This window comes from Callithrix jacchus, chromosome 17 (assembly GCF_049354715.1).
Source record: "Callithrix jacchus isolate 240 chromosome 17, calJac240_pri, whole genome shotgun sequence".
In the NCBI taxonomy this organism is placed as follows: Eukaryota; Metazoa; Chordata; class Mammalia; order Primates; family Cebidae; genus Callithrix; species Callithrix jacchus.
Window position 1 is genome coordinate 80,107,955 of NC_133518.1, and position 71,928 is coordinate 80,179,882.

The 71,928-nt window shown below is 49.4% G+C and overlaps 1 protein-coding gene and 1 long non-coding RNA gene across 6 annotated transcripts; one reads left to right on the forward strand and one right to left on the reverse strand.

Annotated features, from left to right (window-relative positions):
• Positions 1-27,209: 27,209 nt before the first annotated feature.
• LYZL4 (lysozyme like 4) lies at positions 27,210-50,576 on the reverse strand. 5 transcript variants are annotated; one of them, XR_013528783.1, is made up of 7 exons: positions 40,949-41,097; positions 39,691-39,890; positions 37,999-38,228; positions 37,734-37,886; positions 35,405-35,483; positions 32,086-32,181; positions 27,210-27,459 (listed from the first exon to the last, which is right to left on the reverse strand). XR_013528783.1 is itself a non-coding variant. In XM_078354770.1 (6 exons), the coding sequence occupies exons 2-6, from the start codon at positions 39,738-39,740 to the stop codon at positions 27,390-27,392; spliced, it is 582 nt and encodes a 193-aa protein (XP_078210896.1). In that variant the 5' UTR covers positions 39,741-39,890; positions 40,949-41,097; the 3' UTR covers positions 27,210-27,389. The 5 variants fall into 5 exon arrangements, 4 of the variants coding, with proteins under 4 accessions (XP_078210896.1, XP_035133911.1, XP_035133912.1 ...); XM_078354770.1 differs by lacking the exon at positions 32,086-32,181; XM_035278020.2 differs by lacking the exons at positions 32,086-32,181; positions 39,691-39,890 and adding an exon at positions 40,568-40,715.
• Positions 41,162-41,865, forward strand: LOC144579982 (uncharacterized). The gene is made up of 2 exons (XR_013528784.1): positions 41,162-41,539; positions 41,637-41,865. It is a non-coding gene; the product is annotated as an uncharacterized LOC144579982 (long non-coding RNA).
• Positions 50,577-71,928: the final 21,352 nt, after the last annotated feature.

Here is a 71,928-nt window from a genome sequence, read left to right on the forward strand (position 1 = left end):
TAAGGTATCAGAGGGTAAGAAGTCAGGCAGAAAGCACAGGTCTAGTCCAGGAAAAGCGGTAAAGCAAGAGGAGTCTGGGCCTAGCACCTCGCACAAAGACATCAACGCATCTTTTCCTCCCTCCTCCCCACCATCAAAATCATTATTCAGGAAAGAGGCTGATGCTAGTCATAGTCCCTACAAGTAAGTCTCCGGGGCATTTGCATCCTTCCTCCCAAGTGTGGCATGAGATATTCTGTTCCTACTGGGTCAGGTCCACGCCCTGGGGCACACTTCCTGTAAGTACAGCATAAGACATTCTGTTCCTACTGGGTCAGGTCCACGCCCTGGGGCACACTTCCTGTAAGTGTGGCATGAGACATTCTGTTCCTACTGGGTCAGGTCCACACACTGGGGCACACTTCCTGTAAGTGTGGCATGAGACATTCTGTTCCTACTGGGTCAGGTCCATGCCCTGGGGCACACTTTCTGTAAGTGTGACACGAGACATTCTGTTCCTACTGGGTCAGGTCCACACACTGGGGCACACTTCCTGTAAGTGTGACATGAGACATTCTGTTCCTACTGGGTCAGGTCCACACACTGGGGCACACTTCCTGTAAGTGTGGCATGAGACATTCTGTTCCTACTGGGTTAGGTCCACACACTGGGGCACACTTCCTGTAAGTGTGGCATGAGACATTCTGTTCCTACTGGGTCAGGTCCACACACTGGGGCACACTTCCTGTAAGTGTGGCATGAGACATTCTGTTCCTACTGGGTCAGGTCCACGCCCTGGGGCACACTTCCTGTAAGTGTGGCATGAGACATTCTGTTCCTACTGGGTCAGGTCCACACACTGGGGCACACTTCCTGTAAGTGTGGCATGAGACATTCTGTTCCTACTGGGTCAGGTCCACACACTGGGGCACACTTCCTGTAAGTGTGACGTGAGACATTCTGTTCCTACTGGGTCAGGTCCACGCCCTGGGGCACACTTCCTGTAAGTGTGGCATGAGACATTCTGTTCCTACTGGACCAGGTCCACGCCGTGGGGCACACTTCCTGTAAGTGTGGCGTGAGACATTCTGTTCCTACTGGGTCAGGTCCACGCACTGGGGCACACTTCCTGTAAGTGTGACGTGAGACATTCTGTTCCTACTGGGTCAGGTCCACACACTGGGGCACACTTCCTGTAAGTGTGGCATGAGACATTCTGTTCCTACTGGGTCAGGTCCACGCCCTGGGGCACACTTCCTGTATGTGTGGCATGAGACATTCTGTTCCTACTGGGTCAGGTCCACGCCCTGGGGCACACTTCCTGTAAGTGTGGCATGAGACATTCTGTTCCTACTGGACCAGGTCCACGCCCTGGGGCACACTTCCTGTAAGTGTGGCGTGAGACATTCTGTTCCTACTGGGTCAGGTCCACACACTGGGGCACACTTCCTGTAAGTGTGACGTGAGACATTCTGTTCCTACTGGGTCAGGTCCACACACTGGGGCACACTTTCTGTAAGTGTGACGTGAGACATTCTGTTCCTACTGGGTCAGGTCCACGCCCTGGGGCACACTTCCTGTAAGTGTGACATGAGACATTCTGTTCCTACTGGGTCAGGTCCATGCCCTGGGGCACACTTCCTGTAAGTGTGGCATGAGACATTCTGTTCCTACTGGGTCAGGTCCACGCACTGGGGCACACTTCCTGTAAGTGTGACATGAGACATTCTGTTCCTACTGGGTCAGGTCCATGCCCTGGGGCACACTTCCTGTAAGTGTGGCATGAGACATTCTGTTCCTACTGGGTCAGGTCCACGCCCTGGGGCACACTTCCTGTAAGTGTGACGTGAGACATTCTGTTCCTACTGGGTCAGGTCCACACACTGGGGCACACTTCCTGTAAGTGTGGCATGAGACATTCTGTTCCTACGGGGTCAGGTCCACACACTGGGGCACACTTCCTGTAAGTGTGGCATGAGACATTCTGTTCCTACTGGGTCAGGTCCACGCCCTGGGGCACACTTCCTGTAAGTGTGACGTGAGACATTCTGTTCCTACTGGGTCAGGTCCACACACTGGGGCACACTTCCTGTAAGTGTGGCATGAGACATTCTGTTCCTACTGGGTCAGGTCCACACACTGGGGCACACTTCCTGTAAGTGTGACGTGAGACATTCTGTTCCTACTGGGTCAGGTCCACGCCCTGGGGCACACTTCCTGTAAGTGTGGCATGAGACATTCTGTTCCTACGGGGTCAGGTCCACGCACTGGGGCACACTTCCTGTAAGTGTGGCATGAGACATTCTGTTCCTACTGGGTCAGGTCCACGCACTGGGGCACACTTCCTGTAAGTGTGACGTGAGACATTCTGTTCCTACTGGGTCAGGTCCACACACTGGGGCACACTTCCTGTAAGTGTGGCATGAGACATTCTGTTCCTACTGGGTCAGGTCCACACACTGGGGCACACTTCCTGTAAGTGTGGCATGAGACATTCTGTTCCTACTGGGTCAGGTCCACACACTGGGGCACACTTCCTGTAAGTGTGGCATGAGACATTCTGTTCCTACTGGTTCAGGTCCACACACTGGGGCACACTTCCTGTATGTGTGGCATGAGACATTCTGTTCCTACTGGGTCAGGTCCACACACTGGGGCACACTTCCTGTAAGTGTGGCATGAGACATTCTGTTCCTACTGGGTCAGGTCCACACACTGGGGCACACTTCCTGTAAGTGTGGCGTGAGACATTCTGTTCCTACTGGGTCAGGTCCACGCACTGGGGCACACTTCCTGTAAGTGTGACGTGAGACATTCTGTTCCTACTGGGTCAGGTCCACGCCCTGGGGCACACTTCCTGTAAGTGTGGCATGAGACATTCTGTTCCTACTGGACCAGGTCCACGCCCTGGGGCACACTTCCTGTAAGTGTGGCGTGAGACATTCTGTTCCTACTGGGTCAGGTCCACACACTGGGGCACACTTCCTGTAAGTGTGACGTGAGACATTCTGTTCCTACTGGGTCAGGTCCACACACTGGGGCACACTTTCTGTAAGTGTGACGTGAGACATTCTGTTCCTACTGGGTCAGGTCCACGCCCTGGGGCACACTTCCTGTAAGTGTGACATGAGACATTCTGTTCCTACTGGGTCAGGTCCATGCCCTGGGGCACACTTCCTGTAAGTGTGGCATGAGACATTCTGTTCCTACTGGGTCAGGTCCACGCACTGGGGCACACTTCCTGTAAGTGTGACATGAGACATTCTGTTCCTACTGGGTCAGGTCCATGCCCTGGGGCACACTTCCTGTAAGTGTGGCATGAGACATTCTGTTCCTACTGGGTCAGGTCCACGCCCTGGGGCACACTTCCTGTAAGTGTGACGTGAGACATTCTGTTCCTACTGGGTCAGGTCCACACACTGGGGCACACTTCCTGTAAGTGTGGCATGAGACATTCTGTTCCTACTGGGTCAGGTCCACACACTGGGGCACACTTCCTGTAAGTGTGACGTGAGACATTCTGTTCCTACTGGGTCAGGTCCACGCCCTGGGGCACACTTCCTGTAAGTGTGGCATGAGACATTCTGTTCCTACGGGGTCAGGTCCACACACTGGGGCACACTTCCTGTAAGTGTGGCATGAGACATTCTGTTCCTACTGGGTCAGGTCCACGCCCTGGGGCACACTTCCTGTAAGTGTGACGTGAGACATTCTGTTCCTACTGGGTCAGGTCCATGCCCTGGCGCACACTTCCTGTAAGTGTGGCATGAGACATTCTGTTCCTACTGGGTCAGGTCCACACACTGGGGCACACTTCCTGTAAGTGTGACGTGAGACATTCTGTTCCTACTGGGTCAGGTCCACACACTGGGGCACACTTCCTGTAAGTGTGGCATGAGACATTCTGTTCCTACTGGGTCAGGTCCACTCCCTGGGGCACACTTCCTGTAAGTGTGGCATGAGACATTCTGTTCCTACTGGGTCAGGTCCACGCACTGGGGCACACTTCCTGTAAGTGTGACGTGAGACATTCTGTTCCTACTGGGTCAGGTCCACGCCCTGGGGCACACTTCCTGTAGAGGAGAACTTGCCAACATCTACCAAAGCTGCAGACTCATTTACTCTTTAGCCAACCTAAGCAATCCCACTTCCAGAAATTCACCTGTAAGGTACGCATCCACGATACAAAGCAATATGTGCAAGAGGTTTGTTACAGTGACATTAGTTATAAGAACAAAACATAGAAATGACTCAAATGTCCATGCGTAGGGGATTTGATAGAGTGACCTACTTGTTCCAGTTTTTAAACTGGAAGTTGGTATGCAGGGAATTTTCTCAGTCTCAGACAAACTTTGTCCCATTAGTCTTTAAGCATTTCTGGACCAACAAGACATGTGAGATTCTCCTTGTATTTCCCTGGAATCAGCCATTTCCTAAAAGACCCATCATTCCTTTGAGCGGGGAAGGGTGCTGCTTATTTTTATTTTTATTTTTTTGAGATGGAGTCTCGCTCTGTCACCCAGGCTGGAGTGCAGTGGTATGATCTTGGTTCACTGCAACCTCCGCCTCCTGAGTTCAAGCAATTCTCCTGCCTCAGCTTCCTGAGTAGCTGGGATTATAGGTACTGCCATGATGACCAGCTAATTTTTGTATTTTTAGTAGACATGGGGTTTCACCATGTTGGCCAGACTGGTCTCAAACTCCTGGCCTCAAGCGATCACCTGCCTCAGCCTCCCAAAGTGCTGGGATTATAGGCATGAGCCACCAGTGGCATCAGCCAGTACTGTTATTAGAAGCTAAGATTTGGGGGCTCGGTGTACTGGGGTGTAATCGCTTCTAGGCCATTCCAGTTGACAGAGAAAAAATACAAATATATATATTGTATGTAATATATATGAGTTTATATTTACTCCACTTCAAATGGAACATTTCAGGTTTTCCATGACATCCATTGTATGTTTGTATATAAATCAGTTTTCTCTTACCCTAAATGTTTTTGATTCTTAATCATATTAGAATATAGTTACTGGCTTGCTTTATGCTCTAATATACATAGAATAGTTTCAGGAATTTACTTCTTTGCTTTAATCTTACAATATACCTACAATTTTTCCAAAGTTGAAAACCACTATTACTACTACTAATACAATTACCAAGTAGCCTCAAAGATTTGTGTGCAGTTCTTTTTACTCTTGGAATGTTTTTCACAGAGGACTGGACCCGGAGAACTGTTTTGGAGATGTCTGAATTCTCTTTTTTCTCGGCCTACCTCTGTAACTAATGCAGTTAGGTTCCTTTAAGCCTGATGTTTTCCGTTTTAAAGTTTGTTTTCCTCTCTTTTTGATTTAATTTACTTTGTGAATATGTGAAATTTGTACGCAAAGTCAAAATGATGTGAAAAGCTGTATTGGGAGAAGCCGCGTTTCCACTCATATCCTCTCCTTCACTTTCCCATCCCACTGCCACGGGCAACAACTTTTATTAGTTTCTAGTTTATCTTTCCAGTGTTTCTTTTTGTAAAAACAAGCAAATGTATGTGTGTGTGTGTGACATTCTTATTTCTCCACCTTTCTTTTACACATGGTAACACGCTATACACGCTGTTGTGCATCTTGAGTTTTTCCATCTCACAATGTGTCTTGTAGTCGCTCTGTATGAGCACACGAGCTCATCCTTCCTCACAGCTGCACAGCACACCCTGGGTGCCGATACAGTGGTGTCTTCAGTGGCTCCCAGTGATTACCTCTGGGAAGGGACTGAGAGAAAGGGAGGGAAGGAAGGACAGAGGAGAGGTGGAAGACTTCTATATTTTACTATTTAATGTTTTATAATAAAATATTATTGTATTGCTCTTCTAAAAAATAGACTTTGCCTGGGCAACATGGCGAAACCCCATCTCTTAAAGAAAAAATGTTTAAGCTGGGTGCGGTGGTGCACACCTGTAGTTCCAGCTATTTGGGAGGCTGAGGTGGAAAGATGGATTGAGCCTAGGAGGTTGAGGCTGTAGTGAGCTGTGATCACATCACTACACTCCAGCCTGGGAGACTGAGTGAGACCCTGTCTCTAAGTAATAAACTAAATAAATAATAGACTTTATCTTTTAGAGGAGGTTTAGGTTCACAGCAAAATTGAGGAGAAGATGTCTCATATAGCCTCTGCCCCTACAAACGGATGACCTCTCACACCAGAGGGGTGCAGTGGTTAGAAACTATGAACCTACACGGACACCCATGATCACCCAAGGTCCACAGTTTTCATCAGGGTTCCCCATCGTTGTATTCCCTTTTTAATTAAAAGAATTTTAAGTAATGAGATCTTGGTGAGGTGTACACTAGGAACGTGTCACAAGAGCCAGCTGGCAAGCCCTCTCAGGGGCCAAATTTGAAATAGTTTGACAATGACTGTAATTTATTATAAAACACTGAACAAACAAAGAACTACAAGACCGCAGTAATAATTTTTAAATAGAGAAAAAAAGAAAAAAATTGATTGCTGCCCGAGAAGTTGACTAATATCGAGTCCTTATTCTGGAAATTAAAGAAGAAAAATAGAAAATCTATCCTGCTATTTTGTGCATAGGAACTTTAGTTCATTCCCAATTGCTTAGGGGAAGCTCTTGGTTACAGAAAAATGCCAGTTCATAAGCAGAAGAAACAACAGACTTAGAAAGGCACCGTCTGACCATCCCCAGCGTAATAACCAATTCAGGCAGTTCTCGGAGGTTGCGGCTGTCTTATGTCATTGAACTGCTATAACAAGGTACCACAGGCTGGGTGCTTATAAACAATAGAAATATATAATATTTTTCTCAGTTCTGGAGGTTGGGAAGCCCAAGATCAAAACATGAGCTGATCCGGGGTCTTGTGACGGTCTGCCTTCTGTTTCCTAGATGGGACCTTCCAGCTGTGCCCTTATATGTTGGAAGGGGCAAGGCAGCGCTCTGAGGCCTCTATTATAAGGGCACTAATCCCGTTCACAAGGGCTCCACCCTCACGACTTAATCATCTCCCAAAGGCCCCACTTCCTAATACCATTACATGGAGCATTAGGTTTCAATTGATGAACTCTGGGGGGACACAAAGATTCAGGCCAGAGCAGACGATGAAAGGCTGTTGGAGAATACATATCCACACCGTGCCAAAGTTTTACCCCATCAATTACAAAGGGGAAGTGTGCCTTTATAATGGAGAAATCTGGCAGTCACTATCTCAGTGATTCAATGTAGCATCCTTCACCACAGACGACCTAACCCTACACATCTCCTGAGAGACACAACACGGAGGATGCAGCGTTACCCAGGAGGCCAGAACCGTCTAACTCGGACCCAGCCCAGCTGGGTTTCTGCTGGACAAAATTTGAATCCAAAAGAAACCCAGGGAAGTAGAACAAATCAAGTGAACCATAAAGAAGCAATCAGATTAATCTAGAATGTGAGACGTTCTATAAAACAGCTGGCCTGGTCCCTTTAAAAACCAATTCTGTGGGGAAAAAGTAGGAGATTATTCTACACTAAAATAGACTAAATAGACATAACCGTTGTAATGCATGAAACTTGACTAAACTTCTCTTATTTATTTTAAACAGCCATAAAGATATTTTGGGGAATGGTTGGGGAAATTTAAATTTGGGCCTAATGTTGCGTGATTTTAGGGACTAGTGTTAATTATCTTAGGAGTAACAAGGTCACTGTGTTTATGTAGCAAAATATCCTTCTTCTAAGGAGATGCATGCTGAAATAATCAGGAGTGAAGTATTGTGATATCTGCAATCTATTTTCAGCAAAAATAAAATATATAAACACAGAGATAAAGCAAATACAGACAATGTTAACAACTGTTCGATCTAGGTGGTGGGTACGGGAGTGTTCACAGTATTATTTTTTCAACCTTGCTGTTTGAAATTTTCTTACAAAAAAATGTGGGACAATGCAATTGTAAACATCAAGCATGGATCCCACCTTTTCAGTCGAAACTTTATTTCAGAGGAACCGGAAAGCCCACCTTGCTGAGAGAAAGTCATTACCCAGGGGCGTGTCACAGAAGAATTGAGCTCACAGATGCAGAAGGGCAGACGGAGCGCACTGTGAAACGGCTGATTCAGGCAAGCATTATCTGTCATTGCGGCCACTGAGGAAAGGTCGATGGAACTAAGCATTCACATGGTGCCACGGGACGCTACAGGCTTCATCGCTACAGAAGGACTCAGACAGGCCATCGTCACCTGCTCCCGACAGTGGAGGTTAGGCTCCCTCAGGAAGGAATAGGAAAAGAGCCCCGCCATGATGCTGTGACCTGGGTGACCTACACGGGCCAAGGCCCCAGCCTCAGCTAATCTGATCTTGGCAGAACACCTCGTGGTCCTCCCAGAATGCCAGACGAGGAGAGGCAAGTAAAGAGTGCTTGTGGAGCCATCTCCTGCTCACCTCCCTGTGTCCCCGGGAGGCAGTCACCGAGAGTTTCTCACGGCCTCCCAGGCACTGATGAGGTATGGGGCCTCAGAACGTGGCTGCAGAGTAGAGCTCTACTCAGCTACAGTGTGCACCTGGCCGCTCAGCAGTGGGGACCCAACACTGTCATTGCAATCATCCGGCCCCCTTTTGTCTCACTGTCATCTTTTCTTTTCCTCTTTCTTTTCAGATGGAGTCTCACTCTTGTCTCCCAGGCTGGAGTGCAGCGATGCGATCTCAGCTCACTGCAACCTCCGCCTCCCAGGTTCAAGTGATTCTCCTGCCTCGGCCTCCTGACTGCTGAGATTACAGGTGCTTGCCACTATGCCCAGCTAATTTTTTTGTACTTTTAGTAGAGACAGGGTTTTACCACATTGGGCAGGCTGGTCTCAAACTCCTGACCTCAGGTGATTCACCCACCTTGGCCTCCCAAAGTGCTGGGATTACAGGCGTGAGCCACTGCTCCCTCTTTTTCTTTTTTGAGACAGGGTCTAGCTAGTTGGCCAGGCTGGTGTTGAACTCCTGGCCTCAAGTGGACCTCCTACCTTGGCTTCCAAAAATGCTGGGATTGCAAGCATGAGCCCAGCCTCAGTGTCATCTTTCTTGTGTGTGAGAAAAGAACCATAAGTAACTGGCACCTTTACCATTCTTCCTTCCACTGTCTACATAGATAATAAACTGCCTGAGTCTAAAAATGGCCTATTGTGACTTCACTGATAAAACCAGTCAAGCTTTAGCCTTGGTCTTGCCTTGTCTTGTACGTGAGCGCTTGGCAAAAGGGTCGTCCAGGCATTCTGGCTCCCCAGCGTGCTGTGCTATGAAGCATGTGACAGACTCCAGCCAAACTATGCTCAGCTTCATCATGTCAGTGTCATACAAAAGGGGACTGTGCTGGACTGAAGAGATTTAAGGGCATAGTGAGACGCAGTGTCAGATCCTCGGTTTGAAACTGGTTTGGATAAGCCAGCTGTAAAGGGTATTTTATGGTAAATTGGGGAAATTTGAATATGGTTTGAGTATTAATAAAATAAAAATGTATCTAAGTATAAGATTGGAAGTAGGTGACTTATAAAACTGCATAGTATGATTTTATTTTGGCTTAAAAAATGTGTATAGAAAAATATCTCAAAGGGTGTATCAGTTACCAATTGCCACAATAATACTGTGTAACAAAATAAATATCAGTGGCATGCAATAACAAGCATTTACTTCATGCTCTCTCATCTCTAGGTTCTCTGGAGTTATCCTGGCTGGCCCTGACTGGGCTGAAGGCTGAGCCCTGGTTTACTCCACACGCCTCTCATCCGCCTTGGGCCAACTCCTACTTGAGCCACGTCCTTTTCTGGGTGAGAGGCTAGAGTGCAAATCGGCAAGTCAATCACGTGAGAACAAGTCGAACCTCTAATTGTATCCTGTTTGCTAACATCCCATTGGCCAAAGCAAGTCACACAGCGAGGCGCCAAGTCAAGGGGAGAGTGGTCTCGCCCACCCACCACAACGCCACGGTATGGGATGGAGAACTGGTACCAACGTTTTACTCTCTAGACCAAAGTTACAACAGAAACACTTAGGATGTTTTAAGTTTTTAAATTTTTACTTACTGGCATTTTTCTGATTTTCTGTAATAAACATATACTGTGTACTGAAATGATAGAAATGTTAGTTTAAAACTTAAACAAGTAAACAGCTACTTAGAAGTTCCACCTTTTTGCTCTAAGCCTTCTGCCTCCGATTTCATAACAACTGAGAAGATTTCACTCCATTTCATTACACGTACCCACTTCTGGGGAGGCTGCTGTGTTCCAGGGGTTGGGGGTAGGAGATTGTGGAAGGGTCGGGGAAGGAGACGTCTCTCTCCCCAGGCCACTAGACAAACAGGCCCTGTTTGTCCACATTGGGAGGGTGACGGGAAGGAAGGGTGCCAGCCTGGCGGGCCTGTCCCTGGGGCCCGTCTCAGGACCTCCAGGAAGTGCTTCTGAACCGCGGCCCCAGAGCGTGTCTCCCATTTGTCCACACGTTGACCTGATCTTTCAGAATCCACCCTGTGAGGCCCCAGTCTTGGAAGCCACTGCCCATTGCCAGAACGTGGGGAGCAGAGCAGTGAGCACTGAGCAGGCCTGGGGCTGCCTTTCTTCCCTGGCACACGTCCTGAGGAGGGGAGGGTGTGGGGGCACCTGGCAGAAGCTGTGCCACTGCTGCACTGCATCTCTCTCCCCAGAAGCCCTCACAGTTGATTTGCTCGGGCTGTTCCCATGGCCTGGGACCTGCTTCCCCTTCTCTTCCTCCTCGCAGCTGGCCTCCAGGCAGGAGAGTCTTCATCCTCCTCACCCAAACCATCCCCTCCTTTCTCTGTCTCTTCCCTGTCTCCAGCCTTGGCTTTCTGCAGGCTTTGTTCACACGTCTGTCCCAGCAGCCATGCTCCAGCTGGGCCCGCAGCCCTTACTCTCTAGTGCTGTTCACTCATCCATTAGACAAACGTGCCGAGCACCTGCTGTGTGCCAGGCTCCGCTCGAAGGCCTGGGTGTGCAGCTGCAAACGCCACATTCTGGTGGGATAGACGGGAACACAGAAGTCCCAGGAAATATGAAGCCATGAACGACCCGCACTGGTGCGTGTGTCCGTCTCCCCATGAGACCCAGACCCCACCTGGTTCTCATGTCCAGTTCCTGGGCTTACAGCCCTTGCTTAATCACCGTTTGCCGAGTGGTCAACGGTGGCTTGTGTGGATGGCTTGTGTGGATGTCATGGCGCACTGGCCTTAGACTAGTGCCATGGGGTCAGCTCCTTCTGGCTAGCCATTCACTCTCAGAAACAGTCAGTGCTTCCCTATACCCAGGGCTGAAGCCCTGGTTTCCTCAATGACCCTAAAAAACACCCCACACACATACCCCAGGAGACAGCTGCCTACCCACCGACCCCCTACCAGGACCCCTACCCTCCTGACAAAATTGAGTGTGTCAAGGGCAACCTTGTCCCCAAGAACTGTAACAACAACAAATATGAATCCCTGAAATGACACTTGGACCTCTCTCCAAGAAGCCAATGTTCAAATCGGCAAGTGTTTACTAAGTGCCCACTGAATGCCAGGCAGATGGAACTCATAGAGCTCCCCTCAAGGAAGCATGGAGAGGGGCAGTAAGTGGACACAAGTGTGGAGTATTTCAATCTAGTAAAGATGAGGTCACCGAAGGACAGCTTCCAAGGCCTATAGAGACTGAGCTGGAGGACTGAGTCTGCTGGACGGCTGAGACCAAGCCAGGCACAGAGGGGCAAGGGTGCTTCCAGCAGAGGTGACGATGGGAGCCATGGCAAAGGCTGGGGCACCTGTGGCTGGGGAAGAGGCAGCTTAGCTGTCCAGTGTTTCTAAAGAATAAGATGCCCAAAGGACACCCTGCTTTCCCAAGGCAGGACATGAGGGACTTTCTTGAATGACTGTCAAGGTGTGTGACCTGCTCTGTCCTTGGCTCCGCCGGGTACAGTGCTCAGGACAGGGTGAGCTACGATGCTATCTTTCTCTAATTTAAACTTGAAAAATATTGATTACAGAAGAAATACATGTTCATCATGTAACATTTGGGACATGTAACAGAGCATAAGGAAAAACATAAGTCACCAACAGTCTTGAAAGAGTTAACAGTGGCTGATATTTCTCTCTGAGAATGGAGCACCCAGCATTTCACAGATCCCACAAGGACCCTAACAGGCAGGTACTCTTAGCTGCATTGGCCAGACGGGGAAATGGAGGCATGGGGATGATAGACAATTTGCACAGGACCAGTCGTCGGCAAATGAGAACCCACATTCCCACACAGCAGCCTGAGTTCCAGGACCTCTTTCTCAACCATTAGGGCCATTTTGGTTTAAGCTGCAGTTCCAAACCAGCTGTTGAGGAGCCCCAGGAACCTGCAGGAAACTTATGGCGTATTTCAAATATTTAATAAAAATATAGCAACAGCTATCAGCCACAGGTGCACTCCTACTATTAAGCTGTTTGTGTCCAACTACTTAATAAATAAAACTGTTGTGTTTTTATTTGGTGGGGTGGAGGGTGGTGAGGGGTGTCTAGGAGCTTCGTAAAGGATTGCTGAGATGCTAACGTTTCCATGAGCTGAGAAAGTTTCAGAACCAGCTGATAGTGCACCATGCAGGTGCATATCACCCTTTCTCACTTACAAATGAACTCACAACATATATGTAATTTTATAACCTGCTTTTTTTCCTTTCACAACCTGAGAATACTTTTGCATGTATTTATAAGTAATTTCTTCTTCTTTAGCTAATATTTCATTGTTGGATAGATTTTGCTTTTCAAATTTCTATCCACAATGCTATGTGAACATTTTTGTAAATACGGGCACCATATTGCTCAGCCAAAATGTGTGCATATGTTGAAGACTCTCAATATGTGCCCAAAGTGCTTTCTAGAAAGGTCCTCTCTAACTGCATTCTGACTGAGTGCATCCAAACAGCAGTTTCATTATATATTCACCCATCTGTGTATCATCATTTTAAAAGCGCTTGCCATTTAATAGATTAAAAATGAGTTCTCGTTACTGTTTAAATGTCTTTCCTCAGCTGCTAATGAGTTTGGCAATTTTTGTATTTCCTTACTGGCCGCTTGCGAGTCTATTGTGAATTGCCTATTCACATTCTTTGCTCATTTTTCACTTGGAACGTTTTCTCCTTACTGATTTGCAAACCTCCATCCAATGTTAATGAAAAGCTTAAATCCCCAGCGCAGCTGTGAGAAACGCTGATAGCTGCAGTTCTCTGCTGATCTAATTGTTTTAATAAGTTCCACTAAAGACTCAAAGTCTAATGAAAGGTAGAGATCTGACTTGTGGAGCTTAGGAAAGCTATGTAATTAGAAATTTCCTTTTCCAGTCAAAAGCCAACTATCTTTACTGGTTCAGCTTCCTACTTTTTTCCTATTTTGAAAAACGTATTTAAATATAAAGTACTGGCCTTGGCAGGCTGGGAGGGAGGGCATTACTACCATGTCTGGTTGTTATGTAACTCTCGAATTAACTTAGGGTCTCATTTTCTCTTTCGGTTTCGTATTTTGTCTTTAAAGTGAAGGCCTCAGATCTCTTTGGTTCATTTCTGCCTCAGCCACCTCTGGAGCCAGAAGTGAGGCTGTCACCTAGCAACCAGAGCTCTGCTGGTAGAAACAGAAGCCTCGGGCCCAGCCAAGAGAGGAAAATCACCAGTTGGAATAAAAAGTTTTACGTCTGAACTAGAGAGCCGCCAAAGGCACAGCAGCTAGTAGGAGGCAATGGCCAAGGGGTCCTCCCAGAGGAACCCCAGGCTCTCGGAGGCCCAGACGCAGAGTTGGGGAGAGCTGATGGCTTCAGCAGCAACCTCTGGGTGCTTTGCTCCCCGTCCAGAGGGGCGATGGCAAGTGGAATGCTTTCAACTTGGATCCAGAAAAGAGGTTTTCACTCCCCTATTCCACAACTCGTGCGCGATCTGATCTCTTCGCTCTCTGGTCAGTCCTGGGGGGCCACAAGGCTGGAGGCTTCATGCAAGCATTTGGGCATGCGGGCTGCTCCCTGCGAGTTCAGTTTTAACACCTGAGTCTGAGAAGGAACGTGTAAAACCACTCCAGGACTGGGCGTGGTGGCGCACACCTCTAATCCCACCCACTCCAGGACTGGGCATGGTAGCGCACACCTCTAATCCCACCCACTCCAGGACTGGGCGTGGTGGCGCACACCTCTAATCCCACCCACTCCAGGACTGGGCGTGGTGGCGCACACCTCTAATCCCACCCACTCCAGGACTGGGCGTGGTGGCGCACACCTCTAATCCCACCCACTCCAGGACTGGGCGTGGTGGCGCACACCTCTAATCCCACCCACTCCAGGACTGGGCGTGGTGGCGCACACCTCTAATCCCACCCACTCCAGGACTGGGCGTGGTGGCGCACACCTCTAATCCCACCCACTCCAGGACTGGGCGTGGTGGCGCACACCTCTAATCCCACCCACTCCAGGACTGGGCGTGGTGGCGCACACCTCTAATCCCACCCACTGGAGGCTGAGGCAGGAGGACTGATGGAGCACAGATTGCTCAGGGATTGCCTCTCTCAGCCCGGGTAACACAGCGAGACCCCATCTCAAACTAAACAAAACAAAACAGACTCCAGGGGCTCCCAGGCTGTGAAGCTGGGGGATAATATTCACCCCTCCAGGTGTCCTGCAACCATGATGAGGAGTAAGGAAAGCTGGGGTCACTGACGTTCTGGAGTCACTGAGATTCTGAGTGGAGGAGGGACTGTGTACATTTAGTCCCACCGGCAACACGGCCATAGTTAGTAGTTGCAGGGTTTCCCTGAAACCACCAGCCCCTTCCTCCACGCAGTCCCCCATGGACCTCCACCTCCTATTTTTCCTTCTCTTTCTCCAGGACATGCCTTGGCCCAACGAATATTACTGAGCATGATCAGAGCACAGGCCTTAAACATTCTTCCGTGGTTTGGCTCACTCTTCTGCCCTCTGTTAGGAAACGATAAGCCCCAGGTAGCCCCTGGTCCAGGGAGAACAAAGAGACACGTCGCAGACCTCAACTCAGCTGTGGCCTGAAGTAGAGCCACGCCAGCCAAAATCCAGGCCTGTGAACAAGAAAGATGACGTGTTTGTTGTTTTGAACCACTAAGATTTGGGGACTATTTGTTAGGAAGCTTTACTGCAGCACTGCCTGACTACCCACTCATACCACTATTTCCTTCTGCACGTGCTGGCACTTGTATCTTCTGAGGCCCACTTGGTCAGCTTTTCCTTCAATTCTTCAGGCTCTACCACATTCTTCTAAGAAATTCCTCTCTTTGCTAAAGTTACTGGGAATGGATTTCTGTTGCTTGGAGCTCAGAATGCGGACTGGTAGAGTTCATCTACCAAATCTCTCCAGCACCGACTACGCCTCCATCTGGATTCAGACTTCTTCATACAATAGGAATGATTGTTTCCAGCCTTTTCCATCTTCTGTTTGTCTTCAGGGAGCCTCTGCCGCATCCAACTGAAACAGCCTGTGTCCCAAACAGGCTTCCCTCGTTCCTCCCTGGAGGACTTTGCACACACTTGCTCTGCTGGCAGCTTCAACTCTGCTCTCCATCTTCAACTCTGATGTCCTGTGAACCTTACAAACATCGGGGGAGCCCTTCCTGATTCTCCCCTGGACCTCCCACCTCCCGTCTCAATCCTGGATGTAGCTGCCCTAGTCTGGATGGTGCTTATCTTCCTCTACAGAGCTGCTGTCGTTTATTCCCTTACTAGAGGAGATGAGACCGTCACTCAGGGGAGGCGGAGAGGGCCCGAGTCTTCCCCAAGTCCACTCACCCCCGTTAATCACTTTCCAGTGGCGTTTCCTGGGGCTTGAATTCAAGGGTCCTGCGTTGTCTTCTTTGTATTCATGTCCCAAGCTCAGGGCCTGGAGCAAGGGTGTGCTCTAAAGGGTGACTGGTTATTGGAATGCAGGAATGAACAAACGTCCATCTTTTCTAGAATCTGAGTACACAATAGAGATACATTTCTGGCCAATTGCGTGATTCCTTTGATCTAGATGAAACATAGCCATGATTTTTTTCACCTTGTCCAAAGATAAAGTTGGGTCCTGGACACAACCACCAAGACCTGGGGTCGACCACAGACCAAACATCATTGAAAAACATCCAAACGAACGAAGCACCCAACACTTAAAATTCACCCAGTTCTTCATGTTACCGTTGATGGGACCACACTGGCTTATGTGTGTAGACCCAGCACATGTATTCATGAAACTGAGGTGATGCTTGTAGTCTTCGGCACAGGTGATCCACAATGGCTTGCGCTTGCAGACTCAGGACACACAATCCGTGAACCTGAGGTTCAGTGCAGAGAAGCAAGAAGCTGAAACCCACGCAGACGATAAAGGGAGGGGCGGGAATGGGACTCCAGGCCTCCCAGTGGTCAGTTTTCTATTTCTTACAAGAAGTAGAAGGTTCCATGGCAAAGCAGACTAGGAGCCTCCAAGCTGGGTTTTTCCACTGGGTCTTCCTACACAGCCTGTTAGTAGGGAGGGCATCACTGTCCCTGTGCCAACCTCCACAGTCACAAAGGCTGCTGTTCTGTGGCCAGGAGGATTCTTAAAATAATCGTGCTGCCTGCCTCTGTGGGCTGAAGCCAGCTGTCTCAGCACAGTTGGTTCCTGAACTACAGTTTCCTGCTTATGGTGCTGACTGGTGTCACAGTAACTGGTCAGCCATGTCCATTTCTGTCCTGGTAACCAGGGCTTGGTCAGGCCCGGGAGAGACCCAGCGTGGAAAGAATCAAGTGAGCGTCATGTGATGGGACAGGAAAGGCTTTTGGAGCCAGAAAGATTTGAATTCAGATCCTAACTCTGCCCCTTGCTGCCCCCGTGGCCTCCACTTCCTCATTAGCCGAGTGGCAGTGACGCTGCACCCACCTCAAAGAGCAGATGTGAGATGCATCCCATGTCTGGCACACAGCGATGGTTGGTGGATACTGTCTTACTGCGTAGGGTAAGGAAGAGGGCTGCCAGAGGCAGAACCTGAGACAAGGAGTTGATAGGAGGTGATTCTAGGAGACACCAGCATGGAAGTGGGAAGTGAGTTACAGAAAGGGAGACAGTGACACGGGGGCTTTAATGCCCACGTCACCCCTGAGAGCAGTGAGAGTTCAGTCCCATCGGCACCTTTCAGAGTCAGGGTGGAGCACGCCTCAGCCTTGTCCCCCTAGCACAGGGTGAGGAAGGTGAGGGATTTATCCACCCGACTCCCATCCACCATTGGTCAGGGCTGCTGGGGAGGGGGGCTTAACATCCCAGCACAGCTCGCTCTTTGCAGCAGCTTAATAGGTTTAAGAAGCCTGAGAAAAGGCTGGGCGCGGTGGCTCACGCCTGTAATCCCAGCACTTTGGGAGGCCGAGGCGGGTGGATCACGAGGTCAAGAGATCGAGACCATCCTGGTCAACATGGTGAAACCCCGTCTCTACTAAAAATACAAAAAATCAGCTGGGCACGGTGGCGTGTGCCTGTAATCCCAGCTACTCAGGAGGCTGAGGCAGGAGAATTGCCTGAACCCAGGAGGCGGAGGTTGCGGTGAGCCGAGATCGCGCCATTGCACTCCAGCCTGGGCAACAAGTAAAACTCTGTCTCAAAAAAAAAAAAGAATTAGGATGCAAAACCTAAAAAACCTAAAAACCTAAAAAAACAGAATTAGGATGCCACTGCACTCCAGCCTGGAGACAGAGTAAGACTCCGTCTCAAAAATAAATTTTAGTATATGTGCTGCCGAAGCGAGCACGTCTCAAAAATAAATAAATAAATAGCTATTATACTGTATTTTTAAAAGTCTGGAGCTGGTGCAGGCGCCTGGGGAAGTGGAAAGTGAGTCAGGAATGAGGTGAGGGTCCTGGACATTTGTCATCAGCTGTCCTCGAAGCCCCAAACCCTCTATTCCTGGGTGCTGGCCATATTTGTAACAGATCCGCTTTCTCTCTATTGGGATGATCTAGGGTGATGTGGGGCTGTGTTGAGAGACTTTCTTACTGTTTCCAAAACACAAGGGTCACTATTTCACACGCACACCCTCACCGAGCACTTAGTACAAGCTGTTCAGCTTCAGCCCTAGCATGGGACTAGGGGAGGGTGTGTGCGTGTGTCTGCAGGACCTGGGAGGAGAGCCTTGAGGACGACCCTTTTCCCATCACCCATGATGACTACAGACTGGGCTACATGGAATAGCACACTATGGTGGGCAGCCAGAAGGGATGGAGAATGGAATTAAGCAGCCCTGGGCCTGGGAGAGCGGCTGAATTCTGTGGGAATCCTCCCAAAGCACACCCTCCCTTAAAGGTCAGTAGACAGAAGCTTTCTGAGATGCCTTAAGCTGTTTAAGTTCAGGGTCAGAAATTCCCGCTGGGTTTGAATTTGAATGGATTCCTTGAGTTCCCTGAATGCTTTGCAGATAGAAATGCAAATATATATACATTTGCTCTGCGTGTGTGTATATATATATATATGTATATGCTAGGCTTTGTGACTTCTAAATGTAAGTATAACATAATGAAATGAAAAAGTAACACCAGAGTGCCTCGTTCTGCTCGTGGAAAAATCACCCAGGAAAAGAACTTTTAGAAGCTGAGTTTCCAGGAGGGCGTTCCTTGAAGTCTATAAACGGAGTGATAATAGTTCTCATTATGATCAAGATGATAATTCTTATTCTTGCTATTTTAGCAAGTACCATTTTTTGAGAACTTTCATCTGCTCCTTATCTTGCTTTTCACATCTATCTTATTGCGCTGAAAGCGTCAAGAATTCTGATGTGAGGAAACAAAGGCACTGAGAGGTGAAGCAGTTTGCTGTGGGTTGCACAGCGGATCGGTGGCGGAGCCGGGGTTCAGGAACAGATTTTTCTGGCTCCAAAACCTGTTCTTTAAATTACTCGCTCCACGTGCTGGGTAACACAGTTGAAATGAATTTCCTTTTCGTGGTAAAATGTGATTCTTGTAAGTCCTTGCTGACCTCTCCGTCTATTCTTCACGGTAGTCAGAATTTTCATCCCCCACAAGCACCACATGAAACCTGTACTTTTCACTCTACTTTGGGATTTAGTGACAGTTTCATGCCAACCAACTGTCGAGGTTACTGATCTCCAGAGCCAGTATGTAACTTTGCTTAGAATGGCCCACATGGTGCTTAAAATTAATTTGAAGTCACACTTACGATGTGGGAGATTTAATATAAAAATCAGGATTTCTAGCTGTTTTTGAAAAATCCACAGAACCGACAACACTGATATGCCCCCCTTCAGCTCGCCACCGTCCCACCTGTCCTTTCCGTGTCCTTGCCACTGTACCAAGTGACAAGAGCACGCCTTGCATCACGTGTTTTCTTAGAATGCACTGGGTTTTTCTAATTACTCCTCAATTATTCTTTCTCCTTTCTGGACTTCGTAGTAATTGGCTGATTTTTTGTTTTTTGTTTTTTTTTGAGACAGGGTTTTGCTCTGTTGCCCAGGCTGGAGTGCAGTGGCACAATCACAGCCCACTGAAGCCTCGAGCCATCCTTCCACCTCAGCTCCCCTGAGAAGCTGGGACTCAAGGTGTGCACCACCACACCTGGCTAATGTTTTATATTTTTAGTAGAGACTGAGTTTCACCATGTTGCCCAGTCCAGTCTCGAACTCCTGGGCTCAAGCGATTCACCCACCTCAGCCTCCCAAAGTGCTGGGATTACAGGTGTGAGTCACTGTGCCTGCCCTAGCATTTGACTTTTTGGTGCATGAAAGTCAAGGATCCCCCCTCCCACAAGTAGTTCTTCAGATATACCAAGAGCCATTCTGAGTTCTCTGCTGCCTTCTCTCCTGTGCTCTTATCCTGCTGAATGGCGCGGAGACACCAGCTCAGCTCCAGACAGACCTTCTCAGAACCGTCAATCTAACACTTGTCATTGTGGCCTCCAGCAACCTCAGCCTCTCTAGCTTCTGCTTTCCTTATTTGGAAAGTTAGTCCTAGTTACTCACCTAAAGACAGTTAAAAGCCAAAAAGCCAAATGGCTAAGTTTGGCCAACACATTGAGAGCCATCCGGCCAAATGAGAAAGCCACCAAATCATCTGGTTTTTTTTGTTTTGTTTTGTTTTGTTTTTTTGAGAAGGAGTCTCACTCTGTTGCCAGGGCTGAAGTGCAGTGGCGTGACCTCGGCTCACCAAAACCTCCGCCTCCCGGGTTCAAGTGATTCTCCTGCCTCAGCCTCCTGAGTAGCGGGGATTACAGGGGCACACCACTATGCTCAGCTAATTTTTGTGTTTTTAGTAGAGACGGGGTTTCACCATGTTGGGCAGGCTGGTCTCAAACTCCTGACCTCATGGTTTGCCTGCCTCGGCCTCCCAAAGTGCTGGGATTACCGGCGTGAGCCACCGCGTGCGGCCTCATCTGATTCTTCTCAGTATTGTTTTCATTGGCCGGCTTTCATCTCGTCTACACAATAGGATTTTATTAAATATGCAGTTGTGTCTGCCCTAGCGCTCCGCTCTTCGGCTGAAGACTGAAGTCCCAGAGAGAGGGAAAAGCCGGAAAGACAGGGCTAGAGAGAGGCCAGCCGGGGGCTGAGGAGAACACGTTCATGAGAATCTGCGCCATAATGGGAATAAGAAAGTATGAGGAATACGCTCATCAGATTATCCTTATTAAAGAGTATATTATGCTTCTCTCCAGCCCTCTCACTGCCCCTTTATCTTCAGGCTCCAGCAGCAGCAGGAAGTGGGAGCAGGGACACTGGATGTCTTTTAGATCTTGTTTTGAAGATGGAATGACTTCAGCCCACTGGGAAACATACTAGTGCTTTCCTCATAGGACTGTGGGAGGATGAGAGGAGCCAACGCTCCTGAGCTGTGTAGTGGCAGCGCCCGCAAGCAGTGACTCCTGTTCTCACACTACTCAGAACGGTGCCACCTGCCACCCAAACCCACCATCCTCCCCACCCTCATGGGCCATCAAAACCAAGATTCTACCCTCAGGAGGGTGACTAAAAGAGACCCCTCAAGGTTGTGGAAAGGAAGGAATTCAGGATGTCCTGTGAGTTGAGCCATAAAGTCAGCTCATGAAGGAACGTACAGACGTGCAGAGGCCCAGGAACAAACTCTAGGCCTGCAGCGGAATCCGCCCTTCGCAGGGAGAATGGGTCCGTCCATGGAGGCCTTGGTTGACCACGGAGCCTGCAGGAGGGAAAGCAGGGGCTGCACGCTGGTGGTGCCTGCCCCCCCACACTGGGAAGCCTGGGGCCATTACCGCGTCACATTCCATCAATACCCCTGCACTGCCAGTTCCTGGGCACCAAACCACTGCGAGATAATTCGGCTTCCCGGGATCAATGCCCCCAGGGAGAACATGTGGTCATCTGGCTAATGTAAACCTCCAGACTGCTTGGAATTAGTCCATTTTCTTTCCAGTTTATTCTCAGGTCCGTCATTGGTTGTTTATTCAAGCATCCAGGAACTTCTGGAACTAGAAAGGTTGAATTTCTGTGCTTATGTGGCTGAGGGCCAGACCCCAACGAGTGACTCCTTCTCCAAGGTTAGAGTCCTCTGGTTGGGCTCTGTGTGTATGAGCAGCACCTGGCCCTGGCGTGGGTGTGGACACTTCCCACTGGTGGCCTCAACCACCTCCACAAGGCAAAAGGTAGGAAGCCATTCTGCCATCCTGCTGCGAAAGAGAATCCGGCTTCAAGCTCCCTGTGAGGCACCAGCAAGTTTTCTTCTCGATCAGGCCTATGGCCTTGTCTAATAATGTTGGTGAGGAAAGGGGAAAGTTTCTTCCTATATTAGTTTTAAAATGTAATTGAAGACGGTTCTGTTGCCTAGACAATGGCATATGAAATTCGGCAAAAGCAAGGATTTATTAAAGACTGTGCCTGATCTATAGAACAAGGGAATATAATAAATCTCCCAGAATTTTTAGCTGCGCTTACTACACATCATGCTCTAAAATTGCATTAGTCATGAAAATGAGATGGGGCGGAGGGCTGCAGGGTCCTGAGGCAGAGGACGGGACTCTGGAGCAGTCTGGCCTCTTGGTGACAAGGGAGTCTCCTGAGCATGAGTCCAGGAGAAGCGGGGAAGAGGCAAGAGGGTGTGTGCTGAGCTTCATCTGTCCAGGAACTGGGCTAGCAGCCTTGACTGTGTGATGCCCTTTAACCCTCGCTGTCTGCCCACAGAGTAGAACACTTTCTGGGTTTTAAAAATCTCCATTATAATATGTTTCCTTGGCTGGCAAATGAGAGAAGCCAATTCCAGCTAGCTTGAAAATCAGCTGTCCCCAAGCAGCTCTTTGGGTGTCCAGGGGCCATTCTGAGTTTTATCCCATTCTCTGTGCATGTCGAGATACTTGGCAAATGCCACGTCCCACAGTGAAAGGGGAAAACACTAAAGCCTAGGTGTGAAGTGGGTTACATCGTCTAGATTTGTGTGGATGCCCATGTTGGGCAGGCTTGTCTCGAACTCCTGACCTCAAGTGTCTGCCCATCTTGGCCTCCCAAAGTCCTGGGATTACAAGCGTGAGCCACTGTGCCTGGCCTAGAATTGAGATTTTTAAGGTGGTGGAGTTACTAGCAAAGGCAAGGCTGAGAGGGTGAAGTGAGGTGGAAGACAAGATCTTTGTAGGTGGTGGCCTCAGGGAACCGAGATGCCAGGGTGCTGGTGACTTGCCTGAACCTCAGGGAACCAAGATGCCAGGGTGCTGGTGACCTGCCTGAATACACACTGAAGCCACCAAGAAGGATGGCTGCAGTCATGGTGGAGAAACAGTGATTCCAGAGCCAAAATCTTCAGTGAATGAGGGGCAGGAACAGGAGAATGCAGGAGGAACACTTGCTTCAAAGGAGCTAGAGACCTTTAGGGAGGAAGGAGGGAGCAGCAATGGGGAGCAGAGGCTGCCTGGCTCGCCTCTAGCTCAGAAGTACACAGGGTTTAAAATTCAAAGCAAAACCAGCCACCACTTAGGGACAATCGTGAAAAGCAGTTCCTGAGGATGAGAGAGATACAATCTTCTTACTCTAGCAAGGGACTTGGACAGGCTACACTGCAGGATACACACACACACACACACACACACACACGCACACACACACACACACACGCACACACTACCCCAGGCCCTCCTGGTGGCAGACCTGCAGCAGTATTTTCACTCATAAAGTCATGGTGCTGGGAAGCAGGGAAAGGATCCCAGAAATCAGAAGACCCCCACGGCCTCACTGCCGCCCCTCAACACCACCACAGCACAGCCAGGGTTGCTCGCTGCAGTTGCAGGTGGGAAGAACGAGGCTCAAGGAATCAACTGGCTCAATGGTAAGTGGCCAAGCCAGGAGCGATCCCTACGACTTCCGACATTTCCCAACACTGTACTCATTGTACCGGCTGGTATTTCTCAAGTTTCCCAAAGATTAGAGATAACTGGAGAAGCTTTGAAAACACAGATTCCCTGGACCACATCTCTGGAAATATGGATTCAGTAGGTCTGGCACGTGGCCCAGGAATCAGCATTTTAACAGCCAGCCCAGGGGATTTTTTTTTTTTTAGAAACAGAATCTTGCTCTGTCGCTCAGGCTGGAGTACAGCGGTGTGATCTCGGCTCACTGCAACCTCCACCTCCTGAGTTCAAGCGGTCTTCATGCTTCAGCCTCCCAGGCAGATGGGACTACAGGCGTCCACCACCATACCTGACTAATTTTTTGTATTTTTAAGAGAGATGTGGTTAACCCATGTTGGTCAGGCTGGCCTCAAACTCCTGGCTCCAGGTGATTTGCCCACTTCAGCCTCCCAAAGTCCTGCGATTACAGGCGTGGCGACGTTGCCCAGTCCGTCCAAGGCAGTTTTTACTATGCCAGAAGCTCACAAATGCTGCAGATTCCCACCCTGTCTTCTCCATTTATTTCGTGCAGTTGAGAAAATTCCCTCAATTTCCCAGACTGTGGACCGGGCACCAACACGATGACCATTTTCCTGCACTAACTGCCTAGTACCTCTCAAGTGCAGCATTTTAATTAAAGAGCGAGGGAGATCCAATTTTCCAGCTAATGAATGGAGTAGAAAATCAGCACCAGCATAGTGCCAGGGCTTGAAAGGGAGCGCTGTGCGGTTTTGAGGAGATTCCAATCCCATCTTCCTCACTTACCAGACTAAAGCCAAATGAGTTAGCGCTAAGCCTCGGTTTCACCATCTGTAATATGGGTGTGATTCATAACTACCTTAAGAGGTGTTGCAAAGCTTGGAAGTATTGTACGCAAACGCCTGTGTCATGTTGACGCAGCTGGAGTTCCTATGATTGCTGCTGGCAACAGAAGTAACAATAACAAGGGCTGTTGTTACCGAGATGTCCTAAGCCAGCTTGGATCATTCTGTGAACCAGACAAGGGGCCTGCCCCCAGGATGGGTGCTCACTGTAACACCCACCCTCAGTGGGCGTGGCCACCCGGAGGCTGTTCCAATCAATACGCTGACATTTGCTTTCTCCTCGTGCCTCGCGCCCATGTTGACACAGGTGGCCATTACAGGATGATGAGCCGCAGCAGAAGCAGCCGGCTGGAAGGAGGCGGCAGCAGGCCGGATTTGGCACTCGAGGAGATAGCGCTTTCATCAATTGCAGGTGATTAATTTTGGGTTAGGGCTGGGTCGAGGTTATGTGCGTTATCGCTCCTGGACCCACCCTCGGAAACAGTGCAGGGTTCCCAGCTCAATAAAAAAGCTGATCAAGGCTTCACATTGATCTCAGCTGCGAGTGCCGCTGTCTGTAATCTGACTGTATGATTCGCGCTGTGTGGCTGCGGAATACAGAATACCTTCTTCTCTAGAGAGGAGGGAAAGCCTCACAAAACCGTTTGATTAAGCTCAACGATCGTTACCGAACTTGAGTAAAAGTTCTGTCTCTGAAATTCTAACTTACACCCTTTCTTCCGTCAAAGTAACCGAGGGGAAGACGAAAAGAAGAGCTGAACTGATTTGGATCCTGCCTGCCTTTCACGTGGCCACTCTTCACCTAATTTCTTCAGTTTTCTCTGAATTACAAAGAATAACAATAAAGAGTTACATCACAGTTTGTCTATATGATGGAAAGCTGTGCAGTTGTTAAAAATGGTGCTAGGATCCCTGTCATCGACCTGAAACATTAGATCACAGAATATTGAGTGAAAAAAAGCAATATACAAAATTATATGTTTAGTAGTCCATGTCTGTAAGGGGAAAAATGTGCGTGCACACGGACACTCACATGCACCCACGCGTGCACACACATGCGCACGCACACACATACACACGTGCACACATTCACACGCACACACACGTGCACACACATGCACGCATGCACGCACGCAACACACGCACACACACGCACATGCACATACATACACACTACACACACATGCACACATTCACACGCACACACATGCACACACGCACCACACGCACACACACGTGCACACACATGCACACGCGCACACACACTACACACACATGCACACATTCACATGCACACACACGTGCACATATATGCACATACATACACACTACACACATGCACATACATACACACTACACACACGTGCACACATTCACACGCACACATGTGCACATGCACACACACACATGCACACATTCACACGCACACACATACACACTACACACACGTGCACACATTCACACACACACGTGCACAGGCACGCACACACATACACACTACACACACACACACACACACATAAAGTAGTGAGGGATACACACAACACTGACCATCCCTAAGTCAGGGTTCCCCACTTTAGCTACAAGACAATGATGGACACTTCTGTTTCCAGCGGGGGGACATTCTTAATTTCCTTCTTTATGACTACTTATGCTACCCAGGTTTTCTTCATTAAATATATGTTGTTTGTGTAATTTTTAAAACATAAGAAATAAAAAGGGGCAGACCCAAACAGGCACTTCAGCACCCTTTGTAATGTTTTTTAAGATGGCAATATCTAAAGATCTAACAGACTGGGCTTGATGACTCACACCCGCAATCCCAACATTTTGGGAGGCTGACGTGGGTGGATCACTTGAGGTCAGGAGTTCGAGACCATCCTGGCCAACATGGTGAAACCCTGTCTTTACTAAAAATACAAAAATTAGCCAGGCAGTGTTGGCACTTGCCTGTAGTCCCATCTAATCAGAAGGCAGAGGCAGGAGAATCATTTGAACCTGGGGGGCAGAAGTTGCAGTGAGCCGAGATCACACCATTGCACTCTGGGCAACAGAACAAGACTCCATCTCAAAAAAAAAAATCTAACAGTAGAGAAAAGTTATATTAAATATGGTATGTCATATACCGGAATATTCACTGGCCCTAAAATTTCACTCTGAAGAATCTACAATACCGTGAAGCACCTGTGACCAACAGGCAGGCTCTCTCCATAACACTCTTTTCTTCCTGTACTAGGACCGAAAGGGAAAGAACTATGTTCTCCAATGCCCATGATGGTGTGGGTCCCACAGGTGCCCTGACCTGCCGAGCAGATACCTGTGCTTCTGCGGCTGCTACCAGGTCTCAAGCAGGTGTGTCCAGGAAGCCCAGGCTGACAGCTGTGCTCCCGTCCCATGAAAGACCTTGTAAGCTGTTAAGCTTCTAAAATAAACCCTTGCTGCTTAAAAATGAAATAGATGTAGGGGAAAGTATCTCCTTATTGGTTCGCTTTCTTTCTGAAAAGCGAGGTGCTAAACTCTCTAATTACAGCATTGCCATGGCATTTTTGAAACAGAATAAAAACGCTATACAGAAAAAAGACCAGAAAAAATGCAATCAAAACGTAACAGCAATTGTCTGAGTACTGAGATTATAGGAAAACGTTTCTCCTTTTTACCATTTCTGTATTTTCCTGAATTTCTCTAATGCCAATGTATCTATTTATAATTTTTAGAGACTTTCCATAAGAAGTGAGCAACTGTCACTGGATTTCCTCCATAGATGTGCAAAGAGGATTCTGTGGGCTCCTCCCTCCTGTGTGCCCCGCTGCGCACCTGCCTTGGCCGGAAGCCCTGCTCGTGCCAGCCTCTCTTCCTCTCTTCTTTCCTCTTTGCTTCCACTGTACCTGTCCTTCCTTTTCCCGTTTAGTATTGACATTCATGGACACATCTTGTTTTTCAGATAATTTCCTTCCTTCAATTCCTCCATCTGAGATTATTAAATAATAATAAATCACACTAATAGTAAATGATATTATAGAAATAATCATAATAAAAGCAGAGGCCTTTGGCCCCAGTTAAGACCCAGTTTGGTTTATTCAGCATCCTGCATCCCTGGATGAAGGAAAGTTTTGTCCTTTTCCAACTGGAGCTACTGAGTGGCGAGATCATCAGCAGAAATGACTGAAGCAACAAGCAGAGAAGCACCATCATTCCCAAGATGCAACCGGGGGTTGCTGCAGGGGCCACGCAGGCGGCTACAGCCTGCAACCGTCCAGCCATCGCGCCAGGGTGTCAGAGTACCGGCAGTACCGGGACCAGGTGGGCCTGCGGAGAGAAGTGAACAGGGAGGGCTCCTCAAGGTCAGCACTCAGGTCTCCAGGGCTTCGCAGCCTCACTCAGGCCATTCGCACCTGCCTGGCCCGTGGAGCCTTTGAATTTGCCACCCCTGCTGTGGGCACGATTCTGAAGGCTTTTGTGCATCTCCAGTGCCGTGTCCGTCACATCCTGGCATGAATGCTGGCACTTCCTCCGTCCTAGTGCCCACCTCAGCCCCCACCTCATTTCCTAAACCCCACTTGGTGAGATGAGGAGGCTGAACCGTGAACCAGGAAACTCTCCCCAACCCTGAAAGGGAAGTATCATCTGCTTCTCTGAAGTGAGCCTCAGGGAAGTTCCGTGGCTTTCCCGGAGTCACATGATGAGTCTTTGGCAGACCCTGGGCCTGCAAATAGAACCTGTGCCCCCTGGGCCAGGGCCCCTTTCACCTTTCCATGTATCCGCTTCACTCTTCAGCTTCCAAAATTCCTTCCTGCTCTTTAGCCCACCTAAGTCAGCTGCACTGTTTCTCTAGCCTTTTCTCCAGGTGCCTGCAAAAGTGATTCCCTAGTTCTGGGTCCCCATGCTGACACCCAGATTCTCCAGTCCCTATCCCCAGGTGGGGCGCCACCCAGGCCAGCTGTAAGCGGTTAGAGACCCTGTTTGATCATCCCACCTCTCAGCGGCAGGTCTCCGTGGGTCTTCCAGGGTCGGAGGTCCCACAGTAGAAGGCAGGGCTGTGGACCTCTGTCGTAGCTAGAGAGTGGCAGGGAAACCCCAAGGCTTTGCACAGCCCCGGGCAGACACTGCAGGAGGGACTCCGTGAGGACACGTGGGGTCTTGGTCCTCTCCCTCCCTGTCTTTCCCAACCCTGCAGAGCTGGCCAGCTGAGCTTTGGGGAACACGTGACTGCCTGTTAGCTTAGGAAGAGCTCACTTCACTGGGAACCGGAGCAAGTAAGAAGCCTCACTCTGCCGGGCTTAGCAAAGCTCTACTTAGGGCCATGCACTAAAGAGGATTCAGTTCATTAGGGCTTCCTCTAGAGAATCAGCCAAGCTTCCACATTAATTGGAAACTCAGACCATATATGAAAGGCATTTCGAACACTCCAAAGACAATTAACATTAACACGGGGACTTTCACGTTGAAACTGCAATCTATTAAATTAGTGGTGAAAATGCGTTAATGAGTAAGTGGTACTGAAATAAATAACTAGCCATTTAAAAAATATAAACCTGGGTCCCTACACCTCACTTTTTATGCCAAAATAAAATCCAAGAAGGCCAAAATTTTAAGCATTAAAACCATGAAATCATATTGTTTTCAATTGATTTGACAAAAAATAGAGGCTTCATCTGTGTGTGTGCCAGGACTGTAGTAGCACACGGCTTACTTATTTATTTATTTTTTTTTTTGAGATGGAGTTTCGCTCGTTACCCAGGCTGGAGTGCAATGGCGCGATCTCGGCTCACCGCAACCTCCGTCTCCTGGGTTCAGGCAGTTCTCCTGCCTCAGCCTCCTGAGTAGCTGGGATTACAGGCACGCGCCACCATGCCCAGCTAATTTTTTGTATTTTTAGTAGAGACGGGTTTTTCACCATGTTGACCAGGATGGTCTCGATCTCTTGACCTCGTGATCCACCCACCTTGGCCTCCCAAAGTGCTGGGATTACAGGCGTGAGCCACTGCACCGGCTAACAACTGCAGTACAAAAGACCTTTCTAAGGAAGAGATTTCACGTAAATCCAGAAGCCACAAAAGAAAACCAAGGGATTTGAGTCTGTGAATCTGCAAAACTCTTGCAGGATAAAAATACCACAAAATCAAAATACGAATAACAAACCTGAAAAAATAGTTCACACAAAATAAAATGAATAAAGGCCTGATTTACGAAGGACACATGAAATATCAACAGGAAGAAAAAGCCATTATCAACCCAATAGGAAGCTGGACTAAGAATAGAAGTAAACAGTTCACAGAAAAGCAGCCAATAAGCCCATGAAAACCTGTTCAACTTTCTTTGTAATTTAAACACGCAGAGCGAAACAGAATGGTATTATTTTACACATCGCAGTTTTCCAAGACTGCACAGGTTTTTAGCAGCCCAGGCTGCTGATCTGAGGGGAAACAGGCCCCTTCGTGTAGTGCGTGGAGGGGCCTCTGCTCCAAATGGCACCTTAGCAACTGGTCTCTCCAGCATCTAAACGAACCAAACAGTCTCAAAAAAACCCCATTCAGGATTTCTCTAAGGATACAATCGAAAGAACATAAAAGTTCTAAAAGCAAGATGCGGCCAGGCGTGGGGGCTCAAGCCTGTAATCCCAGCACTTTGTGAGGCCGAGGCAGGTGGATCACAAGGTCAAGAGATCGAGACCATCCTGGTCAACATGGTGAAATCCCGTCTCTACTAAAAAATATACAAAAAATTAGCTGGGCATGGTGGCACGTGCCTGTAATCCCAGCTACTCAGGAGGCTGAGGCAGGAGAATTGCCTGAACCCAGGAGGCGGAGGTTGTGGTGAGCCGAGATCGCGCCATTGCACTCCAGCCTGGGTAACAAGAGCGAAACTCCGTCTCAAATAAATAAATAAATAAATGAAAATAAAAGCAAGATGCTTATGATAGAATTTAGAAACAGCAACAGCAGCCACAAAAATGGAACGAACCAAATTTTTATCATTAGAGAACTGGCAGATGAACTACCTGCAACCTCTGCAGAGTGGGGCACTAGCAGCTGTTACAGCGACGGCAGAGGCCTTTCAGTGTGATGATGCCGAGATTCATGAGCTCTATTAATAAGTGAAAAAAAGCAAGGTGCAGCTTAGTGTGGACACTGGGATTCCACGTGTGTTTAAAAATATCTGCAGTCTGTGTGCACATTGCTTTCTGATTTCTAAGAATATTAACCACAGTTGACCTTGAGGAGGCTGCTGACAAGAGGGAAAAGGGTTATTTTTCTTTTTTTCATTTTTTTCGAGACAAAGTCTCACTCTGTTGCCCAGGCTGGAGTGCAGTGGCGCAATCTCAGCTCACTGAAATCTCCACCTCCTGGGTTCAAGGGATTCTCCTGCCTCAGTCTCCCAGGTAGCTGGGACTACAGGTGCATGCCACCTAAAGAAAATAAATAGTAAATTTAAAAAGAAAAATGTTATGAATGGCTTCTGGGTAGTGGGTAGTGGCCCCAAATGCAGCCTCAGTTTTTCAACAAGCACTCAGGGGCATCCATTGTGTGCCAGGCACAGAGCTGAAGGCTAGAGACATAAAGTAGGGAAAGCAATCTCTGACTGAATCAGTTAGTTTGGTGCAAAAGTCATTTGCCATTATTCTTAATAGCAAAAACCACAATGACTTTTGCAAAAAAAAAACTAACTGTCCCAAAGTACCGTGAAGACACAGAAAAAAACAAAACAAAAAAAAAAGCAGCAACAGAAAGTCTTGGCCTCTAGACAGATGCACCCTCTGGGCCAGATCCTGCACAAAGTCTCTGCTGCCCACAGGGCCCATGGTTTATAGTCAGGAACACCACCTACGCTTCCACGAGTGAAATCTGTCCACCTGCAGGCCCGTCCTTTCTCCCCCCGCCACCCCACACTGACTCTGCTCAGAAACCCTGGGGGTGGACTCACCGGAGTCCTGGACAACCGTCTTCGGCTGCCTTCTACATGACTAGAGCGTGGATATTCTGCATCACCCATCCCCATCTCTCTGAGTAGCCTGGAGTGACCTGAGGCTTGGAATAGCACAGATCCAGGATTAATCACATTGTTGTGGCCGTGAGTAAGTTATTCTATTTCTCCATGCCTTGGTTTTCTCATTTTCAAAATGAAGCTAAGAATGCTCACTGCAGACGGATTTGTGAGGATTCACTGTTGATGTGCCTATAAATGCAGTGAGCCAAGAAGCTGCAGCTATTCTTACAGGATTTCCTCTATTGTGAGATACCTTCTGAGGTTCACCAATGATTTATTAACAGCCTTGAGCGGATAATACATTGATTACAAAACAAAGCCTAATTTCAGAAATATTAAGATCTGAAAAGCTGTGCCATCTGGAACTTAGGAAACATGACGCTGTTTCTAGATCTAACTGGAGATTATAACGTCCAGATCTACCAGGCAGGCAATTTCAAAATGTGGGACAGAGGGAGAAAAGGTCGGGAAGAAGGAAGCCTGTGGTGGTACAGGGTTCCCTGGGTAGTGTAGGGCTGTCACCATAAACAATGTGGAAGGAGACAGTGGCAGCGTGTGCCGGAAACGGAGGGTTTTTGTGCATCAATCTACCCCCAGATGAACGTCGGAGAAAAGGGCCTCTCCATAACCCAAGGAACAGTGAACAGAGACAAGAAACAGTCACACAACCTTTCTATTCAGCAAATACTGAACATGGGCAACTGTCCTTATTCAAGGAAGGATAAAGGGGACAACGCTAACATGGCGCCTATGAGGGGATGCCACAAAAAGAAAAGCAGGCGTCATAATAAAATTTCTCTTTTGTTGTTGTTAGACTAGCGTGGACTGAAAAAAGCAACGTTAACAGAGTATCTTTCAAAAAAGACTGAAGACTAACAAACACAAGTCCGTGCACATGTTTTAAACTAGTGTAATTTTTCTACATTGAATAAACGTTATTTTGCATACCGGACACTGCAGAACTGTTTATTTCCATCTCGTCATGCAAACACGCCAATTTTGTCCCCGAGAAGCCTTTATTACGTTACCTTCACTTTGACCATCCTACCAAATTAAGGGGGAAAAACAAAACACAAAAATAAGAAACCCCAGTAAAAGATCCCTCAGATTTCATAAATTACAAAGTAAAGCTGCCAGTTAAGAAAGAAATGGAAGAATTTTCAGAATTGTATCATACGAAAATTCCTGTCATTTCGGCAGATGTTTTCCTTACCGATGACAAATCTTACAACACAACGTGAAGTCACGCTACTCAGATATTCGTAGCAAAACCGTCTTTTGTACAAAAACAAAAGCAAGGGACCGTGAAGAAAACAGTGTATGTTCCTCACGCCCTGTGAGCACGCAAATCTTTTAGCAATTTACAAGGGTAACTGTGAGAGCCTGACATTCCTCTGTACCCCACGTATTCTGCCTCTCTATTTGTAGGATTTGTACATGGAAGTAACATCTCACGAGCAGAGGTCTCATCTCTCTCCCGCTCTCTGCAACTAATCCTAATTATTTTCTCTCATTTTCCTGAGCACACTCCCGGAACAGCATTGCAAGTGGGTTGTAAAAACAGAAGAGGAAAAAAGAAAGGAAGCTTTACAAGGGTGTTGTTGGTTAATTGCCAGTGGGGTCAGTCCACCAGCAGTTTGGTTTCGTTGGTAGCAGCTGGTTCGTGTTGAACAGGCCCCTGGGAGCTTAATGAGCAGCTCTCGCTGCATGCTTTCAGGGTGGCTGGCAACAGAGCTGGGACTTGCACTTACATTGTCAACAGCAGTGCTGGCTGGGAGACCCAGCCCCGGCTCATCATTCTCACTGGCCGTGAACACCACGGACAGCAGGGACATACACGGGTGAGCCAGCCTGAGGGTAGGAGGAGGCGGCATAGTCTGCTATGATACCCGGCCACATCCACATTACAAGCCTTATCCGTGGTGATGAAACCTACACTCGCACTGGCCTCACAATGCAGAAGGAGCCATCATCTTTCATCAATAGGTCAACGCCACACACATCCATCCCCTGGCGTTAGACACCTGCCTAGCTGGCTGCTTCCCTTTCCACTCGGAAAGCACGTCATCCGCACACACTTACTGAGCACTGGCTCTGCAGTCTCTCATCTGCTGAACAACGTAACATGGTGCCAACCTCACGCCCCCTGCCCGTCCATGAGACTCCTCAATGCATGTCCGGAACACGTATGGCGCTTCATGGCGAATAATATGGCTTAGATCAGCTACTCAGGAGGCTGAGGCAGGAGGATCGCCTGAGCCCAGGAGTTCCAGGCTACAGCGAGCTGTGATCGCGCCACTGCACTCCAGCCAGAGTGACACAGCAACACCCCGTTTCTTTTTCTTTTCTTTTTTTTTTTTTGAGATGTCTCTTTAAACAAAAGATAAAAAGGTAACCCACAGAATGAAAGATAGCTGTAATACATATATACAACAAAAAAACCTTTATCCAGAATATATAAATATCTCCTACAGATTAATAAGAAAAAGACAGCACAGTAGAAAAATTGACAAAACATTTGAAGAGGCGCTTCACCCGAGGGCATATACAAATGGCCAAGAAACACTTGAACCCTCATCAGGGAAATGCAAAGTAAAACCCTAACGCAGTTCCACAACACAGTCACGAGAACACACCGGAAATCACCAAGCGTGGTTGAGGACGTGAAGCAGCCGAAAAGCACAATTCCTGAGGGTGGTGTACGTTGATAGAAATCTCTTTAGAAAACTGTTTGACACAATATGCCAAATCTGAAAATATACTTATCCTATAACTAGCAATTTTATTCCTCGGTAAAAATAATACAAATCCATTTACATTTCACCAAAAGATAAGTATAGACTGTCCACGGTAGCACTAAAAACGTAGACACCGCTGAATGGCCATCAGCAGAGGGATGAGGAACCCGCGGTGAACCCACGCGATGGAAAGCATCCGGCAGTGAGAGTGAACCGCAGCCACACGCAGAAACAAACGACGCAGCACTCGGTGACAGAAGCCAGACAGAGGTCCCACCACTTGCATGTTTTAGACTTTCCTAAGCACACAGCTGGCTAAAGAGGAAACTAGAGTTGCAGTTATTTTTGGCAATAAATATACAAGTCAGTTAATATACCAAATATATAAAGAGGTCTTTCAAATAATATAGCTTGAATTTTAAAATCCGCAAAGAGCAAAGATGAACAAAATTACAAGAACAATAGTAATATATAACAAACATGGAGGAAACACCCTGATGAGGTATCATAAAAGGCAAAAGAAGATAAGACAAAATTGTTATTTGCGTTTCTATTTATTTATTTTTGAGACAGAGTCTCCCTCTGTTGCACATGCTGGAGTGCAGTAGTGAGATCTCAGCTCCCTGCAACCTCTGCCTCCCAGGTTCAAGCAATTCTCCTGTCTCAGCCTCCCAAGTCACTGGGACTATAGGCGCATGCCATCACACCTGGCTTTTTTTTTTTTTTTTTTGTATTTGTAGTAGAGACAGGGTTTCACCATGTTGGTCAGGCTGATTTCGAACTTCTGACCTCAGGTGATCCAACTGCCTTGGCCTCCCAAAGTGCTGGGATTACAGGCGTGAGCCACCACACCCCACCAGTTATTCACCTTTAAATCACAAAAGTTTTGTGATTGGTGAAGGTGCAGTAAATCTACACTTTACTAAGCTCTTTGTAGAAATATAAACAAATATGGACCTGCTGGGTTTCGCATGCATCAAGAACGATAAAGGTATTTAAGAACCTTGTAGGGACTTACAGGAAAAACACCATCAGAGTTTATCCCAGAAAACACAGATTCAGTTTGAAGATGTTCATCGTAGCTTTCTGTGTAACCTTAAACAAGATTTGGGTGGGAAAATGTACAATTCAAGGCCATTTCTCTGATAACGATTTCCTTCCTTCTGTGGCCTTGCAGCTGTGGAGCTCAGTGGCTTTCTGCTACTTACCTCGGTGAGTCAGAGCCTTGCGTTTAGGACTGCAGATGTGCAACAGCCAAGCTTTGGCCAAGATTCAGATTAGAGATAACAAGTGGAAGTCGCTAATACAGGTTACATACAAATGTGTGACTGGCCAGGCACGGCGGCTCACACCTGTAATCCCAGCACTTTGGGAGGCTGAGGTGGGTGGATCACCTGAGGTCGGGAGTTCAAGACCAGCCTGACCAACATGGAGAAACCTCGTTTCTACAAAAAAATTAATTAATTAAAATTAAAATTTAGAAAATAAATAACTAAAAAATTAAAAAGAGGAAAAAATGTATGGCTTACCATGCTCCCATCCCTTTCTTTCCTTTCACGATGGTCTTGGCACATTCAATTGTCTTCTTTAAATTAGGGTTCAGTAAAGCTGTGGAGAAAATAAAATTGAAGGAACATGCCTGCAGGTGACGGTGAAGCTAGACTATGTAGGGAAGGCACAGGGTGTGCACGTCAGAGAGGCTTCCGGTGAATTCCAAGGATAAATCTCTCCTTAGATTTTTAATTAGACAACTCTAAGGAGGATGTAGCAGGTTGTGGTCCAGATCCACTGATTGTTTTTACCTTGTAATTCTTATAAATGCTTTTTCATTGAAATGTATATGTATGTATCTTTTCCATGATGGAAAATATGTACTCCAGATCCATTGATTTTTTAACTTATAATTCTTATAAAATTTTTTCATTAAAATATATATGTATGTTGACTCTTCTGCCCTAGGCAACATAAGCAGCAATGGAGAGAGAATGAAAAACACGATAAACTCGTCCCTGCCCACATGGCGCCTCCAAGCGGGTGAAGTCATAGGCAGTTAAATGAATAGGGGTACCTGCAATGATGGGGGGATGCCGCTTGGTGAAGGAGCATTTACTAGGGGCACCTGATTCAGACTTGAAGGGTCAGGGAAGAGCTATGCAGCAAGTGACTTCTACAAGAGCAGGTGAAGAAAGGGGATGGGGGGAGTCACAAGAGGAAGATCGTTCCGGGCACAGGGAACAGCATGTGAGGTGGCCCAGCGGAGCACTGAGGAACCGACGTGTCTGCATTCGCCATTCCACTCCGTCCTTGGAAGGTGGAATCCAAGCCCTCTCACTTGGGACAACTGCAAGACCCACCCTGCCGACATTGGTCTCAGCTTTCCTTAATCTAGTCTCATCGCTTTTCCTTAAAACATCACTTCACTGCCCCAATTGCTCATAAAACAGACCCCCAGATCCCTGGCTACATTCAGTAGTGCCCTGACGTGCCTTTCTGCTTCTAAACCTCACTTCCCATAGCCTTCCTCTTCCACCCTGACATTCCACGCATGTCAAGGGCAGGAGACAAAGACAGTGTCCACCCTGAAGGTGGGTCTCCCTCCGAGACCCACAGCTGAGGGATCATAGAGGACGGAGCCCTAAGGGGCCTGCTCACAGCTCTCAAGGCTATAGCCCTCCAAGTAATCCGGGCCTCTATCGCAGAGCTTCTTGGCCACTGTGCAGCCCCCAGGATGTAAGCACCACGTGGAACCACCAGGCAGCCAAGGAAGGAGAGAACCAGGCCTGCCTTCATCCTGGCAGCTGGGGCAGCCGTGGCCAGGGAGTGGGCGGAGTCACAGGGACACTGGTCCTCAGAAGGCAAAGAAGGGCACTGTGGGGTGCGGGGGAGCACAGCTCAGCATCTCGCCTGGTAAACCAGGACACTTCTTCCCATCCTAATCCTTGGCTTCATGTCACTGCAAATCTGGGACACCTGAGACTCCGCCCCTTCGCCGCCTCACCCATCAGTGTGGAGGGAGGTTTGCTCATCAGGGAGGATTTGGTTCTGAGGCAGAAAGTCCCAGCTGAGCATCCTCTGAGTTTAGCCCAAACTCAGGAGCCGCACTGCTTAGGTTTCCCTTCCAGCACTACCACCCCCAGCTGTGTGGTCTTGGGCATATACTTACCCTCTCTGGGCCTCAGTTTTTCCATTTATAGAATGCGGATAACAGTACCCACCTCATGGGTATTTAATTAGATTGATTAGATGAATTCATTAGATGAATACCTACAAAGGGCTTAAAAGAGTACCTGGCAGTTAACAAGCACTAGAGTGGCAACTGTGTAAGCACCCACTAAGTGGCACTTAGTGGGTGCTCGGTCAATGCTCGCAGAATGAGTGAATCCTGGCAACCACCTCTCCTTGGTTACACGTACTTGGGACCACCTAAGAGCAGTGGGCAAGCTCCCCTTGGGATGCCCAGCTCCTGTATCCTCACAGTAACCAGTTCTGCCTTTCACAGTGGCAGCAGCTGCCCCTCCACAAAGGGAGTGGTGGCCACGTGGGTGAAATCAGGCCAGCTGGAGCCCTCTGCTCCCACACTGCAGCCTCCTCTCCACGCCCTGACACCTTCTCTGTCCATCTGGACAGGGGTCTCTATCACACCATCTTAGGTCAGCCTGCCTGGCGCACCACGGCCTGATCTCACTGTGTCCCCAGGAGTGGAATGCTCAGCTTCCCGGGGACCCACCCTGGATATGGCTCCTGCCACGTCCTCTCCTCTGTAAATTTTGTAAACTCTGGAGGTCTTTGGGAAGGCAGGCCTCGGACACAGCACCACAGCCTCCAGTGGCCTCGAATGGAATGAAAAGAAGGACTTACCAGAACATGACATGTGGCAGCGGTTCCTGCCACGGTCGCCACACCAGTCACTGCCACGAATCTGAAAGAGGCCGAAGCCAGTGTAGCCATCACGTGTGTTCTCGTAGACGGCCGTGGGGTTGAACTTGCTCTCGAAGTAGGCCAGGCACACCCCTAAGGGGGAACAGAAGGTGTGCGGCTCTGAGGACAGCTGGAGTCGGGGAGGCCTGGCCAGGGAAGGGAGGGCAAGAAGGGGTGAGGAGGGAGCCCTAAGGGGTCTGCTCACAGTTCTCAAGGCTATAGCCCTCGAAGTAATCCAGGCCTCCATCACGGAGCTTCTTGGCCACTGTGCAGCGCCCCAGGATGTAAGCCCCAGTTGGAACCACCAGGCAGCCAAGGAGGGAGAGAACCAGGCCTGCCTTCATCTTCTCCAGCCTCCTGGGAGCTGGGGCAGCTGTGGCCAGGTGAGTGGGCAGAGTCACAGGGACACTGGTCCTCCAAAGGGAAAGAAGGGCACTGTGGGATGCGGGGGGAGCACAGCTCAGCGTCTCACCTGGTAAACCAGGACACTTCTTCCCATCCTAATCCTCAGCTTCGTGCCACTGCAAATCTGGGACACCCGAGACTCCGCCCCTTCGTCTCCTCTTGACCTATTTATTTTCAAAGGAAACTACACTCTTTTTTTTTTTTTTTTTTTTTTTGATACTAGAGTTTTGCTCTTGTTACCCAGGCTGGAGTGCAATGGCACGATCCTGGCTCACCACAACCTCCGCCTCCTGGGTTCAGGCAATTCTCCTGCCTCAGCCTCCTCAGTAGCTGGGATTACAGGCACACGCCACCATGCCCAGCTAATTGTTTTATTTTTAGTAGAGACGGGGTTTCACCACATTGACCAGGATGGTCTCGATCTCTTGACCTCGTGATCCACCCGCCTCAGCCTCCCAAAGTGCTGGGATTACAGGCTTGAGCCACCGCACCCGGCCTTCCTTGTCTTTAAAAGCGGGGTCACTGCGGAGAGAGCATCAGAGAATGGACTCTTGAATTTAGGTTTCTCCATTCCACGTCAGGTGGCTGCCACGCCATAAACCCAGCGCCTCCTCACTGCAAACTGACTCACAGCCCAGCCTTCTCCCCTCCAACCCTCCCTGCCAACCCATGCAGGTGGTGTTTTCCACCATGACTGAGGAATGTCCCCAAAGCAGGCACAAGATGTCACTTGGAGAACACTGCCAGTCCCCTGGTCTCACCGCAGCAAGCCCTCCATGATCTGGCTTATCCTACCCACCCTTTATTGGGACAAGTCTATTCCATCAAGATGGCACTCCCTCTCTGGGTGCCTCGCACCTCCCACTCCATTCCCCTGGCACCCGTGCTCCTGCTAGGCCCACTTGGTGCCCTCACACACGGTTCTTCCCAATGCACAGGGCCCTACCATGCCTTTCCTCATTCAAATGTCACTCCATCTTGAGGCCTCACCCAGGTGCCAACCTCATGCATCCTGATGGATCCTCCATGAAAGTTCCATTTTCCCTGCCCTTATTGATCTCAGAGCCTCTTTCATGACACCCTGCAGGTGACTGTCCTGTTTTGTGCTCTGTCCCTTTGCTCAGACTAGAATGTACAGCTGGAAATTGGAACTCATCCTCCTCCTGGAAAACCCCATGACCCCAGCACTCCATCGTTATCTATCAGCTGGACAGTTCATTGCACCCTCCTGCTTGCCACCTGCCTGTCCTGGCTGTATACACCTACCCCAGGGGTTCTCAGCCTTGGCACTTGGGCTGGAATATGCTTTGTTCTGGGAATATCCTGTGCATTGGAATTGTTTAGGAGTACCCCTGGCCTCTGGATGTCAGTAGCTCTGCCCCAATTTATGTCAGACAAAAATGTTCCTGAGGGACAAAACTGTCCCCTGTTGAGAAATGTCTAACTTGGGCAAAAGTTAGAAATAAGCATATTCATGAGTTAGAAGAATCACACTTTCAAACGTTGGTTCAAACTCTCACGCTGTGTGGTCAGTTGCAGCATCTAGGAGGACCCTGCATTTGAGAGCTCAGACTTGGAAATCAGATTGCTGGATCCAAGTCCCAGCCTCCCCCTCAGCGGCTGAGAGAGACATGAGCATCCCAGCAGCGATCTCAGACAAATTCCTCCACCTCTCGATTCCTCGGTTTCCTCCTGTATAGCACAGATTAGAACAGTGCTTAATCAATTGAGTTGATTTGAAGAGTAAGTGAATTACGTGTGCACGGCACAAGATTTTATCCCTAAGGATGTTTTGCTGAGCTCTGGCGGCGCCCCTTTCCTTAGCTGAAGAAGTGAATCTCAATGCATCTTTCCTTTCCCAAAGAGCAAACAACATCTTCCACTAATGTGTGTCTTCCAAAGGGCAGGCCTCATCTCAGCTCGAGGAAGGCATGCCGAGTCCTCCCCTCCCCTCTCCCCCAGGGCGTGCCAGCTACAGTTCTTCCACAACCCACTCACCTCCCACCCGCTTTTCTGCCATCACCCTAATCCAGACCACGCCATCTCTGAGGTGGAGGTTTTCTAACTACCCTCCGTCACACTCCTCCCTGTTCTCCTAAACCCGCTGTCCACACAGCAGCTGGAAACGCAGTTTATAAAGCAGGTGTCCGGTCACATCATGCACCTCCAGTGGATTCATTCCCCTTGCACTCTGAGCAAGACCCCAGCTCCTCAGCCTGGCTGAGCCCCTCTCCTGTCTGAATGCACGTCGCTCTCTCCTTGGCCCCCCTTCACTCTGCCACAGTCGCCTTGCATGTTTCTCTTCCTTGAATATGCCACCTTCATTCCCACCACAGCCCCTTGTGGAATGGCACTAGCCTTTCCCCTACCTGGTCACCACACATGAGCTCGCCGCCTCAGAGAAAATTCCTTCATCACTGCCCCATCAAAGAAGATGGATTTTATTTTCCTCACACATCAGTCAATACTGGGAACTGCACTGTTCCTTGGTCCACCGGCTTATTTTCTCTCCCATACCTGAGTGTAAGCACCGGGAGTGTGTTTATTCTCTTCTCTATTCCCAGAACTTAACAGACCTAACGCATAGCAGGTGCTTAATGAACCTTTGTTGAATGAATGAATGAACAAAAACCTACTCTTCTCAACTGAACTGTCACCAAATGAGCAACAAGTGAACTTGCTGATGAGCATCTCCTGCAGCTGGGAATTGGCATGCCCATTACGCTCCTGCCCACCATTTACCCGCCTACCAGTCCAAGGCTGGCTCTCGGTGCCTTTCCGAGGGGAGGGTAGGCGCAGCCGCTGCAGCAGCTCCGACGTGTGTTACGGGGACGGTGCTCCACCTACACTTGGTTCCCTGGATTTTTCCACTTCATTCATCATCCACATGTCTGCACCCAAGAGTTCTTCTCTGTGACCTGCTCTTCTAGAACCCTCTCTATGACGTCAGTGGCTATGCACCAGGACAGTCTGCAAAGGGAGGGTCCGTCGCCGTCACATTTATATGAGTTTTCTGTTGCTGCTGAATATGTTACCACAAATTTAGTGGCTTAAACAACACAATTTATTCTCTTAAAGTTATTTAGCCCTGAAGTCGGGAATGGGCTAAACTTAAGGTGTCTGCAGGGCCGTGCTCCCTTCTGAAGGCTTTAGAAGATGATTTCTTCCCTTGCTCATTCAAGTTGTTGGCAGAATAGTTTCTGCAGTCCCAGGGCCGAGCTCCCTGTCTCCTTGCTGGCTGTCAGCCCAGGGCCATTCCCAGCTGTCTGCATTTCTCAGCTCTGTCTCCTTGGGGCTAAGGAGAGCAATGATACATTCCTCCATCTTCGAAGCCAGCAAGGGTGAGTCAGACCCTCTCACACTTTGAATTTCTCTTGCCTCTTCTTCTGCTTTTGTATCTTTCTGGCCCACTTTTCTTCTCCCCCTTCCATGTCTAAGGACTCAGGATTACATCCGTCCAGTCGGACAGTCCAGGATCATCTCTGCTTCTGGAAGTCCTTGGCCCTCATCACACCTGCAGACTCTCTTTCCACAAACACTAACATATCAGAGGCTCCTGAGGCTACCGTTACCGAACAAAAGGAATTCAACGCATTAGAAACCAATACTATGACACCAGGTTTTTGAGAAAAGGCTTTTTATTGAAATACAAATATTTAATTTTAAATATATTATCAATATGTTGTCGATTTCCAAGGAGACAGCAGTATCAAGCTTGAACCTGTCTCCCTGTGAGGGCTTTAATGCGGGATTTTTATTAGGAAAAGTTCAGGGGGTGGATTCTAAGAGTAGCATGTGACTGGGGGAAGCAAAGGGAAGGGCTGGGAAGTTCTTTGTCAGGTGCAGGTACCTCTTCATGCTATTTTGTGGGTCGCCCATGCGGTCTCGGGGGCAGTGGAAACTCAGGCTGTGGCTTCCACAGGCTGGCTTTGTCTGGACGCCCGTCGGCCGTCTTGGCGGCAGCTGGCTTCAGCCAGTTCTCCTCTCTTGTGAGCAGAGGGAGCTTCGGTATCTCAGCAACTTGTTTCTTTTCTTATCCGCCATCCCGCAAACTCAAGAATTTCTGTTAGTCATCGGTTTCTTTAAGTCTGTGGGGCATGACTTCGTCAGGACGCCTTTGGGAGACCAGTATTCTGCCTGGCACAGCACTCTTCTGGGCCTCATTGCCTTGTAGGTGGAGCCTTTATTCAGCTTTTCTAGTCACCACAGGGCCACGGTCAAGGACATCTTCTCTTGCAGCCTGGGCAACTTCATCTGTGACTTGAGGGCATCAGAATGGGTTAGCGTTAGGATCTTCTTCAGCTCCAAAAGTTAAGAGACATTGAGATGATTGAAGGCAAATTGGCCTTTTGAAAACACAGTAGTCTTCCCAGCTGGCTCAATTAGGACTGGTAATTAGTTGATTAATTGAAAATTAATAATGTGGAGAATCATAAAAGAAAAAAATAAAACCAGACCACAAACACTGAGGCTTAAATCCACCCGTGGATCTTTTCTCAGCCGTGTTCATGCTGGCTCAGCAGGAGACTGGCTGGCAGAGAACCAAGGTGTTTTCACAGAAATCAGTTAATCGAGAAGCGTTCATCTGCAGAAACCCCCACCTCTGAAGGCATCATAGCAGAAATGTGCCCCTCACCCACAGTGGTAGACAGTTTGAGAAGACAGGGGGGTCCCCATTCTACAGCCTTCCCTGTGCCCATGCCCCTTGGCTTTGTAACTTAGCTGCTCCCATCAAGGCCTGAGAGCCACTCCCTACCCCGGGGGTTGGGTCCGCCGGTCTTGCTCGGACAGTAGATCACAGTGGAACCAGGTGGTGCTGATCCTAGGCCTCAGGAAGCCTGGTGGCCTCTGCTCACCTTGAGCTCTGCCACACCACACAAACATGCCCGCCTCATCTTGCAAGAGATGAGTGGCACCTGTCACCCCTACTGCCACAGTGGATGGGAATGAACCGCCACACATGCAAGACCAGCCTAGGCTGGCCAGCCCCCCGCTGACCACAGATATGTGAACGATGACAAGCAAGGTCAGTCACGTCCAGTTGGGATACGCAGTGTCCAGCTCACCCGCAGCCTGGTGAGCAACGATGGGTATTTCTTGCTTTTAGCTGCTGTTGTAAGTCTGCAGTGAGGAGATGACGGACACAGCAACTGATGACGGACACGTCCCCGCAGCTCTGCGCTCCTGCCTTGGCCTGCAGCTCCAGGCAGCCACCGTCTGGGCCCTGAGCACACAGGCCATCTGCTCTGGAGCCCGGTGACGAGCACCAGCTGCCATGCTGCAATCACATGGCTTCCAGCCAAGCTCGTATTCCCAGAGGGAAGGGAATTGCCCTGCTTTCCTGACAGGACATTTACCTTTCCCAGAAAAACTGACGTAGGAGCTCTCGTGGTGCAGCGGCCTCCTCAGGCAAAAGCCCCCAGAGTTTGCTGCCCTGTCATTTGCCCTGTTGAGCACTGGGCGTGACTGGGTGGAATAGGCTTTGAGTGACCAGTGGGGTTCAGTGACCGGCTGTATACTCGGAGCAAACTGGGCAGAACCCTCTGGTTCTTAGAGCCGTGGCTGAAGATACCGGCCACATCCAAGCCCCTGGAAACCCTTCTTAGACCCTAAAAAGTGTGCTAGAAACTGTGACGAGTGTTGGGCATGTCAAAGTGAGCTCCCAGCACGGTGGGGAACTTGGGCAGGTTAAAAAATCAGCAGCAGCAGCCCTGTAAGAAACACCCTAACAGAAGTCCATTCACGGTTCTGTGGGGGCAGAGAAGAGAGTCCCGCCTGCCTAGGGTGCAGCAGGCAGTGCCGAAGAACGGTGCAGAGGGGCAGGGGCAGCAGCCGGGCAGGGTGGAGGGGGCAGGGGCAGCAGCCGGGCAGGGTGGAGAGGGCAGGGGCAGCAGCCAGGCAGGGTGGAGGGGGCAGGGGCAGCAGCCAGGCAGGGTGGAGAGGGCAGGGGCAGCAGCCAGGCAGGGTGGGGTGTGCTCCAGGGGCAGCAGCTGGGCAGGGTGGGGTGTGCTCCAGGGGCAGCAGCCAGGCAGGGTGGAGGGAGCAGGGGCAGCAGCCAGGCAGGGTGGAGAGCGCAGGGGCAGCAGCCAGGCAGGGTGGAGGGGGGGCAGGGGCAGCAGCCAGGCAGGGTGGAGGGGGCAGGGGCAGCAGCCAGGCAGGGTGGAGGGGGCAGGGGCAGCAGCCAGGCAGGGTGGAGGGGGCAGGGGCAGCAGCCAGGCAGGGTGGGGTGTGCTCCAGGGGCAGCAGCCGGGCAGGGTGGAGGGGGCAGGGGCAGCAGCCGGGCAGGGTGGAGGGGGCAGGGGCAGCAGCCGGGCAGGGTGGAGGGGGCAGGGGCAGCAGCCAGGCAGGGTGGGGTGTGCTCCAGGGGCAGCAGCCCGGCAGGGTGGAGGGGGCAGGGGCAGCAGCCGGGCAGGGTGGAGGGGGCAGGGGCAGCAGCCGGGCAGGGTGGGGTGTGCTCAAGGCACCCCGCCCCGCTTTGGCTGCATCTGCCCCCTGCTCGCCAGCACCCCCAGCCTCCAGTGCCTTTGGAGACACTGAAAACTTCACCCCCTCGAGAAGAGAGAGCAGAGGCTGGCATTTGTTGAGTCTTGCTAACGTGTCAGGCGAGGGCTGAGGGAACCATAGGAATTAGGCCGTCTAATCCTCACAATCCTCCCAACGGCTAACTACTATGATGGCTGAACACACTTTTCCTGAGGAAACAGCAAAGGCTTAGGAATGGCTTATCCAATCAGGGCAGGTGGCGGGCCAGGGCTCCTCCAGAAGCCGCACTCTCAGCCCTGCTCTCAGGAGCCGCCACGCCGCTCCCCGTGACACTCTGCACACGCTGCGTCTTCCCCTCTCTGTTCTTTGCTCAACAAATTTATCCTGAACGTTCCCTGCACCTGTCGATCAGGTATGTTCATCGTTTCTGAGATGGTCTCGGGCGCCGCCACCTCCCTCCACCCTCCGTGCCTCAGTGTCTCAGATCTCTCTCTCATGCCTGTGTCCCTGAACTGCCGCAGCACAGAAATTCCCTCTTCAGGAATATTGAAACCGCTGTTAGATCCACAAATTGAGTTCTCTGTGTCGTTAATTTGTGGGGTGTTTTGTTTTGGGGGGATTGTTTTGTTTTTGAGACAGGGTCTCACTCTGTCACCCAGGCTGGAGTGTGCAGTGGTGCAATCTTGGCTCAATGCAACCTCTGCCTCCTGAGCTCAAGTGATCCTCCCACCCCCACCTCCCGAGTACCTGGAACTACAGGTGCGTACCACCATGCCTGGCTAATTTTTGTATTTTGTGTAGTGACAGGGTTTTGCCATGTTGCCCAGGCTGGTCTCAAACTCCTGGGCTCAAGCGATCCACCCACTCAGCCTCCCAAAATGCTGACATGCCATGAGCCACCACGCCCAGCCTTTGTTTCATTAATTTGGTTGTTCATTTTCATACGTTCCATTTAGCTCTCTTTCCAATCTCCTTTTTCTTTACTCTGGTTTTCAACCTTGCTTTATGTTCTAGAAACCACAGTAAATATGCATCTTTTCTCCTGCAACTCATTGTTCTAACATCTGAGGTCTGCCGTGGGGATGGTCTTATGGTCCATTGGTTCAGGCTAGCTGGTGGTAAAGACTTCTTAGAAGAAACAAAAATTCTTTCTCTGCTGTCACTCGGTGCCCAGGTTGAAGACAAGCAATGGTCTTCGCAGTCCTCAGGGCAGGCATCAGCTCGCCTTGCGTGAGTGTAGAGCACTTTGGAGCTCCAGACTTACAGGGGGTCCCCAGCTGGGCTCCACCCCTTCTCCCCAAAGCTTCACAAGGCTGTGCCTTCAAGGCAAGAGCCAGCTGCCACATTCCACTTAAGCCTCTCTGGATTCCACCGTCACTGAATTTTAGGCTGGACTGTTTTGCTTTTGGTTTTTTCTCATTACATCATTTTCAGTTTTGTTCCATAGAAGGTCCATAGTATGACCCAGCCTCCCATACTATGAGACACAGATGTAGCATCTTACTACCCTGCATGAAAGAAACACCTTACAAAAATAAGAGCCAGCATCTATTAAACACTTACTGCATGCTGGACTCTGGGCTGAGTCTTTCATGAATCATCATACGTAATCCTCACAGTAACCTTCTGAGCCTCAGTTTGTAGGTAAATAAATTGAGCTCAGGGAGATTATGTGACTTCTCTAAGGTCACAAGCTGTAAGCAACCAGCTGCATTACTTCAGAGGTTCCTGTCCCCAACTACCCTGCTGCCTTGCCTGAGTGATGCTTTATATATGCTATTTTGCAAAGAGAATTGCCTCTTTTAGATAATTGAAAATGTTTCTCCTTTTGTGTTGCATTTTTCTTCTTAAAATACTTTCCAAATGCAAATTTAAGCTAAAATATTACCATACACATGTTAAAACTATGTACTCTGAGATTCTTTTATTTTCATAAGATTGTATCATTGTGAGGAGGAAGAAGAAGAAAGAGGAGGAAGAAGAAGGAGGGGGAGGGAGAGGGAGGAGGAGGAAGAGGAGGTAGGAGAAGGAGGAGGAGGAAGAAGGAGGAAGAAGGTGTACATGAGTGGCACTCCAAATTGAGATTACAGATTTTATCATTTGGGGGAAATTTTTGTTCCATCTGGGATCAAAATATAACCAGTGCATTAGGCTTTTCCATTGCAAACAATTGGAAATCCAACATGAACTAACCATAGATATAGATATAGATATAGATATAGATATAGATATAGATATACACACACATATATATATACATACACATACATATATATACACATATATGTATACACACATGCATATATATACATATATATACACACACACATGCATATATAAAGCCAACAGAAACTAACCATACACACACACACATACACATATATATATACACACACATGCATATATATATATAAAGCCAACACAAACCATACACACACACATGCATATATAAAGCCAACATGAACTAACCATACACACACACACACACATACACATATATATATACACACACATGCATATATATATAAAGCCAACATGAACTCACCATACACACACACACATACACACATATATATACACACACCTGCATATATATATAAAGCCCACATGAAATAACCATACACACATACACATGTATATATATACACGCACATGCATATATATAAAGCCAACATGAAATAACCATGCACACACACACACATATATATATATACACACATACATATATACACACACATACATATATATACACACATGCATATATATATAAAGCCAACATGAAATAACCATACACACACACACACATATATATATACACACATACATATATACACACACATACATATATATACACACATGCATATATATATAAAGCCCACATGAAATAACCATACACACATACACATGTATATATATACACGCACATGCATATATATAAAGCCAACATGAAATAACCATGCACACACACACACATATATATATACACACATACATATATACACACACATACATATATATACACACATGCATATATATATAAAGCCCACATGAAATAACCATACACACATACACATGTATATATATACACGCACATGCATATATATAAAGCCAACATGAAATAACCATGCACACACACACACATATATATATACACACATACATATATACACACACATACATATATATATACACACATGCATATATATATAAAGCCAACACGAAATAACCATATACACACACACACACACATACACATATATATATACACACACACATATATATACACACACATATATACATATATATATACACACATGCATATATATATAAAGTCAACACGAAATAACCATATACACATACATATATACATATATATACACACGCACATGCATATATATAAAGCCAACATGAAATAACCATACACACGCACACACATACATATATATACACACATACATATATATATACACACATGCATATATAAAGCCAACACGAAATAACCATATACACACACACACATACACATATATACACACACATATATATACACACACATGCATATATATATAAAGCCAACATGAAATAACCATGCACACATACATATATACATATATATACACACGCACACACACATATATATACACACATACATATATATATATACACACATGCATATATATATGAAGCCAACACAAAATAACCATATACACACACACACATACACATATATATACACACACATATATATACACACACATACATATATATACACACATGCATATATATATAAAGCCAACATGAAATAACCATGCACACATACATATATACACACACACATGCATATATATAAAGCCAACATGAAATAACCATACACACACACACACACATACATATATACACACACATACATATATATACACACATGCATATATATATAAAGCCAACACGAAATAACCATACACACACACACACATATATATACACACACACGTATATATACACACACATACATATATATATACACACGTGCATATATATATAAAGCCAACACGAAATAACCATACACACACATACATGCGTATATAATATATATGTATAAACCCAGTTCAAAACAGAGGTAACGTGGCTGGATCCAAGAACTCAAAGTTTTGAGCAATCCGCTCTCCCTTTCTCTCTGTTTCCCTCATGCTAGCTTTATTCTCATGCAGGTTCTTCCTGTGTCAGGGCAACTTGAAACCAGAGGACCCAGGACGGCACACCTTCTGTAGGCCAGCCTGGGTCCCATGCCCCACACCCTGCCTGCTGCACGTGATCAGCACCATGCCTCCCGTTGACTGGCCAAGTCTTTATCAAATGACGTCTACCGTTACTAACAAGCAATAATTCCTTAACTTGCTTGATTTGTTAACAAGTAAAAACCACAACCTTGAAAATCTCCAATATAGCTTAGTGGATTCCTTCGAAGCAGAGTGACACACTGAAGAATGTGATTTATGCTTCCAATTGAGAAGTGAAATTGAGAACTCATTCTGTGAGGCGCACAGTGGTGGGTCTGTCTCCTATCCTCTTGCTTCCTCACCTGACACAGCAGAGTGCCACCCACCTTTCTTTAAGCCCCCAGATTGCTACCTGACCTGAAGGGGGCTGACTATGGTTATTATGGGGAGAGAGTGAAGGATTTCTGGAAGCACACCGATGGCAAGACCAATGCCCAGGCTCTCTGTAGAATGAAGGGCCACATCCCTAGAGACCTTTACATTTACAAAGTATCACATGCCCACAATTTCTTAGGGTCCTTACAACAGTGGACCTAGAGAAAAGCACAACAGGTGCTCTTAGATCCATTTGACAGGGGAGGAGAGTTGGCACAAGCAGGTCCACAGAGCTGAAGTGGGGGAGCCAGGCCTAGAACCCACAGCCCCAGCCCTGCACCTGCAATCATTGGGTCCGCCCCTGCTGACGGGCCCACACCCTTTGTGTCCCCTCACTGCCACCACACACACATATGCCCCCAGGCCCTGGTGCCCTAGGCTTCAGACCAGCAGGTGCAGGTGCAGAACTACCCAACGCTGGGATTACCTGGGGGCAGGGGATCTCCCTGTGACCCTGCATGTCCAGCCACACGAGCAGTGGCCTTCATTCATACTCCTTCCCCCATCGTGGTGAGACACAGATAAGAGAAAGTAATTAGGCTGCATGTACAGGTCTAACCAATCAGTGACAGAGACGGGATAAGACCCCAGCCAGGGGCAGGCCAGGGCCTTGGAGGCTGGAACCATTTGTAAAGGGAGCTGTCTCTTCCTTTCATGGCTAAGTGTAAGGACCTGTGAGCCTGGGGCTGTGGTCACTTTTTCCGTCACAGAGAAAGAGCCTCCCTGTGTGTGAGGCCAATGGAAAGAAGAACAGCAAGAGATGGAGGGAAAAGACGTGATGCTGAACTTTGCGACCCCACACACTGAAGCCAGAAAACTCCTTCTGCTTGCCAGTGTTTTGTGTGGAAGCAGGTTTGAATGAGTTTTCTGTCACTCAAAACCCAAGACCCCCCGATAACAGTGTCATCCCCTCCCCAGCCTGTATTAACTCCAAAGGGAGAGCTGTGCTTCCCATGGAGAAATCTGGAGGAGACCCTCTGACCCGGACGCCAGGCCATGGGAGAGCCTGGCCTTATGTGTCTGTGATGTCATGCAGAGGCACACATCACCTTGGGGCATTCTTACCAGAAAGGTTTCAGCTGAGTAGTCACGAAGGGACGAACTGCAGAACTGAAAGATCAGCTGGACGTTGTAGAGACTCACTGTCCACAAGACTCAGGGTCACGAAGAACGGAGGCAGTAGGGATGACACTTCACTCGGGGAAGCCAGCGTTTCATCATAGCCAAAGACAGTTCATAAACCTTGACGGAATTATGGATTTAGCTTTTGAAAACAGCTATCAAGGACATCTGGGGAACCTCTGAGGGCCTCCAAGGATGGAGTGTGCACTACATGGTGCCATTGAAATAAATCTGATATTCTTGGGTTGATAATGGTGTTGAGGTTAGGAAGGCAGATTGTCCTTATTTTAGGGAGACCTGACTAAAGCATTTAAGGGTAAAATTTTGTCTGCAAACAACTGTTCCAGGTGGTTTGACCAAAAAGAAGTGTCTGTATATATTGAAAAGAAGAAATGCCTGGAACGGGGGTGCCAAGGTATTCCATCAGTTAACTTGGCCGAGGGCAGAGAGGCCTCATCACACCGCCCTTTTAACACGAGAGACACGTGAGTTTTTTAGAGGTTAAATAAAAGAACTGCGGCTCTAAGGTCCGGCTGTGTGACCCTGAGCACGTGATCTGTCTTCTCTAGCTTCAACTCTTCCACTACAAAATGGGGATAATAATGGAATCTACCTCAGAAGCTTGTTGGGGAAATTAATTGAGATAAATATATGTAAAATGCCTAACACAGTGCCTGACACATATTAAATGTTTAATACATAATGTTTTAAAAATAAGAAGGAGGAGGGAGGAGGGGAAGGGGGAACAGGAGAAGAAGGAGGAGAAAAAGGAGAGGGAGGACGAGGAGGCAGAAAAGGGGAAGAAGGAGAGGGAGGAGGAGAAGGAGGCAGAAAAGGGACAGAAGGAGAGGGAGGGAAAGGGGGAACAGAATTCGCCTCCCCTTCTCCTCTACAGCCAGTAGCATCTGGCCACCTCAATCCATGGGACATGATTTGATTATGAGAAGGACAAAAAGGAAAGGAGGATGCTCCCGGGAAGGGTGGGCCGGTTTCTTCCAGACAGGACAATTGAGACCAGGGGAAAGGGTTTGTCTCAAAGCTCTCGGGGACTACGTTACAAAGGCCCAACATTTAACAAAGCCTTAAACGAAAGCTGGTTGGTGACCGCCACGCTGACCTCCTAACTCCAAGCTTTCCTGGGAAATACCAGAGGGCAGATTACCATCAGCGGCAGAACCACTGGCTGCTGAGCCTCCATTCCCCACGCCTGACATCCCAGAGAAAGAAAGACGTAAATCATTAACCCTTGTCCTAAGACCACCCGCAAAGCTCAGGGGCCCCCTCCTCCTAGAAGCAGAGAGCACCTGAATGTACATTAAGTCTGCCATTGGCTCCAGAATGTGGAAAGGCAAGCACAGGGAGGACCCCGCCAGCTGTTCCAGCACAGCTTGGTTTTGTTTTCAAAAGGATCTTTTGTCAGCTGTAATTCAACAGTGAGACAGAGTCGGCTGGTTCAAGTCCCAAGTTTCTTACAGCAGTCAGGAGCCCTGAACCGGGGCCCTGCCCAGCCACCTCTGACTTGGGGTTGTGAAGCCTTGAATCGCGCTTGCTGTCGTGGGGCTGGGCCCTCCCCCAACAGACGGGTCTGCACCTGTTCTGCAGACATCATCAGATGCCGAAGTCTATAATTACATTTGTATCTGCGTCTACACCTGTACAGTGTCTGCAAAGAAATGCCTGGAGACAAGAAAAGATGCTGGCCGTCCAACCCTACAGACACGCAGAAACGTCTGAGGTAGAAGGTCCCCTTTAAAACAACCATGTTTACATGTTTCAAAATCATTCCTTGCTGTGGAGCCACTGATAAAAAAGCTATCTCACATGGAATCGTTCATGACGAGCTCATCCTCCTTGCTTCCTTTCCAAGTGGCCCAGAGAGGCCACATCAGAGGACAGAAGAGGGCTCCTGTTCTAGGCAGCGCCGCTTCCTCTTGGAACTCAGCGGCCTGAGGCATGATGCTTAGGACGGCTGCTACCATTTTTGACATAAGGAGTGTCAGGATGGCATTGATACCAACTCAGAGCCTGGCATCTCTGAGCCCCTGAGCCAATGTCAGCATCTGCCCCCCTCCAGACCCTTTCTTATGCAAGATGAGCAAAGCTCTGTTGTGTCAATCCCCTGTGGTCGCTATGGTTCCTTGCTGCGGAAGGCATTGCTGACTGACTCCAAGGATTCGTGTAAACCTGCAACATGTGTATTTTCCGATCTAAGCATTTTTAGCTGTGGTGTTGATTGCTTAGTTTAAAATATTCCACTGGCATCAGAAAGAAAACAGCCCTGCTTCTGTGTACGCACTGGCTGCTTGTCAGAGGCAAAGCCCGTTTGCAGCCTTGAGAAAGACCAGCTAAAGGAGGGAAGTGGAGGTTCATGACACTCTCTTTGTCACCCACGTCACGACAGAGCCACCTGCAGCAGCCCATGGTGCACTGAAATGGAGAAACATGTCAGGCCATGCCAAGAGAAGCACTGTGAGGCAGCAGGCAGGGACCCATCGACGCCCGGAGGTCCCAGCCTGGGGGGCGCAGAAACACCCAGCCCAGCCATGAGGGGCTTATGAACCTACATCGCAAAAAGGATGAGAAAAGCCAGCGGGAGCTACCTCACCCCACAGAGACCTCCACAAGGAAGGAAGGCTGAAAGGCACTAAGGAGTCAGGGTCAGTGAAAGGCACTAAGAAGGGGGCTGGCCCCAGACCTACGTGGCTGCAGCAGGGTGACCAGCTGCCCCAGTTCACCAGGGACTGAGGGGTTCCCAGGAGGTTAAAAGTTCCCAGGTGCACTTTAAAAATGGGAATGTCTTGATTGCGGAGCCTCGAAAAGGAGTTATGTGAATACATGAGATGCACCTGAGACAGAGCGCCCCCCCCCCCACCACCACCACTCACACCACTGCCATGGGGAAAATAAGCAGCTGAGCAGGCCTGGCCCATGGTTTGGGGGACTCAGGCTGAGTGGCCTTCAGCCACTCATGGGGTCTAAGCAAACAGAAGGCAATGTTTGCGAATTGCGAACAGAAGGCAAAGTCTGTGAATGAATGACTCCAACTGGGTAATTACTTCTTAGTATGTGACACTTCTGTTTCTAATATGATTATCTTCCGGTGACCGAAGCATAAATTCTGTCAACTGACCAACCCTGGGGAGTCCACCCCCTCCCACTGCAAGGCCCCGTGGGGCAGAGGAAACACGTTTGAAACCATGAATCAAAAAAGAAAAAATAACACCCATCTTGTACTAGTACCTTTCTCCCCAGCGCCAAAGAAGACGCGCCCGCAGGATGTACCACGGAGAAGCCATGTGGCGCTGAGACAGCAAAACCTGTCCTGCGGACCGGGCCCTAGGCCATGGTTTACAGCAGCCATTTCATTGTATGCTCCTGATAGTCCTGAGAAGTGGATGCTTGTACCACTCCTCATTTTACAGAGGAAGACCCAAGGTCACACAACCAGTAAATAGGGGCTCCTTCAGAGGTCATCCTTTTAAACACACGCTCTGCTGCTCTGCTGCTCCAGAGACAGAGATCTAGCTGGGTCCTGATGCTGCCTCTTAATAGCAGTGTGACCTGGGACAAGAAACTCTCCAAACCTCAGTGTCCCCATATGCAAAGTGGGGCTGAAGGTGGGGCTGAGCTCATCAGGTTGTATGGAAAGTCTCATCCGCCACAAGCTCTCCATGAACGCCATGGACAAGGAAGAAGAGCACCCAGGGGTGCAGCGCAGAGGGGGCGTGAGCAGGCTGCACTGCCAGGCTTAGGAGGAGCCGCAGGCACAGGCTGAAGGCTGAGCAGATCAGCCCAGCAGTTCTTAACCCTGAGTGTACATCAGAGTCACCTGGGGAGTCATGCCCTGAACCAGCTAGATCTGAATGAACATCTGGGAGCGGGACCCAGACATCAGTATTTCCACAATCCCCAGATAACTCCAGCATGCAGCCAGGAAGGAAAGCCGTCGGCCTAGCCCTTCACTAGAGGACATGCCAACTTGGAGGGGCACTGGCATCACCTGGGAGCTCGTTAGAAATGTAGAATCTCAGGCCCCATTCCAGATTTACTGAATCGGAATCTGCATTTAACAAGATCCCTGGGCGATTGGCACACACACTAAAGTCTCAGCTTCCCTGGGCCAGCCTTTCAGTCATACAGATAAGGAAAATAAGCAAAATGCCAGGCAGGCTTTGAACCTGATTAAAATCCAAACTGCAGGTTGGAGGGGAAATAAGCGTTGGTTATTTACAATGATCGCTCATGGGTAACCTTATCTCCTGGTGAACCCAAAGGGCAGCGGGGGTAAGTCTCCCTGCGGTTAAACGTCAATGAATGAATCTGTGATTGCAGACATTCAGGAAGTCGGGGATTCTGCCGGCCGCCCGGTGTTTGCACATCCGCCACCGCCTCAGCCAGAAGACGGCATTACCTGGTGTCAACAGTACACAAGCTGGCCCCGGCCTGGGATTAGCAGAAAAGTATCAGCCCGTGCGAGGCTTTGGAATTAACACAAGGAAATAATTCCCAAAGGGCCTCTGCTAATCCTGAATGAGCAGATCTCCATCCCTGGGCAAACAGGGCCACTGAGGCAGGCTCTGAGGAGAGCAGGTGGTAGCCGGCTCCCCAGCGAGAACGTGAGTTTGCTTCTGTGGATAAAGCGAAAGCCTAAATAACACCGGAAGAGACATGTCACACGTTATGGAGTTTAAGAGCAGCAGTTATCAAACTGAGGTGCCGAATAGGGTCAGGGGAGGGCTTGTGAAAACATGGATTTCTGGGTTCCGCCCCCAGAGTTTCTGACTTCACAAATCTGTCCCAGAGTCAACCGCTGCAGCCAGGGGTCAGGGATGTGCTGATCGGCCAGCCTTAGGTCACAGCTCCGACCTTGACAAGGCCTGTCACGTTCCACCTGAAGAGGTGGCCACCTGCGGCACACTACAGCCCAGCCATAAGGGCTTTCTTGGGAGAAAACGGACATTTCTAGAACCTGAAGAAATAACATAAACAAACTTCTTATCAATATTTTCTATCTCTGATAATCCCCGTGGGTCCATCCTTATTTGATGAAAGTCAGCTAAAGAGCAAATACTGCATCTTCCATGGAAACAATTCCGACACGTGGTTCAAATATGAGGTCTGTTTTAAAGAGCAACGCGGCCTGATTCATTATCCACCACTATCTCAGAATGGCTCGCTCTTTTGGGCCATGGATGCCGTGACAATGTAATCAATGCATGGTTCCGCTCCCTGGAAAATGGACTTTAACACAGACCTGTACCTGCAATTTCAGGGAACCCACAGACCCCCGGACCCCTGAACCTATCTCGGAATTTCCTAAGTAAGCCTAAAACGGAATTGGCTGGCTCTGCTCCCAGCTTCCATTCACACTCCTGACAGCCCCACTCTTTTTCCCGCCAGGGTCTGCTCACTGGACCCAAGGTTGGAGCATGTGGTCTAGGGCTGGGCCAATCAGTGCAGCCCATGTCCCTGGCTGCCCCCATGGGCTCAGGGACAAGCACGTGACCCTTGTTCCATTCAGGACCAATAAGCCTCAGTGAAAATCAAACTAAGGCCCTTTACCTTTTATTAATATCAATCAAGAAGTCACAAAACCTAGAAGCTAGCAGTTGCCATCTTGGGACCACAGAGGGGAGTCTCTGTGAAAACGGATTCAACACAAGGTAAGCAGGGGCCGGAAATGAAGAGAGAAAGTCTAGAGTCCAGCCAGATCTACCCCTGGACGGTTTAGCAAATGGAACCTGTGAGCCCAAACCAGCCCGAGTCCCTTGCAACAGAAACCACCCTGATAGGTAGTTTTAATGCATTCGTTTGCTGGATGTTTTGATAGTTCCGCACAGGGCTGCCAATTAAACACGTGGTGTTGCTGTAAAAGTCTTCTTTATGACCTGAAATTAGCCTTCCGCTTCCAGCAAATCCCTTCATTCCTATGGCTAACCCTCAAACTGCATTATAAATAGGTCCCTTTCAATACAACCTTCCTTCACCCGCACGTGCCAGTTACCTTTATTATGCGCCACAGGATTGCACATCGTGATGCCATGGTGTCACACTGCAGTAAGTGAGTCATATCATTCTGATCAAAGTAGCGTAGCCCGGGGTTTAACTCTCAGAAGTTACTTAACAATGCAAGTATTCTGAGATCAAACAATTCAATGTTATCATTGGGATTCAAAATGCAATTTTAGGCCTCAGGGATACACATGTCATTTTTTCAGACTACAGATTATTGATTTCTGGGAAGCCAGAGAAGGAAGAAGCTCCTGCCAGATCCCAGGATTAGGGGGATTCCCTCCAGCCCCAGGAAAAGCACTGTGCCACACAGTGGCTTGTGGTCTCTGTAGCGAGGCAGACCTGAAATAAAATCCAGTCTCCTCCACTTATTAATTCATGCCACCTCCAGGTCTCCATTTCCCCATTTAGAAAAAAAATGAGTGCTAGCCTGGCCAATATGGTGAGGCTGAGGTGGGAGAACTGCCACCTCAGGAAGCGAAGGTTGCAGCGAGCCAAGATTGTGCCAGCGCACTCCAGCCTGGACAGGGTGAGACCCTGTCTCAAAAAAAAAAAAAAAATAGAAAAGAAAAATGGGCTCACTAGCACCTCTCCTACAAAGGTTTTAAGAGAATTTGAGAGCCCCATGCTCCATCCTCCTGCCGAGATCGGACTCAGCTCTTTGTCATTCACAAACACAACTCCCAAAGTCCTGGGGAATCGACTTCTTGCTTTGAATGTTCGCACAGGAAAAGACGAGAACATGCGTCGTGCTTACCGTGTACACGCTGTTACTCAGGTAACTAAAACGTTGAGGGGAAGTTTCCCTTTATAGAAGAACGTTTGCACATAAATGAAGAAGCAGTGATGGAATGAGAACATCACCAGTTTGCAATTCCTAATGAACAAGTGGATTTGGTCACTGAGCACCGGCGGCTGCTCACATCCCCAAAATGTGTCCAGAGAGTGCTGGACAGCGCGTGCCTCTGATGGAAGCACGCCCACGAGTGGTCCGAAACCACTGAACCAGAATCTGGTCAAGCCTCTATCAAACCACCAATTTTCAAAAGCAATGCAGGGGCAGAGGAACTTGTTTTATTTCACCATGGAGATGCAACCAGCAACATCCAGACCATGGAGGATTCAATAGTGAACAGCCTAATTTCTTCAACATGTGAATTTTTTTAAAAAAGAGAGAAAAAGAGATCGAGCGGCACGGCTTACAATAGCGAAGACTCGGAACCAACCCAAGTGCCCATCAGTGATAAAGAAGATGTGGCACATAGACATCGTGGAATACTATGCAGCCAGAAAAAGGATGAGTTCGTGTCCTTTGCAGGGACATGGATGAAGCTGCAAACCATCATTCTCAGCAAACTAACACAGGAACAGAAAACCAAACACCGCATGTTCTCAGTCATACGTGGGTGTTGAACGAGAACACATGGACACAGGGAGGGGAGCACCACACACCAGGGTCTGTTGGGGGGTCGGGGAGCTCAGGGAGGGATAGTGAGGGGTGAGAAGGTTGGGGAGGGATAGCATTAGGAGAAATACCTAATGTAGGTGAAGGGGTGATGGAGGCAGCAAACCACCATGGCATGTGTACACCTGTGTAACAATCCTTCACAATCTGCCCATGTCCCCCAGAACTGAAAGTATAATAAAAGAGAATTAAAAAGAGAGAGCCTGAACGGGAACATTTAAAATCTCATATTAAATTTTAAGGACTTGATATAAAAGTAGGACATCAACTGATCACAATGTATGGACCTTATCTGGATCTTAATTGAAATGAACCAACTATAAAATGCATTTGAGGTGATTTGAGGAACGTGAGTCCTGACTGTATATAATAAAGGTTTATTAAACTTAAATGAAGTAGCGGCTGGTGAGTTGCGATGCCTCACGCCTGTCACCCCAGCACTGTGGGAGGCTGAGGAAGGAGGAGACTTAAGGTCAGGAGTTTGAGACCAGCCTGGCCAACATGGTGAAACCCCGTCTCTACTAAAAATACAAAAATTAGCTGGACATGGTGGTGCACACACAGGCACGTGGTGGTGCGCACCTGTGATACCAGATATTCAGAAGGCTGAGATGGGAGAATCACTTGAATCCAGGAGGCGGAGGTTGCAGTGAGCTGAGTGGTGCCCTTGCCCTCCAGCTTGAGTGACAGAGTAAGACTTCGTCTCAATCAATAAATAAATAAATTGCAGTGATGGTATTGTGTTTACGTTTTTAAGGAGAAATAATTATCCTTTTAGATACACACTGAAACGTTTATGAATGAAATTAAACACTCTTCTGGGAGGGCATTGGGGGAGCACATTGATATGAACTATCACGGAGCATGGTCAGTGTGTAATACATGTGGGTATACAGTTTTTTTCTCCACATTTTGTATGTGTTTGAAATGCTACCTAATCAAAAGTTGAAAAAACTCCCAAGCACTGGTGAGTAAAGTAGTTTCCACTGAAGATTTGGGAACAGGATCAGGAGCCGGGTTTGAAAGCCAAATGTATTCAAATGCTCCCGCCGGACCTCCTGACCTCCCCCAGCAGTGCAGGGTACTCCACTCCCTCAGCTTCCTGTCCCATTCAGCAAAACCAGAGTCCTCCATGGAGCCCAGTCGAAGCCCACTAGAGCGCCTCAGGCTTGCCCTCTGCAGCCTCCATTCCTGCCGCAGTGTCGAAGGGCTGGTCACAGTGGATATTCAATAAGTACCCACTCTTCTTCCAGGCAGCAACACCCATCTAGGTTTCATGACTCGGCCATGAGCACGTGGGTTGAGGCTGCTTAGACCTTAAAAGAGACAACAGTGGAATTACCAGGAGTGTGAAACCACCCAGCTCTTCTGGGTCTAGTCCTATGGCTGCAGAATCATTTGGGAGCTTTTCACAAACAAATATTCCAGTGCATGAGCTCAAGTGCATGTATACACACACACACACACACACACACACACACACACACGCCCCACCCTAATGACTTAGTATTGCTGAGGGAGGGCAGGCTTTCCCGTATTGTCTCAAAGTCCCTCCAGGTTCAGCCAGCCTAGTCTGAGCCCAGGGCTTGGAAACTATTGGCAGGGCCTATAAAATGTAGCAATACATATGGGGAGAGAGAGAAGAGAAATGACCAATTATCTATTACTCAGAATCTACAAGGGATAGATCTAAATCAGGGCCCAGAAAATGAATTCACTGAATGATCAATTTCCCCCAAACTGTAGAGCAAAGTATTTACATGGGATCTAGGACACACAGTGGCGCCCGTCTGCCTGCCTGCCTGCCTGCAGGGAACAGGAGCAAGAGTGGAAATGTCTGTTCCCTGCCATCTGCCCATCAGTCCTGCCCACAGTGCCCCTGCTACACTCCTCCCTGCAGAATGGTTTGCTCTTCCTGACCCTGTCCAGCTTGCACCGAGCTCCAGACCACAAACATCAACTGGAGAATGCGGAGTGCTGCAGCCACGTCGCTTCTTCCTGTCTTCAGATTGAGGGGGTTGAGAAGGAGGAGCAGGGTTCACTTCTCCACTCCTCCTGTCTTGTGAAGACCTCCCCCACCGCTGGGCTCCCCGGCTCCCACTTCTGTGTGGCATCAGCCTGGAGGTATTGCAATTAATTGTGAGCTTTTAGGGGCCCAGACAGTGGCTCAGCCTTCTTTGTGGCCCCCAGCAGGCACACAAGGATTGCATGTTGAATACATGAGTGGGTGCTTGCTGAACACACGGGGTGGAAATGAGTGTGTCATTCACAGTCCTTGCTGAGCAGCCCTGCACTATACACTGTGTGGCTTCCCCTGGAGAAGGGAAAGCGCTTCTAGCTTGAGCAGCAGGAAGTCTTGCTGTTTTGCTAGGAGAGGTCCGGGAGAGATAAGACATATTCACAAACTTTTCTTCCAAAAATCCGTGGCAGCCTCAAAGACAACACTAGAGCACAGGGACATCATGGTGTGGTGTGTCTTCTTCTGCTGTGGGCAGGTGTGATTGCCGGGGATTTAATGGCTCTTACAGATGAATAAGAATGTAGGGAAGTGAAAAGGACGCCATGTGGAGAGAGAAACAGGCATCCAGCCCCAAGGGAAAGAGCGAAGGCGAGGAAAGCTTGTTTAACAAGACAGACATCAAACCTAGTGGGGGAGGCGGGGGGCAGGCGGAAATCACAGTAACTCTGGGTTTTCTCAAGAAACTGGTGTGGCAATTAAAACAAGTAGGAATGGGCTGAAATAACAGCCTTGACAGCCAGAACTAAAGCAGAAATGGGGTGGAGGATGGGGAGAGGGAAAAAGGAAAGGATCCATCTGAGACACAAAAGATGAAATAAAATGTATTTGGCCCCAGAGAGGAGCACGACAGACATTTTCCAATCGGTTGGGAGGATTCTGAATTTGACAAGATGGGGGACAAGAAGAGGGTGGTTTTTCAGGCTTTCTCCACCATCTCAAAGGGCTAGAGGGCAGTCGCCCAAGAGGATTCTGAGCAGAGCCTGAGTCCATAGAGCAAGCAGGGCGAGGTCTTCCCAGCAGACCCCACTGTTCTCCTGGGCTGGCTCCGGCAGAGGCTGCTCTCACCGCCGCCCTCCGCAGAGCATTTCTCCACCTCACTGTGTCTGACGCAGTTCTCTCCTCTGAAATCTGTAATCTTGCCATTCCTTTTCCAGCCTCTGTTCACTCTCCTCTGTAATGGATCATAGGATGAAAGAACGTAGCACTTTTTGGGGGGAGGGAGCCTTACAATTCATCTTTAGGTAGACACAAATCCCCTAGGGACAGATGCTAAGTCACAGGTCTGAAGTGGGACCTGAGTGTCTGCATTTGTCTCAGGCTCCGCAGACCAGGCTTAGAGAGCAAGACCCCTTGACCCAGCTGTCCACGATAGTCGACCAGCCAAATTAGACAAAAATGAAGATTCAGCACTTCGGCCACACCAGCCACACTTCAGGTGTCCAGTGGCCACCACATGGGACAGAACAGAATATCGTCACCATCACAGAAAGCTCTGCCGAGCAGCACAGATAGACCAAGGGCCCCTCTCCCACATTTAGATGTTGCATCCTAACTCCCAAAGTGATGATATTAAAAGGTGGGGCTCTGGGAGGGTGGAGCCTCTGTGAATGGAATTAGTGCCCTTATGGAAAGAGCCTTCGAGGACACTCTGCCCTCTTTTCGCCAAGTGAGAACACAATGAGAAGCCGCCAGTCTGCAACTGGGAAGAGTCACCGCGGAACCGACCACGTGGCCCCCGATCTCGGACTTGCAACGCCCAGAACCGTGAGGAATACCTTTCTGTCAGTTATTAGCCACCCCGTCTACGGCACTTTGTCACAGCAGCGCAAACGAACAAAGACACCCCCTCAGAAGGACCCGTCCTTTGCATCGTTGGGCAGGGATCCCCAAAGTTTCTGCCTGAGGGACCTGGCAGCTTCCACTTCCACAATGTTACCGCCTGGCTCAGCTTTCTGACCTGCTCGTTTTCTGTCTTTTCTGTTCACAACCAGTCAGCCCCGTTTTGAAGATGTAAAGGGGTTGATGATGCAATACATGATTTAATTTTAAGTAGCCACTAGCTTCAGATAAACCTCTTGTGTCTCAGAGACATGAACAGGCTCCTGCACAGAGGGCTCATGCACAGAGGGCTCCTTCACAGAGGGCTCCTGCACAGAGGGCTCCTTCACAGAGGGCTCCTTCACAGAGGGCTCCTGCACAGAGGGCTCATGCACAGAGGGCTCCTGCACAGAGGGCTCATGCACAGAGGGCTCCTTCACAGAGGGCTCATGCACAGAGGGCTCCTGCACAGAGGGCTCATGCACAGAGGGCTCCTTCACAGAGGGCTCATGCACAGAGGGCTCCTGCAAAGAGGGCTCCTTCACAGAGGGCTCATGCACAGAGGGCTCCTGCACAGAGGGCTCCTTCACAGAGGGCTCATGCACAGAGGGCTCATGCACAGAGGGCTCCTGCACAGAGGGCTCATGCACAGAGGGCTCCTTCACAGAGGGCTCATGCACAGAGGGCTCCTTAACAGAGGGCTCCTGCACAGAGGGCTCATGCACAGAGGGCTCCTGCACAGAGGGCTCCTTCACAAAGGGCTCCTGCACAGAGGGCTCCTTCACAGAGGGCTCCTGCACAGAGGGCTCATGCACAGAGGGCTCCTGCACGGAGGGCTCCTGCACAGAGGGCTCATGCACAGAGGGCTCCTGCACAGAGGGCTCCTGCACAGAGGGCTCCTTCACAAAGGGCTCATGCACAGAGGGCTCCTGCACAGAGGGCTCCTTCACAGAGGGCTCCTGCACAGAGGGCTCCTGCACAGAGGGCTCCTTCACAGAGGGCTCATGCACAGAGGGCTCCTGCACAGAGGGCTCCTGCACAGAGGGCTCATGCACAGAGGGCTCCTACACAGAGGGCTCCTTCACAGAGGGCTCATGCACAGAGGGCTCCTTCACAGAGGGCTCATGCACAGAGGGCTCCTTAACAGAGGGCTCCTGCACAGAGGGCTCATGCACAGAGGGCTCCTGCACAGAGGGCTCTTGCACAGAGGGCTCCTTCACAAAGGGCTCCTTCACAGAGGGCTCATGAACAGAGGGCTCCTTAACAGAGGGCTCATGCACAGAGGGCTCCTTAACAGAGGGCTCCTGCACAGAGGGCTCCTTCACAAAGGGCTCCTTCACAGAGGGCTCATGCACAGAGGGCTCCTTCACAGAGGGCTCATGCACAGAGGGCTCCTTCACAGAGGGCTCTTGCACAGAGGGCTCCTGCACAGAGGGCTCATGCACAGAGGGCTCCTTCACAGAGGGCTCCTTCACAGAGGGCTCCTTCACAGAGGGCTCATGCACAGAGGGCTCCTTCACAGAGGGCTCATGCACAGAGGGCTCCTTCACAGAGGGCTCTTGTACAGAGGGCTCCTGCACAGAGGGCTCATGCACAGAGGGCTCCTTAACAGAGGGCTCCTTCACAGAGGGCTCCTTCACAGAGGGCTCATGCACAGAGGGCTCCTTCACAGAGGGCTCATGCACAGAGGGCTCCTTCACAGAGGGCTCCTGCACAGAGGGCTCATGCACAGAGGGCTCCTTCACAGAGGGCTCATGCACAGAGGGCTCCTTCACAGAGGGCTCATGCACAGAGGGCTCCTTCACAGAGGGCTCATGCACAGAGGGCTCCTGCACAGAGGGCTCATGCACAGAGGGCTCCTTCACAGAGGGCTCATGCACAGAGGGCTCCTTCACAGAGGGCTCATGCACAGAGGGCTCCTTCACAGAGGGCTCATGCACAGAGGGCTCATGCACAGAGGGCTCCTGCACAGAGGGCTCCTGCACAGAGGGCTCCTTCACAGAGGGCTCATGCACAGAGGGCTCATGCACAGAGGGCTCCTGCACAGAGGGCTCCTTCACAGAGGGCTCATGCACAGAGGGCTCATGCACAGAGGGCTCCTTCACAGAGGGCTCATGCACAGAGGGCTCCTTAACAGAGGGCTCCTTCACAGAGGGCTCCTTCACAGAGGGCTCATGCACAGAGGGCTCCTGCACAGAGGGCTCATGCACATAGGGCTCCTGCACAGAGGGCTCCTTCACAGAGGGCTCCTTCACAGAGGGCTCATGCACAGAGGGCTCCTGCACAGAGGGCTCCTTCACAGAGGGCTCCTTCACAGAGTGCTCCTGCACAGAGGGCTCCTTCACAGAGGGCTCCTTCACAGAGTGCTCCTGCACAGAGGGCTCCTTCACAGAGGGCTCATACACAGAGGGCTCATACACAGAGGGCTCCTTCACAGAGGGCTCCTTCACAGAGGGCTCCTGCACAGAGGGCTCCTTCACAGAGGGCTCCTGCACAGAGGGCTCCTTCACAGAGGGCTTCTGCACAGAGGGCTCCTTCACAGAGGGCTCCTGCACAGAGGGCTCCTTCACAGAGGGCTCCTTCACAGAGGGCTCCTTCACAGAGTGCTCCTGCACAGAGGGCTCCTTCACAGAGGGCTCATACACAGAGTGCTCCTGCACAGAGGGCTCCTTCACAGAGGGCTCATACACAGAGGGCTCATACACAGAGGGCTCCTTCACAGAGGGCTCCTTCACAGAGGGCTCCTGCACAGAGGGCTCCTTCACAGAGGGCTCCTGCACAGAGGGCTCCTTCACAGAGGGCTTCTGCACAGAGGGCTCCTTCACAGAGGGCTCCTGCACAGAGGGCTCCTTCACAGAGGGCTCCTTCACAGAGGGCTCCTTCACAGAGTGCTCCTGCACAGAGGGCTCCTTCACAGAGGGCTCATACACAGAGGGCTCCTTCACAGAGGGCTCCTTCACAGAGGGCTCATGCACAGAGGGCTCATGCACATAGGGCTCCTGCACAGAGGGCTCCTTCACAGAGGGCTCCTTCACAGAGGGCTCATGCACAGAGGGCTCCTGCACAGAGGGCTCCTGCACAGAGGGCTCCTTCACAGAGGGCTCCTGCACAGAGGGCTCCTGCACAGAGGGCTCCTGCACAGAGGGCTCCTTCACAGAGGGCTCCTTCACAGAGTGCTCCTGCACAGAGGGCTCCTTCACAGAGGGCTCATACACAGAGGGCTCATACACAGAGGGCTCCTTCACAGAGGGCTCCTTCACAGAGGGCTCCTGCACAGAGGGCTCCTTCACAGAGGGCTCCTGCACAGAGGGCTCATGCACAGAGGGCTCCTGCACAGAGGGCTCATGCACAGAGGGCTCCTGCACAGAGGGCTCCTTCACAGAGGGCTCCTTCACAGAGGGCTCCTGCACAGAGGGCTCCTTCACAGAGGGCTCCTGCACAGAGGGCTCCTTCACAGAGGGCTCCTGCACAGAGGGCTCCTTCACAGAGGGCTCCTGCACAGAGGGCTCCTTCACAGAGGGCTCCTGCACAGAGGGCTCCTTCACAGAGGGCTCCTGCACAGAGGGCTCCTTCACAGAGGGCTCATGCACAGAGGGCTCCTTCACAGAGGGCTCCTGCACAGAGGGCTCCTTCACAGAGGGCTCCTGCACAGAGGGCTCATGCACAGAGGGCTCCTGCACAGAGGGCTCATGCACAGAGGGCTCCTGCACAGAGGGCTCCTTCACAGAGGGCTCCTTCACAGAGGGCTCCTGCACAGAGGGCTCCTTCACAGAGGGCTCCTGCACAGAGGGCTCCTTCACAGAGGGCTCCTGCACAGAGGGCTCCTTCACAGAGGGCTCCTGCACAGAGGGCTCCTTCACAGAGGGCTCCTGCACAGAGGGCTCCTTCACAGAGGGCTCCTGCACAGAGGGCTCCTTCACAGAGGGCTCCTGCACAGAGGGCTCCTTCACAGAGGGCTCCTGCACAGAGGGCTCATGCACAGAGGGCTCCTGCACAGAGGGCTCCTTCACAGAGGGCTCATACACAGAGGGCTCATACACAGAGGGCTCCTTCACAGAGGGCTCCTTCACAGAGGGCTCATGCACAGAGGGCTCCTTCACAGAGGGCTCCTGCACAGAGGGCTCCTGCACAGAGGGCTCCTTCAAAGAGGGCTCCTTCACAGAGGGCTCCTGCACAGAGGGCTCCTTCACAGAGGGCTCCTGCACAGAGGCCTCATGCACAGAGGGCTCCTTCACAGAGGGCTCCTGCACAGAGAGCTCATGCACAGAGGGCTCCTTCACAGAGGGCTCATGCACAGAGGGCTCCTTCACAGAGGGCTCCTGCACAGAGGGCTCATGCACAGAGGGCTCCTGCACAGAGGGCTCATGCACAGAGGGCTCCTGCACAGAGGGCTCCTTCACAGAGGGCTCCTGCACAGAGGGCTCCTTCACAGAGGGCTCCTGCACAGAGGGCTCCTTCACAGAGGGCTCCTGCACAGAGGGCTCCTTCACAGAGGGCTCCTGCACAGAGGGCTCCTTCACAGAGGGCTCCTGCACAGAGGGCTCCTTCACAGAGGGCTCCTGCACAGAGGGCTCTTGCACAGAGGGCTCCTGCACAGAGGGCTCATGCACAGAGGGCTCCTTAACAGAGGGCTCCTTCACAGAGGGCTCCTGCACAGAGGGCTCATGCACAGAGGGCTCCTTAACAGAGGGCTCCTTCACAGAGGGCTCCTGCACAGAGGGCTCATGCACAGAGGGCTCCTTAACAGAGGGCTCCTTCACAGAGGGCTCCTTCACAGAGAGCTCCTGCACAGAGGGCTCCTTAACAGAGGGCTCCTTCACAGAGGGCTCCTGCACAGAGGGCTCATGCACAGAGGGCTCCTTCACAGAGGGCTCATGCACAGAGGGCTCATGCACAGAGGGCTCCTGCACAGAGGGCTCATGCACAGAGGGCTCCTTCACAGAGGGCTCCTGCACAGAGGGCTCCTTCACAGAGGGCTCATGCACAGAGGGCTCATGCACAGAGGGCTCCTGCACAGAGGGCTCATGCACAGAGGGCTCCTTAACAGAGGGCTCCTTCACAGAGGGCTCCTTCACAGAGGGCTCATGCACAGAGGGCTCCTTCACAGAGGGCTCCTGCACAGAGGGCTCCTGCACAGAGGGCTCCTGCACAGAGGGCTCCTTCACAGAGGGCTCCTGCACAGAGGGCTCCTGCACAGAGGGCTCATGCACAGAGGGCTCCTGCACAGAGGGCTCCTGCACAGAGGGCTCATGCACAGAGGGCTCCTGCACAGAGGGCTCCTTCACAGAGGGCTCCTGCACAGAGGGCTCCTGCACAGAGGGCTCCTGCACAGAGAGCTCATGCACAGAGGGCTCCTTCACAGAGGGCTCCTTCACAGAGGGCTCCTGCACAGAGGGCTCATGCACAGAGGGCTCCTTCACAGAGGGCTCCTTCACAGAGGGCTCATGCACAGAGGGCTCATGCACAGAGGGCTCATGCACAGAGGGCTCATGCACAGCCTAAGGCAGTTGTGTTCCAAGCCTCCTCATCCCTCTCCTACTTGATTCAGGGCTCTAGGAAAACCAAGAAATAAGGAGTTCTTGTCTTGTGGTCCTCTCTAGAACATAAAAACAATCCCCAGCTTGCACAGGACACTTGATGGTTTACAGACAAATAGAGATTCGCCTGCAGGCCGCTTGTTAGGGGGTGCTCTTGGGATCCACTCCTGTGGAGGGGAGGGGGCGGAAGCAGGAGTGAGCAGACGGGGAAACTGGGCTGCATTCTCAAAGAAGACCTCAGCCAACCCCACAGGCAACTCTGGAGCAGAGACAGACGTGGGGAAGGAGCAGGCATGAGGGGCTTCCCTCTTTCTGAAAGGTGCAGAGAAGATCACCAGTCTTGTTATGTCAGAATAACAGCTCATATGGTTCTTATGGAACTTACGGAATTCACATGTTGGAGGCATGAATCACAGTTCACAAATGTAGGTGGCAAGAAATGTAACTTTCTTCACCATTTTATGGCTCACTATGATTTGTATAAGTCCTGTGGTAGATGCTGGAATGTGCTTCCAGATCTCCCTTTAAGAATAAAAACCTTTTTCCCTGTCTCCTGGGAGTGCTACTGGCGTCAGCCCTCAGCTGTCAGCCCCTTTCTGGGGATTGGTTGAGCTGAAGGGAACCTCCTCACTTAAGGTCATGCTCCCTTTCCCTGTGGCTGCAACCAAGTCCTGAGCAAGGAAGGGGTGTTGTCGTCCTCCAGTTCAGGACAACTCCGAAGGTCCATCCCAGCTCCAGAGCTGCCCGTGGGGTTGGCTGAGGTCTCCGTTGAGAATGCACTGCAGCCCAGCTTCTCCCTCTGCTTGGTCCTGCTTCTGTCTCCTTCCCACGACAGGAATCAATCCCAAGAGCACATCCAAACAAACATCCTGAAAGCTAATCTCTATCTCAGAATCTGCTGCCCAGGAAACCCAACCTGCAGAAGGTTCCGTTCTGCTCTCCTGGGCTCTGCCAATTTCCCAGGCCTTTCATAAACCTGAGGCATCAAACTGAGGCTGTGCTGGTGGGAGGGGAGGGGAGGAATGATGCAGTTTCTCACTGTCATCCACCTGCAAGGGCGTGGCTGAGATGCCAGCCTACCAGCCGATGCTCTCGGCCAGCCTTTTGAGACCAAGTCTTCATGTGTGTCTTCCACAGTCCTGGACATATGGGAGCAACTCCTCTGTTCCCACACCATGCTGAGGCTCAAAGGACTCTGTCTAAAGCCCTGTTTTTCTGTGCACATCGCACAGCCATCTCTTCTCAGAGTCTATTTCCCCAGGAACAACTCCAGAAGTGGCACCCATCTGCTCTTATACCTTACAAGCCGATTCAGGGAGTCCTGTGTTCCTTCTCCTCACCAGGGCTTGGTCTAGGGAAGGGGGAAGGGAAGAGAGCTTCTACTCCTTGCGGTAGATTATCATGGCTACAACCCTCTTTATAAACACATTTTGTTGTGCATACCTGAGCTGTACAACATGATGTTATTAGATACGTAGGTAGTACAATGGTTGTTATACTGGAAGAAATTAACACACGCATCATCTCACATACCCATCCTCCCCTGTGGCGAGAGCAGCTATTACCTACGTTTTTTTACATTCCTCCTCCCAAGAGGTATGATTTATGTCTCTTCCTCTTGAATGCAGGTGGACTTTATGACTGCTGTGAACAGTAGGGCATGGCAAAAGTAACACTGTGACTGTGACCTTGTATCTACTGCCAGACTCAGGCCTGAAGAATCCAGCAGTTTCCTGACTCCTGAAACAGTCTCTGTGGAAGCACTGAGCCACACATAAGAAGTCCACCATCCTGGGTTCCCCTCGACTGGGGAAGCCACGTTGTAGGGACACCAGTCATGAGTCCCCAGCTGAGACTTCTGGCCACACTGCCATGTGAGAGAGAAGCCACCTTGGACGAGCCATCCTCCAGCTGAGTACTGCTGAGTAGCCCCAGTTAATGCCATGTGGAACAGAAGAATCACCCAACTGAGCCCTGCCTGAATTCCTAGCCCACAAAACTGTGAAACACAACAAAATGGTGGTTGTTTTCAGCTGCTGCCACCCCTTCTCAGGGACATCACTGGCTCCTTTCTTCCTCTCATCTCTGTTCATACCCCATTCAGTGAATCTTTTCAGGTTGAAGGGCAAGGCTGGACAGAGCAGGAAAATGAAAACTTAACTTTTATTTATCCCGTAGTCTTTCAAATTACTCAGTCCCGAGTTCTTCCCACTCCCCGTCAAAGGTTTGGCTTGTGGAAATCAAAAGCCAGGAGTCCATCTTACCTACTTTTTCTTGTGTCTTCCCTTCTCTGAGGCAAGGAATGACATAGGGTCTTGCTGGCCAAGCTGGGTGTGAGAATCGGAGATCATGAAAGGAAATGCAGAGGAGACCTGAGATCACGTTTAACTGTCATTCTGCCACCCACGGAATGTTGCTGACTTTAGAGATCAGCTCCAAATCACTTACATTAGAGGCAAACCGGGACATGGAAAAATGAGGTGATCAGCACAACATTCAGGGCTGGGAGGCAGGGCTTACACTTTAGGCTCAGGGACTCTGACTTTTGGCCCTATGCTCATTTGGTAAATCTCCCAAAAAGGCAAGTGTTCAGGTATACTTACTTGATGCTGAACTATTCCTCTTAAAAATAGAATTCACTCCCAAACACTGCCAGTGGCAGTATAAACGGGTACAATGACTTTAGTCTGACACTCCACTACCTTAAGTATCTTAGGCAGACATGTAAGAGAAGTGAGTGCATGTCCAAATAACGTCTAAAAATATTTATAACAAACTTATTCACAATAGCCAGAAACCTTACACAGCCCAAATGTCCATCAACAGGAGAATGGTTGAACAGACTGTGGTATAGTTAGACTGTGGAATACTCTACAGCAATAAAAAAGGCCAAACTACTGAGTATGCAAAAAGATAGGTGAGTCTCACAAGGATGCTGAGCAAAGAATAAACACACAAAATAACACATATTGAATAATTCCATTTGTAGGGAATTCAAGAACAGGCAAAAGTAATCTATGGGGATAGAAGGCAGAATGGTGGTTACCCGTGGACCAGGAGGATTGCCTGGAAAGGGGCACAAGGAAGCATTCTCACATGATGGAAATGTTCTGTGTCTTGGTGTATGCGTATGTGAGAATTCATCAAGCTTCAGATTTATAAAGTTTACTGTATGTGACTTATACCTCAATTTTAAAAACACAAACGTGTGTGTGTGTGCATATATATGTATATAATATATATACAGATATAATATATAAACATATATACACATATATATATACATTTTCCAAGACAAACTCAAGAAATTATTTTGCCTACTTTTCTTTTACCGTCTATTAAAATTCATTTGTTTGTTTTAAGAGATGAGGTCTTGCCATGTGGCTCAGGCTGGACTCAAACTCCTGAGTTCCCGAGCAGCTGGGACTACAGGTGCACCCAGCATGACAAAGTTTTCTCTTTTGTTTTCCTCAAAATAATCTCCTTTTCTTCTCTCTAAATTTTTATTTTATTAGTATCATTCTATAATTTGCAAAAACGTATTTTAAGCTTTTTGTGTTTTCTAAATGGCAGACACACCAGGGATTGCCTATTTCTACTCTCAGAACAGCAGGGAGTGAGCCTGTTCTGCCTGGGCACACTGGACAGCCCTCCTCTCTCTGAGGTCGTGCTGCCTCCTCAGGATCCAGCAGTAGTGAGAACCATTCTCTTTGTTCTCAACCCTCCGTGCTGATTCAGACCTGCATGCCGTCACACACCCCGTTCCCTCTGCCTGAAAGAACCTGTCTTCTTCCTTCATTTGTCTAATATCTGTACAACTTCCAAACCCAGCTGTCTTTCCTTTTACTCTTTATCTGCTCTTCATGGCCTCTGTGACGACATTCTCCCCTTGAACTCTGTTTCTACCTCTGTGAATTTCTCCAGCTCAGAGACATGTCTGCATGGATTTCACATCCTCTTTCTACACACCACCCAGCAAACAGTGGGGGCTCATTTCATTAGGAGAGGATGCCAGAATGAATAGATAAATCCTTAGATTCAGTTGCAACACTGCTGTTTTACAGGACTTTCATAAATTAAAAAAAAAAAAAAATCCGACATTGCAAAAATTAATCTGGAGACTGAGAAAATCAAAGATTCATAAAAAATAAAAGTGCTACGAATGCAACTATGTAAACGGGAAGCGTCTTCTTTCTATGAAAACTAATTGCCACCATGGGCCAATGGCAAATAGTGAGTAATGAAGGATGCTGGAATTATTTCTAAAGATTTGGCTCCTGTGGTTTTGATGAATTTATCATGAGATGCCCTTCAGAACCTCAGGCTCAGCAGGAGCTCATTGCTTCTGTGATCACAACTTGAGATGCATTCAAGGTTCTTCCTGGAGCTGCTTTTCAGAAGCATCAAATGCTTGAATTTTATTTTACTGTTTGGACAGCAAAAGTCATAAAATCTTCCAAAAAGTGAAGGACTATTTGGAAAAACATCTTACCAGAGTCTGCAAACCTTTGAAGCTTTCATGCTAAATCCTCACTTATTTTCCTCCCTTCGACTGCTTGGTGGCTGGGAGGGCAGAGGGGGACGTGCCATTGAGAAGTTCAACCCAGGCTTCCAACCCAGG

Coding starts and splice junctions, on each gene's coding strand:
- LYZL4 (XM_078354770.1), bottom strand. CDS start 39,740: ATGCTGCAACTGACCACACAGCGTGAGAGTTTGAACCAACGTTTGAAA. Junction 38,229..39,690: donor TTGAACCAACGTTTGAAAGT/GTGATTCTTCTA, acceptor CGCATCCCACAG/TGCCCTTCTTTCCCTTTGGA. Junction 37,887..37,998: donor GGGCTATAGCCTTGAGAACT/GTGAGCAGACCC, acceptor GTTCCCCCTTAG/GGGTGTGCCTGGCCTACTTC.